Source organism: Nicotiana tabacum, chromosome 22 (assembly GCF_000715075.1).
Source record: "Nicotiana tabacum cultivar K326 chromosome 22, ASM71507v2, whole genome shotgun sequence".
NCBI lineage: Eukaryota > Viridiplantae > Streptophyta > Magnoliopsida > Solanales > Solanaceae > Nicotiana > Nicotiana tabacum.
The window spans coordinates 193,265,317-193,337,405 of record NC_134101.1 but is presented as its reverse complement, the minus strand read 5'-3'; the positions used below and the strand labels follow the sequence as shown (position 1 = coordinate 193,337,405).

General features: G+C 38.9%; 2 protein-coding genes across 6 annotated transcripts; both read right to left on the bottom strand.

Annotated features, from left to right (window-relative positions):
* Positions 1–37,083: 37,083 nt before the first annotated feature.
* Positions 37,084–52,587, bottom strand: LOC107762676 (uncharacterized). 5 transcript variants are annotated; one of them, XM_075244083.1, is made up of 8 exons: positions 52,266–52,585; positions 51,808–51,976; positions 38,722–39,509; positions 38,465–38,632; positions 37,953–38,387; positions 37,610–37,877; positions 37,438–37,524; positions 37,084–37,358 (listed from the first exon to the last, which is right to left on the bottom strand). In XM_075244083.1, the coding sequence occupies exons 5-8, from the start codon at positions 38,000–38,002 to the stop codon at positions 37,179–37,181; spliced, it is 585 nt and encodes a 194-aa protein (XP_075100184.1). In that variant the 5' UTR covers positions 38,003–38,387; positions 38,465–38,632; positions 38,722–39,509; positions 51,808–51,976; positions 52,266–52,585; the 3' UTR covers positions 37,084–37,178. The 5 variants fall into 5 exon arrangements, 2 of the variants coding, with proteins under 2 accessions (XP_075100184.1, XP_075100185.1); XM_075244084.1 differs by lacking the exons at positions 51,808–51,976; positions 52,266–52,585 and having other exon boundaries at positions 38,722–40,834; XR_001648726.2 differs by lacking the exons at positions 37,084–37,358; positions 37,438–37,524; positions 37,610–37,877; ... (1 more) ...; positions 38,465–38,632; positions 38,722–39,509 and adding exons at positions 42,899–44,119; positions 44,201–44,356 and having other exon boundaries at positions 51,808–52,587.
* Positions 52,588–56,671: 4,084 nt separating this feature from the next.
* On the bottom strand, positions 56,672–61,808 carry LOC142176208 (uncharacterized). Its single transcript, XM_075243325.1, has 8 exons — positions 61,740–61,808; positions 61,336–61,655; positions 61,128–61,221; positions 60,624–60,992; positions 60,384–60,560; positions 59,357–59,438; positions 58,363–58,961; positions 56,672–56,821 (listed from the first exon to the last, which is right to left on the bottom strand). Exons 1-8 carry the CDS (start codon positions 61,806–61,808, stop codon positions 56,672–56,674), a joined length of 1,860 nt encoding a protein of 619 aa, XP_075099426.1.
* Positions 61,809–72,089: the final 10,281 nt, after the last annotated feature.

Sequence of the window (72,089 nt, the reverse complement as noted above, 5' to 3'; positions counted from 1 at the left end):
ATCTTTGTAATTGAGTCCTGTCAGTGATAACAATCGGAAATTTTGAGGCAAAATCAATAGATCTTTGTATTGGGGTAATTTTTCCCTGGCAAATATTATGACCTAGAAAACGAACATTTGTTTGGAATAGACTCATCTTAGATTTAGAAATTACTAAACCGTTTTGTATAACAATTTTCTTGAAAATATCAAGATGTTTGATATGCATCTCCAAAGTTTTGGAAAATACTAATATGTCGTCAATATATACGATGATAAAATTCAAATAAGGGTTAAAATTATCATTCATAATTTTTTGAAATTCAGAAGGGGCATTTTTTAAACCAAATGGCATAACATTCCATTCATATTGCCCAAATGGAACATTGAAAGCAGTTCTATAAGTATGCTCTTTAAATATTTGAATTTTCCAATAACCAGATTTTAAATCAAATTTTGAAAATATATTGGCGTCATATAACCTAGATAGCAAGTCCCTTTTATTAGGGATAGGATACCTAATCCATTTTAGATGTTTATTTAATGGTTTATAATTTATAACTAAGCGAGGAATACCTCGTTCCTTTTCTGCCGCATTATTAACATAAAAGGCAGAACATGACCAAGGAGATTTTGAGGGTTTTATCAAACCCTTTTGTAACAAACTATCAATCTCGTTTTTGCAGAATTCAATTAGCTCAGCATTCATCTGGCAAGGTCGAGATTTAGTAGGAATATCATCCTCAGAGAAGGTTTCTTCGTATGGAAGAGTTACAATATGCCTTTTCATGTTCCAAAAGGCACTAGGGTGATCGGCGCAAACATCAACGGCCATTTTTTCAGCAATCAATTTAATCTTCTGCTGAACTTTTGCAGATTGTATAGTATCGAATATATTCATACTAAGAATTTCTAATTGTAATGAATCAATATGCCTTTATTTCATATTAATCAAGGCATTAATATCTCTAGTTACGGGATCTGTAACAAAGGAATAGCTTATCTTTTTATCTTGATAAGTAGCAGAAAAACCATGTTCATCTATATTATTAAACGGATAAATAGCATTAATAAAAGGTGTTCCAAGTATGATTGGAGGGTATAACTGGTTTTTTACCAAAAAGAAGAAATGTGGAATACAGACTTTATTCTGGCAAATATGAGTATTAGGCAATTTGTACTCTATATCTAAAGCATGACCAGAAGCGGATTTCACCAAATGAGTAGTCTTTTGAAAATATCTAGTAGGAATCAATCCTTCCTGAATGCAGCTTACATCTGCACCACTATCAATCATAGCTATATCAGTTATAGAAAAATTATTATCAATCAAAATAGTACATTTAATATACCATTTGTGTGCAGTAATAATTTGCATCATACCTAAAATAAATCAGATTTTTCATCAGAAATTTCTTTTCCTTTATCATTAGAAAAATCAGAAAATCCTTTAGTCGAAGATTCAGGTAGAGAATTATTTTTCTCAATTTGAGTAATACGGTGATCGCAAATCATTTGATTTTGCTTAAGAGACTTAATATCTCTTTTCAAATTTTCGATTTCTTCTTTTAAATCATCAAAAGAAGTATCTCGACTAGGAGTACTGGACTTTTGAAGTCTTCTATTTATTTCAGATAAAGAATATGGTGCAAAGTGTTCAAATTCGTTTTTGTATTTTTCAACAGATTTTGAACTACTAGAACTTGAACTTGCAGCTAAAGTAATAATTTTTTCACGAAGTTTTTCATCAGTAACTTCTTTTAAAAGTTCTATTACATTGTCAGATGTAATAGTTTTTATATTAAGATCATCAAATTGTGATTTCAATTTATAAAATTCGTCACTATCACAAGCACAAATATCACCTTTGCATGTAGTGCAAGAAATATCAACATTTTTATTATTATCATAAAAATCAATTAACTCAACTTCAACTTCAGATTCAGTCTCTGAGTAATAGTCAGATTCTGATCCCGAAGTGTATAACAAGCTATAAACCTTATCATGTAACTCATCATCGAGTTCTAAGGTTTTTAGCTTTTGAAGCTTGCAGTTTGGAGAAATATGACCAAACTTTCCACAATTATAACACTTAATATCAGCGAGATCACGTTTGGATCTATTCTTCGCAAATCGAGTAGATTTCCTGTTCGCTTTTCTAGTATCACGTTCTTCCTTAGGCCTATATCTAGACCTCTTTTTCTTATACGGGCTATCCGGGTTAGGGTACCTATGATATTTGGTTTTCTTCTTCCTATTTTGAGTGGAAGTTCCGGGTAAACCAAACTGGGTACAAAAGTCACCTACTTGGGACCTTTCTTTAAGCTTATCTATCTTAAGCTGTCTAGAAAGTCTTAGCTCATTACATAATTTAAGACCTTCTTCTGTACAAACACCTATAAGCTTACCATAGGTATAATTATTATACAGAATCTCTCCGCAACTACCCTTTAACACATTCCTTACTCTTTCAGCAAATAAGGAAGGGAGGCCGTCTATAAACTTGGCTTTCCAGTGTTCATATCTATTCTCTGGTAGTTCCATAACTCTACTCATAAAAGTATCTTTATACCATCTAAATTCACTAAGGGTCTTACATCTAAGTCCATTAAGTAAAGTTCGGACGGTCTGATGATTTGAGGTAAATCTACCATTGAAATGCTCTAAAATTGTAAGTATAAGGGTATAAACTGCATCTTCTCTACCCACTACTAGAGCCATTCCTATGTTATCAACACCTTCGTCGGTTGCAGTAGCATTTATAACGAAAGCCTTTTCCTCTACAGATAAATGATTATCCCACCAGCCACGAAGTTGGCCAGTAAATCCTGCAATAATCATTTTGCAAATAGTTCTATCTGTACTTTTAACACTTTTACAGATAGTCGAATACATAAGCATTCTGTGTACGAGAATGGTTAATTGTCTATCAGTTAGACCATCAAGATTCCATTCATAAATTTTGGAACCGTTATAAGACGTATTAGTCTGATTCCAGTCTCGTTCCTCAATCAACACATCTTGAGGAGTAGGACGAGGATAATAATAGGTCTGCATTCTTGGTTTATCAGCATACCTATGATTTTGTTTAACAATCCCTTTGAGTTTATTAAACTCTGACCAAGTCTCAGTTTTATAATCAGAAACGGTCTCCATTTTATCAGCAAATTTTTTTGATAAATCAATAGGTCTAATATTTAAACCAGAAAGCTTTTTATCTAAAAGCTGAGCTAAGTCATCAAGAGATTTAAATTTAAAATCCTGAATCTCAGGAGGTCTTTGAATATGAGTAAGAATGTTTTGATCAACTGTTTTACTTCCTGAAGTGGAGGCAATATCAGTTGGTCCTTTCTTAGTACCCATTTCTTTTATTAAAATAGTCAAATCATCAAGTTTTTTATCAAGAGAACCAATATGTTCTCCTAAAATTTTAACATATAAACCCAAATAATTGTTTTGAGAAATCAATTTATTAATTTCTGCAATACTAATAGCTGCCACATTATCATCAATAAATTTTTGAAAGGCAGTGAAAGTAATACCAGTATTATTAGGTAAAATAAAGGGAGCCTGAGGAGGATAAATTGCTTTAGTAATATTACCACTCCCGTCTTTATAAGATCTTTCTAATACCTTTATATAAAGAGGTAAATAAGTTGTTATAAACCAAGGAACAAAATACATAATTTGATTATGCAAGGCACAAGCTTCATAAAATTCTTGAGATATATTATTTAAATCATCTTTACTATAAGTATCAAAAAACCATGTTTTAAACTGGTTCCATTTTTCACTAAAAAATTCCTTTTGAATATAAATACGGGCCCGAGAACCGGGGCTAAAATCAATTTGGTGTGGAATCATTAAATATTATTGGGGTCGAAATCCATCTCGGATAAAGAAGGAATATCCTTATCTGAAATATTGTCATTATCTTGAACAATATTTGTTTGAGGGTTAATCTTAACCCTTTCAACCCTTTTAACCTTTTGATCAGGCTTATCACTAGCAATAGTGTGTAAAGAAGCCGCACAATTGCGAGCTGGACCGTAAACTGGTTCAACAGGGGAAATATGTTGAATAGTAGGTAGAAGTCTATGATTAGAAAATGAATGTCTATTATAAATAGTAGACTTATCATCAAATTGAATACAAATCCTACCATCTGGATTTTGAGTAACATGCGAAAATTCAGTATTTGACAAGTCGTTAGTAATCTGACTTGGGGATATGACTGAATTTAAAGTCCATGTAGTTGGAAAATTAATTTCCTCCCACCTGATAGGTCTCCTAGTGGTAACCTTGGACTTTGCAAAATTGGTTTCGACCAATATGGTCTGATCCGAAGTATCGTATAACTTACATCTAGGATTCAAAGTAGATAACAGTTTGAAATAAATCCTATAGGACAGACATATAAGTTCAGAACCAGGCGCATAATTATAACCATGCGTTTTCACATTTAAAGTCAAAGCATCAAGAATATTAATGTCAGAAAGAGATAGTTGCAGATTGGGTTGAGTATTAAAATATACTGGACCATAGGCCACTGTAGATTCTATCGAACCCATTAGAGTCTGTCTGAAATTCAGATTTCTAGCATCTCTAAGAGCTGCTAAAAAGGTCTCTGGTAATCCTTTAAGGGTTAAAGGTTTAAATGCAATTTGAACCATACCAATATGCACATAATGGTAATGATGTTTATATAAATCTATATCATGCTTGTTTAACAAACGAATAGTCTGTTCAGACGAATTTAATGCTAAAGACTGTTCAGTCGTTTTTATCAATTGTTTAGAAGAAAGTTTATCAAACCAACCATAATCATAAATGGTTTTTATAGAAACTTTAGGAATTGTCCATTTATTTAATAAATCAAGGTTTTGAGGTATATCTACCTCTTCAAGTCTAGTACTTTTAGTACTTGTTTCTCCCAGATCCATTCCAAAAGCTTCATATCTATGTTGAATCTTTCATATCTATTACACATTTACCATGAAAATTCCTAGGCTCTGATAATTTTATAAAAATAAATATATAACACCTTTTATTTATAGTTTTAGTTTATATTATAATTATTATATTTTAATATGGGATATACCTTATAAGGGGTAATAATTAGTAAGCTAAGTGACCTTCAATAATGTGAGACTTTGTTTAATTCAGTTTGGATACTGTAAATATATCTAGGCAATTCTGTCTAACATCAAGTGTCCCTGCTCTTGTTATGATCATTTAATTACTGGTATCTATGCCTGAACCAATCTACTAAATGAGGTTTATGTCCTATTTGCAGTCTTTTGAACCTGTTTGCCCCCCAAGAATCAAATAGTTTTTTTTAAAACTATCTCCCGCCCCCTTATACACTATTTTTAAACTTCTACTCTTAGTTATCTAGGGTCCTACCACCCCAGTGTGAGCACTGCCTTGGGTCCATGAGATTCCTCTGAACTCTGACACATTGGGGCTGGTCTCCCAACTTGTTACGAAGTTGTTTCCTTTGAAAGGTTCTGGTGTGAGCATTGCCCGGCGTCCCTGAGGCCCTTGGGAACTTTGACACATCAGAAGCCCATTTATGTAATATAGATGGACTACCTGTGTACATCAGACTTGCTTGCTTGAAGGCCTGGTTTCCAAGCTGATGTTGGGCCTGCTAAGGCTCCCTATAGTGTAATGAATAACTTTGTGTAATTCATTCGTATTGGTCTATAATAATGTAATAATCCTTGTAAAAACATATATGGGGTCATTAGTAAAAGCCGGGGAGGGAGTTTTATATATCTTTGTTAGGTTCGGGTAGAAACTATGTCTGTAGGTTGTTGTGATGATTCTTTGTGTGCGTACCATTAGAAATCATGCCTATAGGATATTTTCTCACTGTTTCAAATCTAGAATTCATAATTGGCATCCTAGAAATCCTGTTTATAGGTTATTTTATCAAATTTGCATCAAGAAACCATGTTTTACGCATATTTTCAAATCCCAATATGCATTAGAGATCACGTATATAGGACTTTCCTTGTGCAAATTACTAGATTTGTATGACATTCTGTTAACGTTTCTGTGCACTTAGATATCATGACTATAGGAAATAAGTATAAAAATCAGTTTTGCACTTAGATATCATGCCTATGGGAAATAAGTATAAAAATTAGTTTTGCACTTAGATATCATGTCTATAGGAAATAAGTATAAAATCAGTTTTGCACTTAAATATCATGTCTATAGGAAATAACACTAACTATCAGTTTCAGCACTTAGAAACCATGCCTATAGGGTAAATTAGTTCTGTAAAATAGAAAGCATGCCTGTAGGATTTAAAAGATAAAATCTGCCGATTAAAATCAGTGAGCCGTTTATAAATTGTAGTCTCTAATTAACAATTTAGATACCATGTTTATAGGATTCTGCCCGGTTATCACTTAGGCAAACTGATAGGTCAATTAAAGAAGTCTGGAACTAAAATTGAGATTTCTTGCTGTTTAAAAATGTGCCCAGATACAGATTATTAATAAAATCAATAGGCAAAACTGATAGGTTCAGATGCCCGCCTTAGTAAAATGTTGTTTTATATTCTGTTCGTGCTCATTTAGATATCCTACCTATAGGATCCCAAAACTATAAAATTTTGTTTGTTTGAATTGCGTGCATTGATTGGCTATTTGTGGAAGTTAACATGAGCCCTTTTAATTGCTCCTTATGTGACAGTCATATATGAACTTTTGTCTGTCGCTTAGATTTAAGCAATGTAGGTGAGTCTAGATCCATCCAACAATAGAAGTCCTAAACACCTCCAGGACCATAGGTAAGGGACGGGTAGTGCACGCATTGTACGTATTAAAAACTATGAGAATGCTTAGGTAATAACTTAAAGATAGTAATTGGGTAGCAAAGGAAATGATGACATGTGCGCTAATGTTATGTGTAACACCCCAATTTGGGGAAGGTTACCAAGTATTGCATGGAAATGATCCTATAGGCTAAAAACATAGGACCCATTTAATCCTCGTTTTAATGTACATATCTATTTGTTTTAAATTGTTTAACTTTCCTTTAAAGACTAATTTGCTTAATTGAGTTTGGCGGGGACCCACCGTTGTGGACCTCAAGGGGTTCCTAACACCTTCCCCTCAAGGTAATTTCGAGCCCTTAACCGATCTCTAGTGATGTAAACTGGTTTCATGAGTTATTTGCTTTAGGTGCCCTAACGCACCTTAATCCATTAGGTGGCGACTCTTCAAATCTCTTACCCAAACCCAAAAGGAAAGGAGTTGTCCCAAAAATATAGAAACCCGAAATCTGCGAGGAAAAAAGGGGTGCGACAATGTGAATAAAATCCAGGTCCCCAAAATGGACCCTAAAAGTAACACATACCTCTTTCAGTTTCAGGAAATAGCTTCAAGCTAAAATCTGCTACAAAATCTGATATCATCTGTTACTTTATGGCAGTACAATATCATATTCATGAAGTTTTATTTCCCATTTAGCTAATTTCCTGATAACTCATGCTTATGTAAAATATTGCGCAATAGAAAATCTGTCACAATAGAGATTGGATGACATTGAAAATAGGGTGGTAATTTTCTTGATGACATTATTAAATCCAAGACTAATTTTTCTAGGTGTGGATATCTTGTCTTAACTTCTAACAATGCTTTACTAACATAATAGATAGGGATTACATACCTTTTTCTTCTCGAACCAAAACTACACTCATTGAGACTTCAGATACAACAAAGTAACAAGAAATCTCTCCCCCTCCTTCGGCTTTGATAGAAAATGTAAGCTTTTAAATATCTCAATGCTTGTTGACATTCATTTTTCCACTCCAAAATTATTTTGCTTTGTCAACCGTGAGAAAAACGTGAAGTATCTCTCGACCTAAAATTCCACCTTGAGGATCGTGATGATACCTAGTCTCCAGGAGTAGGTAAGCCTAACACATGCTGAGTTACTAACAGATTTAAACCATTTAACTATAAAATATAACTAGTAAATGACATAATATCACTGAAATGAGTATTTAAATCATACAATCCCAAAACTGGTAGTACGGAGTCATAAACTCTACTAAGTACAACGACAATCTCTAAATACAATACTGTTTTGGAATGAAAATAAATGGTAACAATAAAAGACATCAGAAGGTGACTTTGAGGCCTGCAAACCCAAATGGCACGTATACTTTGTAGTCTCTGCAGCAAAACACAATAGCTATCTAACAATCGGCATGCTCCGAGGTATTTGGATTTGTACAAAAATATGCAGAAGTATAGCATCAGCACACTAAAATGGTACCAGTAAGTATCAAGACTAACTGGAGTAGTGACGTGGTTCAAGTCAGGATACCTACTAGTCAAATAACCTGTGCAGAATACCAGTATAAAGCTAGCAATGGAAGCAAGAAAACAGTAAATGGAAACAAAGAATAAACATGTGATAAAATAGGAAGTAATCAGAACACAGTTAAAGAACTAGTGAAACTAGTTAAGGAAAACAAATGACAACAAAATAATGAAGTCGTTCTAATACAAGGTTCATAATAAAATCACTCCGAGGTACCACACATTATAATAACAAGTCACGAGTCCCCAAATTACAAATTATATACCCATGGCACCTCATGCCCACATATCAGTCACAACCGCATGGACCACTCATGTACTACATGGACAACTCACGTGCCAACAGCTCAATCCTTCTGTCATGGTAACAGACTCAATATCACAATCTGCCCGGCATGGTCATAGGCTCACTATCACAATCCGCCAGGCATAGTCACGGGCTAACAGTCCAACCATATCATAGAGAAGGCAATTATCAAGTTTCATACTCCTGAACTGGTATAAATGACAGGTTACGGTGTATGCATGTGCGAGTGTACTATCACAGCTCAAGTCAATAGGTAAAATCATAGACATCGAGTTAGAAACAACACTACAAATCAAGTAATATGCATGGCACACCTAAGGAAGTCACACCACCACATGAATATCATCAATAACATGCCCACAGGCCATCACATATCATCCCCGACATAGTCCCCCATATCTCACCGTGTGCACAACAATAAATTAAATGTCTTTCTTGTCTCGCCATACGTGCATCAATAATTATCCCACCTTGTCTCGCCACATGCACAAACCCGATATATATATATATATCACATTGTCTTGCCACATGTGCAAATAATAATAATAATAATAATAGCACGGACAATTCATATGCAAACACCCCGATAATCCTCTCAACAAGTTCGCATGTACCAGTAACACAATAACACAACATAACAACTCGCACCACATATGCCCATATGCCACAATATTGCCTTAGCAACAATGCTAATACCGCAACAATTCATAGCCCACAGCTCAACAACACTAACTATAACAACAACAATAATATGAGAGTACAGAAAGTAGATCAACAATGTGTTACAACAACACAATGAAATGGAAGAATAAACTCAATTATAAAATAGATAACATTAATAATGACTTCAAATAAGAATAACTCAACAGTGAAAGTGCTAACATGTAATAACGAATTTAAATAAGATTAAATCAATAATGAAAGAGATAATATGTAATGAAAACTTCAAATAATAATAAATCAACAATAAGAGATGTAACATGCAATATTAACTTCAACTAAATCATGTAAAAGTGAACTCGACAATGGAAGATATAATATGATATGACATTTTCAATTAAATGCATATAAGAAACCTAATAGTCTAAATCGGTCAGTTTTCACATATAAGGCTGTGTACACACTCGTCACCTCGTGTGCACGTTTTCCACGTGATTCAAATAGTGAAAATAAACCAATCCTTACGGGGTAGTTTCACCCACACAAAGTTAGGCAAGATACTTACCTCAATTAGGACTAATCAACTCTCAAAAATAGCTTTTCCTCTAAAATTCACCTTCGCTCGGCTCAAATCTAACCAAAATCAACTTAATAACATCAAATAATGCTAAATAAACAAATTCCAATAAATAAAGTTAAGATCTTTACACAATTTCCCAAAACAGTATCGGGTCTGTGGTTGCATAATGGACCGCAAAACAAGAATATGGGTCGCAAAATGCATCGCAGAATTGGTGCCCAAAACTGGGCTACATTGGTCCAGTTTGCGACCAGCAGATCTATTATGCGGACCGCATAATGGTTTTGCGATCGCAAAACTGACACAAGATCGCATATTTCCAGCCTTTGGTAATTTGATCATAACTTTGTATAGGAATGTCCAAATGACGAACGGTTTGAAGCGCTGAAAACTAAACTCGAAGACCTTTCATATGATAGGTTGTTCATTAATAAAACCTTATATATAATTACATATGCTCGCTCAAAATTTTGACTTGTGCAAACTCATGTGAAATTTTAGCCCATTATCAATTTTTCCAACTTGACTTACACCTAGGCCTCCCATTAGACCCCACACTACTTATTATAAGACATATACATTTATTTACCAAATCCAATTGATGCCCATCATGTTAATAGCATGTAAAATATTATAGTTATCCTACCTGGCACTACGAAATACTAAATTACTTAGCGAAGTTTTCCGGGGCCTTACAAAATCCCTCCTCAAAATCGTCTCCTACCAAGTCTAGGGTTCAAAAATATGATAAAATAAAGCTAAACCGCGTTCTGATCCCTTATGTTAGGTGCAGATGTCACAAATGCAAACAATCCATCGTAAATGCAGCGTCTGATAAACCTAGGGGAAGTTTCAAATACGACCCTATACGCGGTAAAATCGGAGGACCGATTTTTCATTGACAAAATTGCTTCTGTAGGCCACCTAGGAGGCTCGGGATCTCGAGCCGGTCATCTCCCTTAAGATCTGTCGAGACCCGGCTAAGGATAACATTGGCCTAAACCCCAACTAACACAGGAAGCTTCCGAAGAATGCATCCGGGGTCGATTAAGTCTATCTGAGCGGCTCAACATCGGTCTACGCAGACGTCATAAAGCTAGATATTCGTCCCATCCCATTTTCCTTTTTCCTCAACGTATCTTGTAATAAATCTGGGCTCCCCCCTCTAATAAAAGGGAAGTGATTGACAATCTATAAGGGTAGAGCTCCAACTATTCTCCACCAGATCAATAATATCTCTCTTTCTCTTTCTCTCTAACTTGCCCATTCTTACTAGCTCGAGACCACTCTAGCATCTACTATTCTCTCACTTGTTCTTCACTTATTTCTTAGTATTGGCCATAAAGAGCCTTGTTTAATCATATCTTAACTATAATCCCATTCCTAACTATCTTAACTATCGACCATGAGGTCCTCCATCGACCAGTCCGAAGCCAGGGCAGCAAGCCCCTCGGTTTGATTACTGCCCTGTTTTAGCTTGTATTTTGTCATTAAACTTCATATTTTTAGCACCATCTGCTCTAACAACTAGAATAAAAATAGATCACGTATTTTTAGAATCCCATTTACAAATTTAATTGTCATTGCCATTTTCACGGTAAACAGTTTGGCGCCCATCGTGGGGCTAAAAATAATAGTGATTATTTTCTTGCTGGTTTCATTACAAAAATGCACGTTATCTTTCACACTTTTTCTTGTCCAAGATCTCTTGATTTCAGGTAAAAATGTCTGGCTCGGTAAACAGAATCGACAACGACATCCTCAAAAACCATGGGGAAAATGGCGTGGCTATTCCGGCTGCCGGAACGCAACCACAGAACCCCTATAACGTGCCCGGGCCGATTCTAGCGGACGCGGATTCACAGGACGCACAGTAGGTCAACAAAACCTCACACATCGACAGAAGCATACGACATAGTGAGCGACAGGAAGCCCAAAAAACCCTAGCCCGGGAAGAACAGGAAGTTAGCCTTCATGTTGTTTTTGAAATGTTGCAGGCACAAAAAGTTGGACATCGTTCAGTTACAAAGTCATCCGAAGACTCCCAGCACAACAACGCCAGAAATAGCTCCCCCCGTCGAATAAGTACCTGAGAGATCGAGCAATAACAGATCTGTAGCCGACCCTGCCATAATTAAAATGCTTGAGGACCTTACCAAAAGGATCGAGTCAGGCAAGAAAATGATAGTAGCCTACGATAAAAAGGTTGAGACCTACAACTCTAGGGTCGATCAGATCCTGGGTGCACCCCGGTCCTCAAGGGTGTCGATTCGAAGAAGTTCATACAAAGGTCGTTCCCCGAGGAAGTGGCCCCGAAGCCCATTCCAAAGAAGTTCAGGATGTCGGAGCTCCCAAAATACAATGGTACCATTGACCCTAATGAACACGTTACTGCCTACACCTGCACCTTAAAAGGCAACGATATAAAGAATGATAACATCGAGTCTGTATTGCTGAAAAAATTTGGGGAAACACTCTCGAAGGGAGCCATGATGTGGTATGATAACTTGGCTTGTAATTCCATACATTCATTCGCCATGCTAGCAGATTCCTTCGTAAAGGCGCATGCCAGAGCCATCAAGGTAGCAACAAGGAAGTCTAACGTCTTCAAAATCAAGCAAAGAGAGAACGAGATGCTGTGGGAATTCGTGTCTCGCTTTCAGATGAAATGGATGGAGCTACCGCCAGTCTCCGATGACTGGGCATTACAGGCCTTCCCCCAAGGCCTGAACGAAAGAAGCTCGGTGGCTTCAAAACAGCTGAAATAGAACCTGATCGAGTATTCGACTGTGACTTGGTCGGACGTCCACAACCGGTATCAGTCGAAGATTAGAGCTGAGGATGACCAGTTGGGAGCCCCTTCGAGCTGAGTATACCCGAACAGGAACTTGGCAAAGGAACCAAAGCCAAACAAAGAAAGGTATCAACCATACCTCGAGGATAGGAGGAACGCCCCGAGGCGCAACCTACCCCACAACAATCGGAGGGTCGATCGAGGACAGGACCCTCGAGGCCTCATCAACAGATCCAGGATCAAACGAAATGTAGTACTAACAGGTGTACCCCTCCTGTCAGAATACAACTTCAACGGCGATGTGTCAGACATTGTATTCGCTATCAGTAAGATCAAAGACACCAAATGGCCTAAACCGATACAATCAGATCCTTCACAAAGGAATTACAACTTAGTATGCGAGTTTCACAATGCGCACGGCCACAAGACCGAGGATTGTCATCAACTATGAGAGGAGGTAGCTCGGCTACTTAACAAAGGACATCTCCGAGAGTTTCTTATCGATCGAGCTAAAAATCAATTCCGAGAAAGGGAGGCAACCAAGAAGAACGAGGCAAACGAGCCGCAACACGTCATCTACATGATCATGGGGGCGCTGATGCCCCGTAGGAACCCGTAATGAGAAGAACAAAAATATCCATCACCATAGAAAAGCGGACTCGGAGATTTGTCCAAAAATACGCCCTCACATTCAGCGAAGAAGACACTGAGGCCCTATCTCAACCCCCTAACGACACCCTGGTAATTTCCTTCATTGTAAATTCTTTTTAGATAAAATGTGTACTCATGGATCCAAGTAGCTTGGCCAATATTGTCAGGTCGAGGGTAATAGAACAACTCGGGTTGCTAGATCAAATCGTGCTCACCACTCGGGTCCTCAACGGATTAAACATGGCAAGCGAAACAACGAAAGGAGAAATCATCCTCTTGGTCACCGTGGCGGGCACTACTCAAGACACCAAATTCCATGTCATCGAGGGAGACATGAGGTATAATACCTTATTTGGGCGGCCATGGATATATTGTATGAGAGCAATTCCATCCACCCTTCACCAGATGATAAAATTCCCAACAAAGGACGGGAAATAGCTAGGTGAAAAAATTGGCTAGTACGAACTCCACCAGTACTGCCATTATAAAACCACATCATGACACGTTGCCTCGGCCCAGGGGGCAACAACCAGCAGAGACTGTCGCGATACCCCCCTGGAATCCAAAATGGGTGTAACACTCCAAATCGGGGAAGGAGGGTGAGCAGCGGTGTATAATCCGAGCCCCCTCTTGCGCAGCAATGAATAATCCAAGTATCTCCCTGAGACGGTGGAAATCGGCCCCTTGCTTCATCTCCCCAAGCTAATGGAGACAACAACAACAACAACAACAACAACAACAACAACAACAACAACAACAACAACAACAACAACAACAAAAACAACAACAACAACAACAACAACATCACCGCAACACAACCTCGTCCAAGCAAAGAAGGATCGAGAATTAGGCCGTAGCACACTTGACATAAGATCTCGAGGCGATGGACCTCAAACATGATGAGATGGCAATGACTAAAAATGGCAAGAAAGGAGGAAAGGATGGGTATCAAAGGAAGCTTGGGTGAAAAACTGATCACAAGAAGCTCCATTTATAGGGGGAGGGCAAAGTAATTGATGGCGCCATTATCGCCCTCAAAAAATCGTAACAGTAGGCACAATCAATGCATTTATAGGAGCTGAATCGATTGCAATAATATGACCCCGAAGAATGAAGAGTCACGATACATCGAATGATCTAGAAGAAGCGAAAGGGTGAAATGCCTCGGCACTTGTAAAAGGGGGGCTACTCCATCAGCATGATGTCATCGCGGGAGCTCGGGAAATGGAGTCTCAAAATCATTTCTTATCTCTTCCCTCTAAGAAATGCAAAGACTATCTGTACGCGGTAAAATTGGAGGACCATTTTTTCATTGACAAAATGGCTTTAGTAAGCCACCTCGGAGGCTCGAGACCTCGAGCCAGTCATTTCCCTCAAGATCTATCGATACCCGGCCAAGGATAACATCAACTAAAACCCCGAAGAAGACGGGAAGCTTCCGAAGAATGCATCCGAGGTCGATTAAGTCTATCTGAGCAGCTCAGCATCGGTCTACGCAAACGTCATAAAGCTAGTTAGATGTCCCATCCCATTTTCCTTTTTCCTCAACGTATCTTGTACTAAGTCTGGGCTCCCCCCTCTTATAAAAGGGGAGTCATTGACACTCTATAAGGGGCTGATGTTGCTCCAACTATTTCTCCACAAGATCAATAATATCTCTCTCTCTCTTTTCTCTCTAACTTCCTCGTTCTTATTGGCTCGAGGCCGCTCTTAGCATCTATAGTTTTCATACTTGTTCTTCATTTATTGCTCGGTATTGGCCATAAAGAGCCTTGTTTAATCATATCTTAACTGTTATCCCATTCCCGACTACCCCCGATAGCTCGAGATCAAGCCGGATATCGACCTCGAGGTCCTCTATCGACCAGTTCGAAGCCAGGGCAGCAAGCCCCTCGGTTTGATTACTGCCCCTTTTTAGCTAGTATTTTGTCATTAAACTTCATATTATCAGCACCATCTGCTCTAACAACTAGCATAAAAATAAATCATATATTTTTAGAATTCCATTTACAAATATAATTGTCATTATCATTTTCACTGTAAATAGACCGTGACTTCGCATTTGTGATGTCAGGCCCTTCGGAAAAGTGATTATGTCACGACCCAAATTTCCCTATGTTGGGTGTCGTGATGGCACCTAGTCTTAAGGACTAGGTAAGACTCATATTAACTGGATAACAACAATAATATTTAACATCTAGCAGTCGTTGAAATAGTAATTTCTACAGAATTTACAATTCCCAAAAATCGGTAGCACAAGTCATAAGCTCTACAAAGTTTGCTAGAAAACCTCTAAAATACAATTGTCCCGAAATACAGATGAACAATGTAAAATCAAAACAAGAAGGTGACTCTGAAGCCTGCGAATGCAGTGGTAGATTTACCTTGAGTCTCCACAACAACGATCTGCTCAACTACTAACAATCAAATACCTGGATCTGCTAAAGAATGTGCAGAAGTGTAGCATGAGTACACCACAGTGGTACCCAGTTGTAAGGCCTCAGAAAATTTTGCTAAGTAGTTTAGGATTTTGGGGTGCCACATAGGCTAATTATAACATTTTATATGCTATTAACATAGTGGACATCAATTAGATTTGGTAGATAAGTGTACAAGTCTTATGGTAAGTAATTTGGGGCCCAAGGAAATGCCTAAGCCTAAGTCACATTGGAAAATTTCATAATAGGCTAAGATTCCAACAAAGTTTGCACAAGACCAAACTTTGAACAAGCATATCTAAATATATGTAAGGTTTTATGTGATTAAGAACTTATCAAATGAAAGGTCTTTGATTCTAGTTTCCAATGCTTCAAACCGTTTGTTATTTGGACATTATTACACAAAGTTATGATCATATTACCAATGGCTGGAAATATGCGATCCTGCGTCAATTCTTCGATTGCAAAAATCATTATGCGGTCCGCATACTTGATCTGCGATGCGGTCCGCATACTTGATCTGCGATCGCAAATCTGGTCGCAAACTGGACCAGTGTAGCCCAGTTTTGGGCACCGATTCTGCAATGCATTTTGCGACCCACATTCATGTTTTGTGGTCCATTTTGCAATCGCAAACCCGATTTCGGAGGGTTAATCTTCCTATTTTTATAACCCGACCCCATTTTAATATAAAGGCTTTGGGGTTCATTTTGGGGTCATATCTTACTGATTTTAGAGAGAGATGAGAGCATTTTAGAGAGGGAATGAGGAACCCAACATTCAATCATCCAATCTTGCATCAATCTTCAAGAATCAAAGAACCCAATAACAAGTTCTTCATCTAAGAGGTAAGGTTCTATACCCTAGACTTTAATTTCGAGTTTGGGGTATAAGGTGGGGTATTGCGGTATGATTCTTGGGTGTAATACTACTATGTAGACATGCATGTACAAATTAGGTTTGTGAAAAGATTGTTGAACATAAATAAGTAAAGATTGGGTTGGGGAATGAAGGAAACCTTGTAAAAGAGATATGAAATCAAGATGCTCAACTAGTATTTTATAAAATGCTCAAATGAGCTGAAACAATGAATACCTTCCTAATTTGTGTTCAATTTTGTTATGTCTCAAAGTAGATGGGGATTGCTAGAATTTCCAGAACGTTGTAGTAACTTAAGGAAAGTATAAACAAGGTATGTATGGCTAAAACACCGTCTCTTAGAAATTGAGCTTCCATGGTGCCCGTGTAAATGTTGTAAGATCAAAACATGATTGATGCAGTACTTGTTATGTTAAGTGGATTATTATTGTGAAAATGTATGTGGTAGGTACTTCTTCATGTGTTTAATGTGTTATTCTTTGTAAATAGAGGATGTATGGAGAACATGATCTATGTGATAAATGCCTAAATGTCATGCCAAGGTTACTTTGGGACTAATATGCCAAACTTGACGAATTCCTCTCTATGCTTATGATTTAATTTGGCTTTGTATGCGCCTATGATCTTAAGTGGCAAAGTAAATGTTGAAAATGAGAACAATGTGAAGCGTAAATTATGGAATTTGAATCATGTATTGAAATGCTTAGACCATAAATTTAGATTGAAGTTGCATTGTTGTGCCATCTACGTGAAGTCTTATCTATGCTTATGATTTAAATTGCTCTTGTGTTCACCTACTGTCCTAAGTGGAAAAGCTGATGTTGAATATGGGAACGATGTAAAAATGTGGCCTAGTGCCAAGGACAATGTGATAAGTTGTGGCCCCAAGTGCCTATAAATAGATATATGTGAAACGAAGTGACTAATGCGAAGGGAACAATGCCTTGGAAAGGCGGCCTAGCCGATCGGGCTGAGATCGGACTCTGGTCAAGATAGCGGTGGTATTGTGAATGAATTCCGAAAAAGAAGATAAATGAGATTGTGATTGAAGCATATGTCTCAAATGAGGCAACCTAGCCGATCGGGTCGAGATCGGACTCCGCTCAAGATAGCGGTGGTATTGTGAACAAATGATGAATAGTGTGAAATGCCCCAAACTAAAAGCTATAGAAAAATGATGTGAAAGCTATATGATTCTTTTATTTGATAATGTGGTGATCGTTTAAATTTTTGAGTTATACTTGTGATTTCTTATTCTTGTATGAAAGTTCTTTCTAAGTAGATGGTGTTTAGTTATACATACTAGTGTTATTCGATGGCACTAACGTCCCTTTTGCAGGGTGCACTACGTCTTTAAATGGATGTAGGTGTTTCTATAGCAGGCAGTGTTGGTCGCAGCTAGTGCCGCATCATCCTTTCAGCTGACTTGGTGAGCCCCACTTCGTTTCGGGGTCCTGTTTCATCTGTTCATCATGTACTTTGTATTTGAGGTATATCCAGAGCCTTGTTACCGGTATTTCCATATTACATTACTCTTCAGTTGTGTTTAAAGGCTCCGTAGACAGGTTGTGGGTAGTATCGTGTATTTGAATTAATGTAGAAATATTGATGTTTGGCAAAGATTTATAAAACTTGTAATATTTCGATAATTATGATGTAAGCTGCTAATGGAAATAAAATGGAATTTGTTAATGAAATACTTACTAAATATGATTAATGGAGTCCATCTCCTATTTAATCATGAATTAGTTTGGGTAGAATGAAACATAATAGGCTTGCTCAGTCGGGTTTACTCGGTTGAGCGTCGGTCGTGCTCCTCGGATTTTGGGGCGGGACAAACTTGATATCAGTGCCTAAGGTTTTAAAGTTTCCTAGGATGTATTGGAGCCGTGTCTAGTAGAGTCCTTCTTGTCGGTGTGTAGTCGACCACATCTATAAGTTGGAGGCTATTCGGACATTTAAGAATTTCACCTTTCCTTGATACCCCAATCGTGTGATAGAGCTCAAGTTAGGGAGTTAGTTTTCTCTCCAAGCCTTACTCTCAAAATGAGTAATCATGATACCATAATCCGCGAATTTGAAGTCATGAGAGGGTAGTGATCCCACCATTGAGTTCGAGTGGATTGCACAAGGACTTGTTAGGAGAATGTACTGACTGTGGAGGGATTGGTAGAACCTATCGCTAAGAGGGGAGTGCCCTTATTCCTATTAATCTCACTGCACCCCCAGATAATGTAGTATATTGGTATGTTACCGACGTGTGTTAGGGATGTGGAGTCGAGGGGCATCGATTAAGTTATTGCCCTATCAACCTAAAGTCACCAAGTAAGTCACTCCCTAGTACATCATTATGAACAACACAAAAAATTTACTCATTGCATCTGTACATCCTTATTGAAGAATTCTCATAAACATGGTCTTAAAAAGGTGCGGAATAACAAAACATTGCATGTATCAACACTTTGAACGAGATGCATTATTCGTGAATCCGCTTTATTACAAATCCTCTTATTTACATTCTCGTGGAACTAAGTCCTATAATTGTGTCCTTGAATGGAGTCATGACTCTAGGATTAGCACTTCCGACTTGCTTTCCTAAATTCTCAATAAGGGACTATATCCGATGAATTTCTTACAAAATCTTTTTATGGACAACGTCTGCTCATTTGTGCCTATGCATGCACCGTTGTAAAGTTTACCTATGTGGTGTCAAGTTCCATGTAAAGCATCCCAGTGTTGCGATCCTTCTCGAGTCACTCTTTTACTCAGTTGTGTGTATGGCTTATATGGTTTGAACAGTCAATCTACTCTCTTGCGAGTATCATCATAAAACCTTTTCACTGTCTAGTAACATAACAGAATAACTTAACACCTATCACATGAGTATATGTCAATCAAAATGGTCACCGTGTGCATAAAGTCTCTCTAAAAATTGAGATCCTCACCTCCCCATCATAGGAAGATCTTGTGTCGCCATCTTAGTATAACTTTCGTGTCCACTTGGGACATCCAGCAGTAAGTAGCTCACTTTGTCCTAGTATTGTGGTTGCTCATGGCATGGTCGTATATTGCAGTTGGGGGTTAATATAGAAGAAGTATGTCCAGCTTATAACAAATATTTATTTTCTCTTTACATCTCCACAACATGTGTTAATTGTGTTTTTAGTTAATGAATTCATTGTGCTAGTTTCCCCAACACTTGTTCGATAACCATGAGAGAACCTATCCTTTTATGAGTCATTGTAACACTTCCTTTCTCATAAGGACCCTTACTATGCTCTCCATCAAGACCAAGCGCACCTTTGGAGGTCATCTTATCATAACACAACATCTATTTCTCTTGTCTTTCTGTCTTTCATTAGTATCTAGGTATTCCTCAAGTCAAAACCCGTGGGGAACTCATTATGAACATCTGCAAATCTTCCATGATCATTTCACACTATCTCGTTGGATTCCCACCTCACTTCAAGTTCATCAAGGGTTAACAGCATGCCACAATTGTTGAGATTGAATAATCTCCTTTCGGTAATGGATTATCTACATATGTGCTAGTCCAACGATCTGCTTATCAGTCTAACTCTTGCCTTTCGGGTTTTGGGTTGACCAAGGAGAAATACACCTAGTAACACATTCATATGTCAAAGCTTTTCTCTCAGTCAATTCTTATAGCATCTCCCAATGTGGCTTGTAATAGCTGATTGTGTAAAAGTGTGTTGTAGTACTTCATTATGAAGTAGAGTTGCTAAACATGATTGGATTTTAGAATTCTGGAGTTAGACATCACGTGACTACATATAGAGATCTTCTTTAAAAAAATTTAGCTTCCCGTAATCGCTTTATATTACCACCATTCCTAGTGGTTACAATGTAAAGGTTACTTCCATAAGGCTCTCTTACTTTCTTTTCATTTGTCTTTCATCATGTGTTGTTTAGCCGTCATCTTCAATGCGATATTATCTCAGTGTCTCGACTAGTTATCCAACTATATGATTTGATTTAATTAACCTCACTTTTATGTATTCTACAAGCGCCCTGAGAGTGGGCAAATTTCCCTTTTTCTACAGACTTCTAATGTCTTCAACTCTGTTTAAGCTTGTCGATTCCAAGTAGTGCTCTTAGTTGCGCCGCCTTACTATCTATTTCCATCTATTAACTCTCCTCGTGAATCTAATTTTATGACTTATGGCATCAAGGGTCGGGGTATGCTCCTTTTTGTTAGGATAAAAAGATATTGCTCGCACTCCTTATGAGATTTTCTCCTAAACAATCATCTACCTGCTCTACTTGTCCATGTGACTAGATAACTTAGGTTACTCTTCTCCGATAAGTGCATCAAGACTTCTCACCCTTTCATGTTTATTCATACGGTCTCTTCGAGGCCTTATTCTATACCAGCTCGTAATGATTTTAAGTACTTTCTTGCCATTGTTGACGATTCTCTAGGACTACGAGGGCTTGTCTCTTGGGTTTCAAAATTAATGATTTGCCTTAAAGTTCAAGCTTAAACTTCCATGATTTAAAACCAAAGTGTGTCCCCTTTTCAGAAAAGTCATGAATGGGTCGGATTTAATGAGGTTATGTGGCTCTCTGCTCACTCGGCTTCTAGAAGTATTGACAACGTCATTGTCATGTATGGGAATTTTGCTTCCTCTGGCATTCCACCACCTTAGGAAGGTTTAGATTGTTCGAATTGTGATAATCTCATAAGTAGATGACTTCTTTTCCATCCTCATGCGCTTGTGGCATAAAGTCCTTGCGTCTCTTATTGTTAGGAGTGAAATAAAATTTTACGTATTTCATTTGTGGCCTCAATCACACCCTTGTTGCAAGAGTCTTACCATTTGAGCTCAACTACTTACCTTACACTCAGGGACACAACTGGTGCATCCTACTTGATCACCTCTTTAAAAATCTCAAGATCACATACATGGTATCCACCTTATCTAAGAATATTAGGTACCACTATGCTTCACCTATCTGATAATTGATGTAGTCACCTGGATTAAACCATGTCAGCCTCATTAATAGAAATCCCCATGTCTCTTAGTATGTAACCTCATGAAACACTCTGCTTAGCGCATAAATGGATTCTTGAATAATTCCATCCCAATCTTGAACTCTGTTACTCCTTACTGTATTAGATTTATTTGGTATTGAAGTTTCAAACGTGTCAAAGTCATCCTGTGATCACATATATTCAGTAGGTAATTTTATGGTCAATTTATTATAGCACATCTTAGAGTAATCGTGAAGGTCACCATGAGTTTAGTTTAGGTGTTCGCATAGAGATTTGGATTTTAGGAGGGTGAACCGGTTATTCTCAAAATTCTCCCCTGTAGAGGTTATGTGAGTCGATGGTGAAGGGTACGTAAGCGCATTTCCCATTAGGTCACACTAGGAGTATAATGTTTCCCCATAGTTGTTCCTCATAAATTTGTGTTTTCATATGTCTATGTCTAAGAAGGTAGGTGGAGATCAGTTGTGTATCATCCTGGTGAAAATTATTGAAGGTGAACGTTAATAGATAGTTAGCTTATGCGAGGTATTTAGTTGTCATCCTTGTTAGATAAGTTTGAAGGTTGGGGTTGTTTCCATGAATGTGTTATGGAAGAGCCTATAAGTGTAAGAGGCCACATTGAAGGCCATGAGTATTGTGGAAATAAGGTATTTTCTCTTGATTGTATAACAGTTGGCTTTGATTTGAAAAGTACCTTCTGGGTGTTATGATTTAAAAATGTGCAGTCCATGTCCAGGTATCATCATGATATTGTAGTGCTTATAATGATGAGGTTCATATTATTAATATATACATTGTGGTGTTTTGTCGAGTTATGGATGAGTTTTAGGATGGTTTTGGGTGATTCTCTGACAGGTGGATAGGCCTAGTTACAAAGGAGATGCTGCCGAAATTTCTGAAAAAATTTTGGGAGTTACTCAAAATTTAGGAACTTGAGGTAGGGTAGAAAAGAGATATGTTATGTTAGGTATTTGCGTCAGGCTCTACTCCTCATTCGAGAATGAATGATCCTAAGGGGGGATAATGTAAGGCCTCAGAAAATTTCGCTAAGTAATTTAGGATTTTGGTGTGCCACGTAGGCTAATTATAACATTTTATGTACTATTAACATGGTGGGCATAAATTAAATTTGGTAAATAAGTGTACAAGTCTTATGGTAAGTAATTTGGGGCCCAAGGAAATGCCTAAGCCTAAGTCACATTGGAAAATTTCATAATAGGCAAAGATTCCAACTGAGTTTGCACAAGACCACAATTTGAACAAGCATATCTAAATATGTGTAAGGTTTTATGTGATGAACAACCTGTCAAATGAAAGGTCTTTGAGTCTAGTTTCTAACTCTTCAAACTGTTTGTCATTTGGAAATTCCTACAAAAGTTATGATCAAATTACCAATGGCTGGAAAAATGCGATCCTGCGTCAATTATGCGATCACAAAAACCATTATGCGGTCGGCAAACTTGATCTGCGATCGCAAATCTGGAAGCAAACTGGACTAGTGTATCCCAGTTTTGGGCACCGATTCTGCGATGCATTTTGCGACCCGCATTCATGTTTTGCGGTCCATTCTGCGATTGCAAACCAGACTTCGGAGGGTTAATCTTCCTATTCTTATAACCAGACCCCATTTTAATATATAGGCTTTGGGGTTCATTTGGGGTCATTTATTACTGATTTTAGAGAGAGATGAGAGCATTTTAGAGAGAGAAGGAGGAACCCAACATTCAATCATCCAATATTGCATCAATCTTCAAGAATCAAAGAACCCAATAACAAGTTCTTCATCTAAGAGGTAAGGTTCTATACCCTAGACTTTAATTTCGAGTTTGGGGTATAAGGTGGGGTATTGAGGTATGATTCTTGGGTGTAATACTACTATGTATACATGCATGTACAAAATAGGTTTGTGAAAAGATTGTTGAACATAAATAAGTAAAGATTGGGTTGGGGAATGAAGGAAACCTTGTAAAAGAGATATGAAATCAAGATGCTCAACTAGTATTTTATAAAATGCTCAAATGAGCTGAAACAATGAATACCTTCCTAATTTGTGTTCAATTTTGTTATGTCTCAAAGTAGATGGGGATTGCTAAAATTTCCGTAACGTTGTAGTAACTTAAGGAAAGCATAAACAAGGTATGTATGGCTAAAACCCCGTCTCTTAGAAATTGATCTTCCATGGTGCCCGTGTAAATGTTGTAAGTTTGAAACATGATTGATGCAGTACTTGTTATGTTAAGTGGATTATTATTGTGAAAATGTATGTGGTAGGTACTTCTTCATGTGTTTAATGTGTTATTCTTTGTAAATAGAGGATGTGTGGAGAACATGATCTATGTGATAAATGCCTAAATGTCATGCCAAGGTTACTTTGGGACTAATATGTCAAACTTGACGAATTCCTCTCTATGCTTATGATGTAATTTGCCTTTGTATGCACCAATGATCTTATGTGGCAAAGTAAGTGTTGAAAATGGGAACAATGTGAAACGTGAATTATGGAATATGAATCATGTATTGAAATGCTTAGACCTTAAATTTAGATTGAAGTTGCATTGTTGTGCCATCTACGTGAAGTCTTATCTATGCTTATGATTTAAACTGCTCTTGTGTGCACCTACTGTCCTAAGTAGTAAAGCTAATGTTGAATATGGGAACGATGTAAAAATGTGGCCTAGTGCCAAGGATAATGTGATAAGTTGTGGCCCCAAGTGCCAATGAATTGATATATGTGAAACAAAGTGACTAATGCGAAGGGAACAATGCCTTGCAAAGGCGGCCTAGCCGATCGAGCCGAGATCGGACTCCGCTCAAGATAGCGGTGGTATTGTGAATGAATTTCGGAAAAGAAGGAAAATGAGATTGTGATTGAAGCATATATCTCAAATGAGGCAACCTAGCCGATCAGGTCAAGATCGGACTCCGCTCAAGATAGCGGTGGTATTGTGAACAAATGATAAATAGTGAAATGCCCCAAACTAAAAGATATGGGAAAATGATGTGAAAGCTGTATGATTCTTTTATTTGATAATGTGGTGCTCGTTTAAAGTTTTGAGTTATACTTGTGATTTATTATTCTTGTATGAAAGTTCTTTCTAAGTAGATGGTGTTTAGTTATACATACTAGTGCTATTCGATGGCACTAACGTCCTTTTTGCAGGGGGCACTACATCTTTAATGGATATAGGTGTTTCTATAGCAAGCAGTGTTAATCGTAGCTAGTACCGCATCATCCTTTCAGCTAACTTGGTGAGCCCCACTTCGTTTCGGTGTCCTGTTTCATTTGTTCATCATGTACTTTGTATTTGAGGTATAGCCGGAGCCGTGTTACCGACATTTCCATATTACATTACTCTTCAGTTGTGTTTAGAGGCTTTGTAGACAGGTTGTGTGTAGTGTCAGGTATTGGAATTAAAGTAGAAATATTGATGTTTGGCAAAGATTTATAAAACTTGTAATATTTCGATAATTATGATGTAAGCTGCTAATGGAAATGAAATGGAAGTTGTTAATGATATACTTACTAAATATGATTAATGGAGTCCATCTCCTATTTAATAATGAATTAGTTTGGGTAGAATGAAACCTAACAGGCTTGCTCAGTCGGGTTTACTCGGTTGGGCGCCGTTCGTGCTCCTCGGATTTTGGGGCAGGACACTAGTAAGTATCAAGACTAACCTCAGTAGAGTAGTGACTAGGAACAGTCAAGACACCTATTGGACTAATCAACCTGAACAAGTATAAGTATAGGAACAATAGAGTATGGTATCTACATTAAGACTACGCGATATAGCTAACAATACAGTAATTGTAAAGGAAACAAAAAGTATCAGAGGAATACCATAATAATGACACAGAGGAGTGAATGCGAAACACAACCTAAATCCGAAATCATAGATACAACAAGGACAAGTAATAACTCAGCAATTATAACCATTTTAACATCAGGATCTAGTCAGCAAACTCCACAAGGTACTGAACCTCTGACAAATCACAACTCATGGGTCTCAATACCTGAACCCTAACACTTGACATCATGTTCCCTCATTACACCTCATAACCGCACTGACGACTCACGTGCCAAATAGAGTCATTCTCACATGGAAGGCAAGTAAGCAAGGGTGTACATCTATACTCAACAATATCAAGAAAACCTCTTATCCGATAAGAGTGCTTAATTACGTGTATGCTTGTGCAAGTGTCCTTACATAGTTCATACTAGTTAGTAAGCATAAGGAAAAGAACTGACATCACGTAGAATGTTTTCTCACAACTTTCACAAGACAAAGCTCAAACAGGTAATTGTACCACTACACAAATATCTACCACAGAAATGCCCCTATGCCATCACAAATCAATCCCTGACATAGCCCACCTTGTCTCGCCATGTGTGCAATAATAAAGTAAGTGCCCTCACACACACACACACACACACACACACACACACACACACACACACACACACACACACACACACACACACACACACACACACACACACACACACACACACACACACACACACACACACACACACACATATATATATATATATATATATATATATATATATATATATATATACCTTGTCACGCTGCATGTGCAAATATCAATAGTAATAATAGCATGGCAGAAACCTCGTGCAACCCTATAACAACAACCGCACGTCAGAAACCTCGTGTATCATAATAATAACAACCGAACGACAGAAACCTCGTGCCTAACAACAACAAGTACGACAACAACAATGACAATAAATACGATAGTGCGGCAAGTAAATCAACTCAAGGACATTAAACAAGGGAGGATATAATATGTAACAACGTTCCCACAATATGCAGTTCAACAACCAGGGCGCTAATGCAAGTCAAATAATTTCAAATAAGGACCTGCAAACTAATATATAGGATATCTAAACTTCATTTAAAATTGGGCATTTACGAAGAAGATACAACAAGTTCAATTAAGGATAAGCAGCGGAAAGATAATCATAACATTAATTAAGCCTAAATGATTACAAGATGGGGTAATAACAATATCAAATAAAGATAAGCAGTTATGAAAACATAGCATGACAATAGATGAGGTAAAAATCTTCAGTTAAGTCAAATAAGAGTCAAATAGGAAATAAGAGTGAATCATGAAAAAATTAATTCCGAATAAGGCATGTAGAGGTGAAACTAGTAAATAGAAAACTCAATCATATCAAGAACAACTTCGTACTCAGTGAATATAAGGACCTAAGAACTCTAAAAGGCCAACTTTCCACAAATAAGTCCGAGCATACACTCGTCACCTTGCGTACACGGACAACAATTAGCATAGGATACTCAAATCCTAAGGGGTAGTTCCCCAACACAAGGTTAGGCAATATACTTACCTCAAAAAAAGATAAACTAATACTGAAAAATGAACTTCTCGGGTGAAATGACATCCAGACGACCCAAATCTAATAAAATTAACTTAAAACCACAAATAAAACTCATAAGAAACTGTTCTGGATCATAAACCCTCGATCTTTATGAAAGTCTAAAAGTCACCCCAAAAGTATACCCCCGGGCCTACTCCTCGAAAACTGACAAATTTCATAAAATCCGAACACCCATTCCGATACGAGTTCAACCATACAAAAATTATCAAATTCCGATACTATTTCATCCCTCAAATCATCCTTTTACATTTTGAAGGTTTTCTTAAAAATTACAGTTTTTCCTAAACCCAAAACACTAATTAAATGATAAAAATGAAGATAAAATCATGGAATATAATAAAATCTGAGTGAAGAACACTTACCCAATCGATTTTCTTGAAAACCCCACAAGAAATCTCCCAAAATCGAGGTCTAACACTCAAAATATGGAGAAAATGGGAAACCGTCGAATATAAACTCTCTGCCCAAGTGTGACCGCACCTGCGATAAAATGCCGCTCCTGCGCAACCGTAGGTGCACATGATCAACTACACATGTGCTCCCTCTCGCTTCTACGCCCTGGAATCCGCCACTGCGATGCCGCATATGCGTACCAATTCTCTGCATCTACACAGACTGCCAAGACCAGCTCTTCTCGCACCTGCATCTCTATGACGACCCGGATTTCCCACCCACGGGAGCCATGATGGCGCCTAAGGGTGAAAGCTAGGAAATCCAACCAACTGAACTATTTACCGTGTTTCCATTTTTAATCTGATAATAGTTTAGATCCAACAACTAGATAATAACAGAATTCAATAAGCGGAAGACTGCATTGTAAAGATTTAATAATACTATTAATACCAATCCATAACAAATCTACCCAAGACTGGTGTCACAACTTCACAGACTGTCTAAGAGTACTACAAACAAAGGTCTGAAAGAAATAAATACAACATTGTCTCTGGACATACATGAAAAAAACAGGAACAGTAGATAGAAGGAGACGCCAAGGCTCGCGGACGCCTGCAGGACTACCTCGGGTCGCCTGTTAGACTGAAGGAAGCAACCTCACTGCGGTCTAAACGCTCCGGTACCAGTATCTGCACACAGTGCAGAGTGTAGTATCAGCACAATCTACCCCATGTGATGGTAAGTGCCTAGCCTAACCTCGGTGAAGTAGTGACGAGGCTAGGACCAGACTACCAAATAAACCTGTGCAGTGAAATTATATACAATGGAAATATAAAAGCAGATAATTACAGTTAAAGATGGGAGGGGGAAAACATGCTTCGGGGAATAACAGATAACAATAGAATATCAAGAGGAATATAAAGAAACCAAAATCCAATTACTAACAAGGTTAAGGAAAACAAATGCAAAATTCACTTTCATTTCACATCTTGTTGCAGGCGTGCAACCACCGATCCCATTTCATGTATCTTGTTGCAGGCATGCAACTTGAACCATTTCATATATCTCGTTACAGGCGTGCAACCCGATCCCATTTCATATATCTCGTTGCAGGCATGCAATCCGCTCCTATTTCATATTTCTCGTTGCAGGCGTGCAACCCGCTCCTATTTCATATATCACGTTGCAGGCGTGCAATCCGCTCCCATTTCATATATCTCGTTGCAGGCGTGCAACCCGCTTACATTTCACATATCTTGTTGCAGGCATGCAACCGCTCCCATTTCATATATTTCCATGGTAGCGTGCCACCCAATCCCATTTACAAATCAACAACAATCACAAAAGAATCCCGACAAGAGAACACTAATTTTTCAACAACATCCCATCAAGGAAACAATAATATCAAGACAAACATCCCGACAAGGGAACAATAATATGACAATAACATCCTAGCAGTTGAAAAATAATGATAATAATATCCCGGCAAGGGAGTAATAATGATAATAACATGTGAAGCGCAATAAACCACAACAGAGTCATAACAATTACAATACAAAGACTCACGAGCATGCTTGACACCGACGTATAGATACTTGTCACCATGCCTATACGTCGTACTCCATAATTAACACGTAGCAAATAAGACACGACTCCTAATCCCTCAAGCTAAGGTCCGCATGTGAGATTACACCATAACTCAAACCTCCTCACAACCATGAAAACCATCTGAAACTCATCTGAAACACGCTCGGGTCCCCCCGGGAACCCGTCCAAGCATACCAACAAGTTCCATAACCTAACACGGACTCGCTCGAGGTCTCAAAACACATAGAACAACACCGAAACTACGAATCACACCATGAATCAAGCTTATGAACTTTTAAATCTTCAAACTTCTAAAACTCATGCTGAAACCTATCTAATCAACCCGGAACGATGCAAATTTTGCGGACAAATCCCAAATGACATAACGGAGCAAATCTTGAAATCGCATTCTGACCCCAATTCCACAAAAGCCAACTATTGGTCAAACTTATCCATCTTCCAAAATTCAACTTTTCCAACTTTCGCCAAAATGCTCCAAATTACCCTGCGTACCTCCAAATCCAAATCCGGATGTGCGCCTAAGTCCAAAATCAGCATACAAAGCTGTTGAAATCATCCAAAACTCATTTTTGAACCGTTTACACAAAAGTCAAATTCCGATCAACTCTCACCACTTAAGCTTCCAAAACTTGAATCATTATTCCGATTTGACTCCGAATCATCCGGTAACTGAATTTGACCCCGCACGCAAGTCAGGACACACATTATGAAGCTGCTTAAGGCCTTAAGCCGTTGAATGGAACTTAAATTCTCAAACGACTGGCTAAGTCGTTACATCCTCCCCCTCTTAAACAAACGTTCGTCTTCGAACGTGCCAAGAATCGCCTCGAAATCATCAAATCACTGAATGCACACTTCCAACATACATCCCCTAGTGATTCCATGTCACCCCAATCCACATAAGCTTGACGACACCATCTCAACTGTAAATTAGCCTTTCTACAAACATCGATAATCCTTATAGCCAAAATCCTCACCTTTCATTCATTTTCAAAAGACCCGATTCTAAATCCATATCCGATATCAGTCTCAACCAGCTGCAACAACTCATGCATACACCCACAGGGTACAACCACACAACATAACACACCACATATAGTCCCATAATAACATTTCTGATCACAATAGTTGCCCGAAATCAAACCCAACACCGACAATTAGCCTCATATCCGTTAGAACTCTGTTTCAAACCACCGTAACATTGACGATAATACAGGAACCACGAAGACCTCATAACTATACACCCGAATGAACAAGTCACAACAAACACCACCAAGCACACACCCCGCAAGTTAAAACTCAAGAAGCACAGAACGAAAATGAATAAATATATAAAGAGAAACACATAAGAGAAATATCAAATAAGCCCGACAGGCACACCGCTCTATCAGTACCATACTACGAATCAATTTATATAGGAAAATCAAAGTACATGAATAAATCACAAGGATCTCATCTTGATATAACTTCCACCACGGTACACAGCCCGGTTTCAACACATCAAATCACATGAAATCGTGAGAGTCCCACCCTCAACTCTGAATCACTAGAAGAATATACATCAAACTAGCTGAAACCTTCCACTAGATAACAAAAATTACAAAAAGTACTAGCTCCCACACTAGTGGAGAATCTAAATCACAGCTCATAACCAAAATACTCAGGAATCACATCAACTTACCATAATGGACAACAGGAATTTCACTACTAGTCTCGCAACTCTCAATAATGAGTAAAAACAGATAGGCATGGATACCACTCAAAGAATCTCTCAATAGGGGCAAACACGTAAATATAATGCTGAGTCATGAACTCACCCATAGGTGGAGCAACAAATAGGGGAACTCGCCCAGATAACCAGGACGATAACAAAATGTGAATGGTGCTCCTCTATAACAAGCCTTAAGCATACATGTATCATATCATCTGGCGCAGCGGCCTTAAGCCTACTATATGGAATACATCAATGGACCAAGCCTTCCCCTCTTGGGCTCCCTCTACACTCATGAATACCTCGTTATAGCATGTCTACCCGGAGTCTGGGTATTACATCCCGTACTTTAATATTAGGATACCATGTTCTATAAGAAAGATTACTATATTAATTGAGTGTTAGTATAATAAAATATTTAACCGAATGGCCATTTAGTGTGCATGTTAAAACTATCTATCTAATACTGTATGAAATATGTGCTATGTGAATCATTTATGTAGTTATCTTTTAATTGGCAGAACATGCCTATAGGATCTAGTGAATAGTTCTAAATTTGTGACCATCTAAACATATAAGCCTTGTGAAATAGTAGAACTTCAGTATGGAATTTTTTCTAAAAAAAACACTTTCATAGACCAGTAGCTAAGACAAGCTTAACAATTTATACTCTCTTTGGTTTCTCGCTATCACTTTGTAAATGAATACATGCTACTTTTGATAACGATTTCATGACTTGGTTTCTTACTTTTTATCTTCTGTGCTTAAGTCTATATGCTGGCTATAATTGTTTAAACTTGGATAGTGAAGGATTATTAATAAATCTCTCCAAAAGGACAGTTGCTTTAAATAAAGAGTTACATGTTTGTCTTTTCATACGAATTATTAGATTACCTTTCTTAGAGCCTTTCTCTGTTTATTATGAGTTCTAGTTGGGAGTATTGAGTACATATAATGTAGTCTTAATCTGTTAATGTGAACGGTATCGCTTAAAGACAATTGGAATTAAATAACACTAGCTATTTCCTACAAACATTTGCAAAACAAAAGAAGGTTATCCTTTTTTTTTTTTTACCATTTTAAGAATTAAGCGTACGAAAATTCGTACTCTTTTTATGAGATTAGGAAAATTCTAAGTTTAGGAAATATGTGCATTTTTTACATGGATATTTTAATAAAATAATAATATATGTATTAATTTTATATGGTACCACATGACCACGATAGTAAAGTATATTATAGTAAGGTATATAAAGTATATTAAACGTGAGTAGTAATTTAAGTAATTTGAGTTAATTTTTAATTATGCGGGTAATTAGTTAATTACCGGGTAACGTGACATTACCTAATTAACTAATAAGTTGGATAAAGACTTTAAATTCCCACCCCCACCCGAGTCCGAAACTTTTTTGATGATATTTTGGACAAAAAATACTTTTCTACTACTTAAAAAAAAGTTACATAAATGAGTAAAACGCAGTACTATACTGCGAATTACTTTAACGGAAATTTAGCCGTTAAAGTAAAACGCAGTATAGTACTGCGTTTTACTTAAAAAAAAATTGTAATTCGCAGTATTATACTGTGTTTTACTAAGAAAATTTGTAAAACACAGTATAATACTGCGTTTTACACTGAAACATATTATTATATTGCATTTTACTCTGGTTTTTGGCCCCACAATCAACTGACATAACAATAATTCAATACATAAAGCGTACTATTGTACTGCGTTTTACATAGAAAAATTCTACACCCCAACGTCGGACTTGCCTTATTTAAAGGCGTTTCAATTTTATGAAAATTCATTCAATACTTTACTTCAAACTTATGTTCATACGTCTCTCTTCTTCTTATCAATCATTTTTTTACAATGTCTGAAGTGGCAAAAATAATGGTTTCACTATATTGGGAGGGTAAGGTTGTGTTGGAGAATAACTCTATGAGGTATAGCTCACCTCCACAATGTCATGTTAAATTGCCGTTTACTATGGAGTACGATAAATTGGTATCGTTGTTACGTAAAAAAGTGAATGAGAGGAGGCGTTCGGTTAACCTTAAAATAACCGGTAGATTTCTGTATTCAATGACTCCGCAGGGGTTTGCTTATTATTTTGAGTTTAACATCGAGGATGATGAAACTCTTAGAGATTTTTTGCGGATTCCGGATGAATACAGGGAATTTATTGTAATAAAATTATTGGAAATGTACGTCAAGGTGGAAGACGTTCCCAATAATGAGGGCGTGCATAGTAGGGATAACCCCCAGTCATCAGGTGGTTATTCTGGAGCAGTTTTTGCCGGACAGATTACTGATGAAAGAGCTTGGCTTGATTTAAACTTGTCACCACCGGCGAATGAGCAGCCACAAAATAATTTTTCGACTTTATATAATCAACAAGACGACTGGTAAACTTCACTTTTACTACGCTTTAGCGATGTTTATTTTATGTTTTAATTAGATTTGTATTAACACTCATATTTTTCATAGGGGGTAGCGTCCGGATACGAATTTTACAAGTTATTACCCCGCCCCTAGTTGGAATATGCGTAGTTCTGCAGTATTGGACCACGGTGGTCTATCTGGGAGTCATCACCAGCAAGAAAATATCCATCATAAAACGTCAAGACAATACGACTTGTAAGTAAAGTGATATAGCTATATATCTAGTTGGGTATATTATCATTTTGTTATTTTTGTGCAGTGAAAACGAGATTCTTGAAACTCCTAACCTCACACAATTGCCCATAGACGACGTATTTACTCGTGATTTGGCAGATGCACAGAGTTAGGAAGATGATAGTGATTATGACAACAATACGGATGAGTCTGTGGATGACACACCCTTCCATGATGAGGGTGATGATGAGGAGGAAGTGAATGTTGAACCTGAGCTGACGAGGGAGCATGTTCCTCCACCTCCCGCTAGACCAGGAGTGTACGAGTCCCACGTGCCATTTCATGAGCGGAATATTCTCTACCTTGATAATTTGCCAAGCATGCCGAACGTGGATGCCCTCACAAGGGATGATGATGAATTTCGGTCAGTGATGTGGGATGCATCTAGACCAGCTATTCTGACAAAGGGCATGTATTTCCCTGAGAAAGTTCGCTTAATTAGGGCTGTAAAAATCTACAGTATAAGAGAGTGTCGTGAGATGATGGTAAGTGTGTCAACTACGGAGAAATACAAGGCTGTATGCCATAGACACTTTATGGGTTGTCACTGGATGTTGCGTTTCACCAAGAAGAAATTAGGTTTGTGGAAAGTGGGTAAATTTATTAGCGAGCATAGATGTAAAATGGACACATACAATGAGAATCACTTCGACTTTGATATGGACTTGATTTCTCTTGTCTTGATTCCATATTTGGAAGTGTCCATTAGGTTCAAGATTAAAGAGTGTATTACAGCCGTCCACCAGGAGTATGGTTGTACTATAACCAAAAGAAAGGCATATCTCGATCGCAAACGTGCCTTTGAACTTATTTATGGCGACTGGGATAAGTCTTTTTCAAATCTGCCCAGGTACATGGCCGCACTGCAACACTTTAACCTCGGGACTGTTGTTGAATGGAGGCGTGAGCGGAGTTCGGACAGACCCGAATATATTTTTAACTATGTGTTCTGGTCATTTAAACCAGCAATTGATGGTTTTGTGCATTGTCGTCCTGTTATTTCCATAGATGGTACTCATGTCTATGGAAAGTATGATATTAAGCTTTTGATTGCAGTTGCAGTAGATGCCAATGGGCAAATATTTCCACTAGCTTTTGCCATATGTGCCAACGAAAAGCGAAGAGACGTGGATGCTTTTTTGAACCACTTGAAGCAGCACGTTGTCAAACAGTGTTCAGGTATTTGTCTAATATCTGATCGACATGGTGGTATTTTAAGTTCTGTACGTCACTTACCTGAATGGGAGGAACCATATGCATACCACCGTTACTGTGTGCGTCACCTGAAGGCCAATTTCCAAAAGGAATATCCTGACAAGGCATTGCATGACTTAATGTGGATGGCTACAACTAAGCACCAGCAGTGCAAATTCACGAGGCGCATGGAAGCGATCCGGTAGTTAGAACCACGAGCCTATACTTGGTTGATGGGGCATGAGCTTCACATGTGGACATTGCATGCTGATGGCGGAAGACGATGGGGATCCCTCACTACAAACGTGTTGGAGTCATTCAACGGCTTGTTGAAGTCTGCCCGTGGACTGCCTGTCACTGCCATGGTCTGCATGACATTCAAACAGAGTGCGGAGAGGTTTGTTGAAAGGCATGCAGCTGCATCAGCATTGATGGACAGGGGTGTTCAATTTATGTCAATACCCATAAGAAGATTTGAAAGGTCCAGGAGGCGAGCACAGTGGCATTCATTTCTTCAGTACGATCATGAACGAGGTGTTTTTGAAGTTAAGACCGCTATCCGCGGACACCGTGGGAATAATCTACAGACGGTAAATGAAAATAGGAGGTTATGTTCATGTGGGAAATGGACCATCTACCACATGCCGTGCGCACATGCGTTGAAGTGCTTTCAACAAGTTGGATATGGGGCAACAAACTATATTGATAGGAAATACAGTGTTGTTGCAACAAGGAGACACGTATAGTGGGAAGTTGCAACTATTAGGTGCTGAGCATTATTGGCCGCCGGAACCTTTTAAGATGGTATGTAATAAGGACTATTTGTGCAAGCTGCAAGTGCAAAAGAGAACGCGTATACGGAATCAAATGGATGTTAGTGACACCGTTTATGCACGTAAATGTGGCATATGCTCGCAAACAGGGCACGACCGTCGTAAATGTCCTTCAGGTGGTGTGCGTGGCGGTGGTAATCCGGCTCCTGGTGCAAGTTCGTCGAATGTACCCAACTATCAAGGATACCCCTAGTCTTTTATTTTGGTATTATTTTTTGTAATACATGTTTGTACTTGTGTATGTTGCAATATATATCAAATAAAATTATGTTCCACAATTTAGAATGAGTGAAGAAAAAGCTGTTTAATTGTAGGAAAATGTAAATAAAACATTACTACAGCACAAACACAAACATAACAGGCCAACATAATAAAAATACATGAAATATGAAAAATACACTAAACACATACATGCCAATGTTTAGTCCCGATTGCCATTTATTCTCCGCTCCAACCACTTAAATCGTTCTTCCATTCGTTCTTTTTCTTCTTCTACCTCTTTCAGTTTCGCCTTCACCTCTGCAAGTTCCCGTTTATATTTTTTTTTCGTTCCTTTTGTGCTTCACAATTCCATTGTGCTTTCCATTTTTCTTCTCTCACCTCCTTCAGTTTCGCCCTCATTTCTACAATAATTCTATCGCTTTCTCTTTGTGTTTCCCATTGGCATAAACACATATTATGAAGAAACTGCAGTTGTTCTCTTTAGCATTCCTGATAACATGGTTCATCAACCCATTCCTCAAAATCACAAATAGGTTCGTCGGGAACCTTGTATAACTGGTTCATACAGCACCAGTAGCGGCGTCCAACTTCACCATCGTCCCAACAATTTTTCATCGAGCATTCTTTTCCACAGTTGCACTTTAGTGGACGAAGAGGTTGAGCCATTTAATGAAATATTTGCTTTTAGTAAAAAAACCTTACTTTTAATGAAATATTTGTTTTTACTAATTTTTGAGCACACAAAGTAACTACAATTCTATCTTATTTATAGGCGAGACAAAATATATAAAGCGTGGTATAGTACTGCATTTTATGGAGTTGTCTTGTCGTTCTGAAAAAGATGAAAACCATGTGAAAAAACTTTAATACATAAAGCGTGGTATAGTACTGCGTTTTATGGAGTTGTCTTGTCGTTCTGAAAAAGATGATAACTATGTGAAAAAAGCTAGTTTATTGCAGAAAAATTTAATACATAAAGCGTGGTATAGTACTGCGTTTTATGGAGTTGTCTTGTCGTTCCGAAAAAGATGAAAACCATGTGAAAAAGCTGGTTTATTGCAGAAAAATTTAATACATAAAGCGTGGTATAGTACTGCGTTTTATGGAGTTGTCTTGTCGTTCTGAAAAAGATGATAACTATGTGAAAAAAGCTGGTTTATTGCAGAAAAATTTAATACATAAAGCGTGGTATAGTACTGCGTTTTATGGAGTTGTCTTGTCGTTCTGAAAAAGATGAAAACCATGTGAAAAAAGCTGGTTTTAGTTATCCTTTGTGCAGTGATGTTTTTAGTTCTACTGTTTGTTTTTGTGCTACGTTTGCAATGTTTGTGTTTCTTGTGTACCGTTTAAGTAAAACTGCTGTTCAAACGCAATTAAAATAAAAATGTTGTTAAAAGATAATTGCTATCACTATTTACATAATGCACTATTTACACAATCTAAAAACCTAAGTAAATCAGTGAGTCCCGCAGCCTGTGTGCTTCAGTGCTGCTGCTGGCCTGAGTCGCATCCCCTGTCGCCCGGGTACACTATCTTGATCATCATCATCAAGCTGCCTCTTTATGTGAGGATGTGCAGCAGCATCGACACCACAACTGGCAGGATCGGAAGAATAGGTCGTCGGGCCGTCAACAACCTACAAAACAAGTACTAAACTTAGCATTTGACAAAGTATATTTGTATTGTACGTGTTAAGTCAAAAAATATTTTCCCACCGTGGTCTCGTCGGCCTCCTGAATATATGCATCTGTGGTGTTCTCATCAAAGCATATAGTGGCCTCAAAGATGGGCTGGGACGAAGCCTTCATAAGAAAGTTAAAAATTAATTAATGGTAGCTCATTAAGGAAAAGAAAATAAATTGAAATTTTAAAGTAATACAAACATACATGCGTCTGTGGTAGATCCGCATCAATCGCCGGGAATGAGGCATAACTCAACCTGCGTCCGCCATCCACGTGGGACACCCCTACCCCGATGGTAGTCCTCTGGCGCTGCATACTGAGCCTCGTGGTCCAACCTCGCGGCATCTCTCGCCTGAAACAGGGTCCGACGAGCCAACTGTGCCACCCGCCGGCCATAGTCAACGACTGTAGGGATGTCGGTATGCTGCTGCATCTCCTGTCCCAACTGGTAGAGGTGATGACGCCCAATAGCCTGTGAAATATTTAAAATATTAATTAAATAATGCTATATCACAATTATACGATATTAATAAGCCAAAAAACATACCAGTGCCTTGTGTCTCCCGGCGTATGGTTTGTAGCGCTTGCCAAGTACATTAATGGGGTTCCCGATGATTAGTCCGGTGTGACGATGGTACCATGACGCATACATATGAATAGTGGCCTCCTGGGTAAATGTAGGTGCTGGCGGAATACGGTCAGCTCGCTGCTCCTCCTAAATATGGACCTGCTGCTCTAGCCATCCCATATATATATCGTCCAGCCTGGCACGGTCATCCCGCTGATAGTGTATAGCCACTCATCCAGGCTCCCTCGATATAGGCTGGGGAAGGTGAAACTGGCAAAGCACACGCTCTGTGGCATGATACTCAACCATATCGAAGAAGATCATCAGGACGGAGGTGCTCCAAAGCAGTTGATTGACTGAGCAATAAAAGGGCAGCTGGGCTAGCAACTCGTCGTTGTATGGCATCTAGATGAACTACCAAATAATAACATAAAAGTGAGTATGCGCAACACAACTCAATTTAAAACAAGTAAGTGTAGGTACATATTTACCTGTCCGTCCACCAACATATCTAGCACATCCCTGATAAGAGGGAGATTATGATGAGCATCGGTCCCTCGGTAGTTCCCACACCGGAGAATCCACCTAGAAGCTAGAGGGAGAAACGGATAAGCCTCACCAGGCGCAAGTGGTGGTAGAGGTGGCTGTCAGGCCCAAACCTAAGATAAAAGGTTGATGTAAAATTTATGAGTCATTTCGACCATATAGAATTCAGAGAAATGAACAGAGTATTCGAAAATGTTGTCACCTGTAGGAGGGGCAGAAAACCACATATGTCCACTGCTGGGCCCATGCTCGCCCGGCACATGCTCCTATACAGGTATGCGTGAACAGCAGCACTCCAACTGTACTAGGGTAAACCATCCAGCTGTTGAAGATGATGGAGAAAGCGCATACTCACTTTACTCCCTGAAGTGTTCGGGAACAAGACACACCCGAAAAGCAGGAGCAGCGCCAACTGCGTGTACCTCTCAATATGGAGATCCTCCGTCTCGCCGGTAATGTCTGGGTGCAAAAATTCCATATGATCTCTGATGGCTGACAAAGCAACGCGACTGCCCCCAGCGTCACCCTGAAGTCTATAACCAGTAAAATGCCCCATCATATCCAAAAACTGTGCACGCGTCATGGATCTAATGTACTGGGGCAGTGCTACGGCCCGTCCATCTACGCACAGCCCGTACAAAACCTGAACATCCTCCAGCATGATGGTGGCCTCTCCAGTGGGCAAGTGAAAAGTGTGCGTCTCCGGTTGCCACCGCTCTACCAAGGCCGTGATGAGAGACCAATCAAGCTGCATCCGTCCAAGCTCAAAAATCGTATAGAAGCCCATAGCCTGTAGGCGCGCGACTACGCGGGCATGGAAAGGATGCTCCCCGATAAACTCCCACGAATCGTCAGGTCTCCTGGGGCGGAGAGGCTGCATCGATAGCTATCCCTCCCATACAAAGGAGGACCTATGGTCGCCCTGCAACACTAGTAGTTGATCCTCGATAGGTCCGGGATGCGCAGGCAGAGGAAAGTCCATGTCGTCAACTATAATTTAAATAAAATTAATTGTGTGTGTTAGCTTAATAAATTAAATAATTAATTTAGTTTAAAATTGGACTAAATAATTATGTATGGGTTCCAGGCTCAATTTTTAAGGCCCGGTAGCACCGAGTTATCCTTAATTATTATGTGTGTCAATTTCAACATTTTTAGAATTTTGTGTGTTAGCTTAATAAATTAAATAATTAATTATGTTTAAAATTGGATTGAATAATTATGTATGGGTTCTAGGCTTGATTTTTAAGGTCCGGTAGCACCGAGTTATCCTTAATTATTATGCGTGTCAATTTCAACATTTTTAGAATTGTGTGTGTTAGCTTAATAAATTAAATAATTAATTATGTTTAAAAATGGACTTAATAATTATGTATGGGTTCCAGGCTCGATATTTGAGGTCCGGTAGCACCGAGTTATCCTTAATTATTATGCGTGTCAATTTCAATATTTTTAGAATTGTGTGTGTTAGCTTAATAAATTAAATAATTAATTATATTTAAAATTTGACTGAATAATTATGTATGGGTTCCAAACTCGATTTTTGAGGCCCGGTAGCACCGAGTTATCCTTAATTATTATGCGTATCAATTTCAACATTTTTAGAATTTTGTTAGCTTAATAAATTAAATAATTATTTAGTTTTAAAATTGGACTGAATAATTATGTATGGGTTCTAGGCTCGATATTTGAGTTAATTTTACAACACATATTAATTTGTTACTTTTGTAAGTTTATTGTTATAAATTAAATACTTAATTTTGTAAAGTGTAATTGGATAGAGTTTGCAGTTACTACATACTTAAACTACATAGACTCTACGCTAAAAGACTCTACATTTTACTACGCTAAAAGGCTCTATATTTTACAACACTAAAAGGCTCTATATTTTACTACACTAATAGGCTCTATATTTTACTACGCTAAAATGCTATTTATTTTACTACGCTAAAAGGTCACTATTACATATAAAAACAACTAACATAAAATACAAATATGAACAACAAACAAATAATATTAATTTTTTAACAATACAAATAATTTATCAAATTTTAACATTTTTTGTACCAAAGCTAATAAATCAATCCGGGTATAAAAAGATACAAATTTAAACACAAACATAACACAAATTAACATGAAAACACATTAAACGATACAAATATGCATGTACTATACGAGTTTCGACATAAACAAAATCGAAATACCTCGATTTAAGTTTTTTTAATTTGATTGAAATCGAATTTTTGCACCCGAAAGAAGGAATCCAAAGCTTGTCTTGTATGTGGGACCTACACTCCTTGCTCTTTAGGTGACAGGTGGGGCCCAAATTTTTTTTTTTAAAGTTTGACCGAGGGGGGGCAGCAGAATCGAAATTTTTTAAAAGGGTGTTCGTCGGTTCTGTGGTCCAAGGAAGAAGAAGGGGTTTTTACTGCGAACAACTTTAATAAAATATTGTTGGGCCCAGATTTTAAGTAAAACGCAGTATAGTACTGCGAATACTGTGTTTTACTCATTTATGTAACTTTTTTTAAGTAATAAAAAAGTGTTTTTTGTCCAAAAAATCATCCCACCCCCACGTGGCAGCTTTTGGCTTAGGAAAATATGACTCATACATTGTTAATATATGTGACAAGAAGATGGATACAAAATCTGTACAACAGAAGAAATGGACATGATCATTTTCTATATACATGTGATTAGCCTAAGCTTCGCCTCATCACAAGGTTCAAGAGTGTTTCATGACTATTGTGTGCTCTGACTTTGAGTCTCCTCTATTTCTTTGAGTATGTCCCCATCCTCAACTTATATTTTTACTCCCTCATATTACTGTCTTCTCAAATCATTGGAGTATTAGTGCAATTTGAACGCCTTCTTTAGGATCTAAGGAAAGAGATCTTTTGCTTCATGCGACAGTGTAAAATATGTTTGTATTCATCTGAATCTCGATAATATGGAGAAAAGGAGCAAAAAGACCCTAAGTTGATATTGTGATCCCTGTTATTGGTATATATTTAAATGAGCTTTTCTTCCTTTCTTTTCCCGGCTTTGCTTAAACAAACAATATTACACAAAACTAAGTAGCATCATAGTCTTTTACAACTCGTGACTCTTAAGACTGAAGAATCCTTAGTGACCTGATCATCAACAAAATTTGAAGGGTTTTACAACATACTAAACCCTCCTGGTCACTACAATAACAAAATTTGAACATTTGTTCCTAACAATAGTAGTAGCAGTAGATCAGCTGCATCCAATACAAGAAGTAGTTACAGTGGTGGTAGTAGTAGTGGAGTTGTTTGCCAAAGCATCAGCTAGTTAGTTTTCTTCGCTACTTTGATCCAGCGTTACGTGTTCTTCGCAAAAAGACGTGTGCTAGAGGGATTGTCAAGAAAAATTGGTCCAGGTATGTTAAGGCTAAACTTTTCCTTCCTTTTAGCATGATATCGTAATTACACAAGTCTGATAACGAGGCATAAAGAAAAATTTGTATCCCGAAATTTACGTGTATTTTGCTAGTCTCACAAATTACATATATTTTCCTAGTTTTGTAAGTTACCATATTCTTCTTATTGGGACTTCATATTCAATTGTGTATTTCCCTCTTCCAGCCAAGAGAACAAAGAGTTTATATATATAGTATTAAAAGTATTTTCATTGTCATCGAGCTATAATCGATGAGCAGGCCCCTATTGGGTAACCTCTGAACAGATGGTAAGTTATATACCGAGCCTACTGTGGCCGAGCGCTTATGAGCGAGCCCAGTTGGTCGAGATACAGAGCCTAGTATGGTCGAGCGCCTATGAGCGAGCCTACTACGGCAGAGCAGTTATATATATACCAAGCCTACTATGGTCGAGCGCTTATGAGCGAGCCCAGTTGGTCGAGATACAGAGCTTAGTATGGCTGAGCGCCTATGAGCGATCCTACTAAGGTAGAACCGTTATATATATATACCAAACCTTATAGGGCCGGACAGTTATTTTACTTACTATTTTGAGAGAGTTGAGTCAGTATCAACAGGTAAGTATATCTTCAGATTATCTTTGACTTCTAGCTACTTGCAGTTATTATATTATCAGTTCAGTTTCAGCTTTCAGTATATTGCCTTACATACTCAGTATATTATTTCGTACTAACGTCCTTTTATTTGGGACGCTGTGTTTCATGACCGCAGGTATAGACAATCAGTTTGACGATCCCTCATAGTACACGAGATTGGCATTCAGCAAAGGATCGGTAAGACTCCACGTCATTCGGAGTGCAACCGAGTCTGTGAGTCATCATGTCAGAGTTTTCCCACATACTTATGGGTCAGTCGGTACCCTGATCCATTTGATGTCAAATACTTTTAGAGGCTCTGTAGACACACTGAGGTTCAGTTTGTACAGTATGTTAGAGGCCTTGACACCCCATATGTATTGATATCTTAAGAACGATAGCTTATTGATACATTGTTGCCCACTTACAGTTATGCACTACGAGTGGTTGCCATGTTGGCCCACGATGGTCACAGAAAGAATGAGTTACAGAATGGTTCGCTCGGTCCAGTACGGCACCGCGTGCCAGCCACGCCTCTCTAGGTTTGGGGCGTGATACTGGGACAATCTCTCAGCATGTGGCTAGTATCGCCACACTCAAAGAAACCACTCTGCTAACATGGCTGTGGAAACTGTGCGGCATGGGTACTCTGAGACCCATGAGCACCTGGAACACCGTGCGAAGCCTAAAGTGAAAACTCGCTTGGCTGGACCACAAAACCTCTACCATACTGCACCATGCCTCCGAAATAAGGACCAGCATATCTCTCCAGTCTACGGGGCCTTCTATCCCCCCCCCCCCAAACTCTATCTCATGACCTTGTCTGCCCTCTCTCTCCTGGCCTCACCTGTCCTCTCTCTCCTGATCCCACATTCCCTCAATCCGGCGAGCGATCCCTACCACCTGCTGAAATGAGACATCCGACTCCAACTCCGGAGCCATGCTGAACCGAATATCATGACTGAGCCCCTCAATGAACCTATGGACTCGCTCCCTAACTATAGAAACCAAGGTAGGTGCATGCCTAGGCAAATCACTGAATCTAATAACATACGCTAATACTGACATAGTGCCCTGGTGCAGCTGCTCAAACTCTGCATGCCATGCATCTCGAAGGGACTGAGGTACAAACTCTCCCAAGAACATCTCTGAAAACTGAACTCATGTTAGTGAAGCTAAATCGGATGTGCTACCCAACTCATACACCCTCCACCACTGATAGGCAGCTCCCTTAAGTTGGAATGTGGTAAAAGCAACCCCACTCGTCTACATAATTCCCACAGTGTGGAGAATGCAATGGCACTCCTCCAGAAAACCCTGGGCACCCTCTAAAGCCAAACCACTGAATGTAGGAGGGTAATATTTCTTGAACCTTCCAAGTCTAAGTTGCTCTTCCTCAAATGTTGTTGCCCTAACCATGGCTGAACTGGAATCACAGGTTGTGTCGCCATGAAACCTAGATCCTGATCAACATGAACTCGTTGCTCTAGAGTGTGGGCGGTGGGAGTTTGAGCTCCTCCCCTGGCCTGTGAAGTAGCTGGTGCAACCAGAATCAACTCCGCCTGAGCCAATGTACCAAACATACTGAGGAACTATGCTAAGGTATTCTGAAGTACGGGTGTAATAGAAGGTGCCTCTGGTACCTGCCCCCCAACTGGAACTACTAGCAGCTCCTCAACTGCTGCTCTGCTAGGCGCCTTAAATGCGGTATGTGCTCTTCGTCAGCCTCTTCCTCTGCCCCTAGCGACATCTGCTCTGGGGGTAACGTCATCAGGAACTACAGGTCGTGTCCTCACCATCTGTGAGAGAATGGAATGATAAAATTTCAAACTTCGAGATCAATGAACCCACACGATAGTAATGAAGGAAGTGGCATTGTCCTAATGGTTTTGTAGCCTCTCGAAGATAAGTACAGACGTCTCTGCACCAATCCGCAAGACTCTACTAAACTCGCTTATGACTCGTAGCATCTATGAACCTAGAACTCTGATACCAAGTTGTCACGACCCAAATTTCCCTCTGTTGGGTGTCGTGATGGCACCTTGTCTTAGGGACTAGGTAAGTCTAACATTTACTGAATAACAACAATAATACATAACATCTAGCAGTTTTTGAAATAAAAATTTCTACAAAATTTACAATTCCCAAAAATCAGTAGTACAAGTCATAAGCTCTACAGAGTTTGCTAAAACTGTCTCGAAATAAGGATGAACAGTGTAAAATCAAAATAAGAAGGTGACTCTGAAGTCTGCGAACACAATAGCATGTTTACCTTGAGTGTCCACAACAATGATCCGCACAGCTACTAATGATCAAATATCTGGATCTCCACAAACATGTGCAGAAGTGTAGTATGAATACACCACAGCGGTACCCAGTAAGTATCAAGACAAACCTTAGTGGAGTATTGACAAGGAACAGTCAAGACACCTACTTGACTAATCATTCTAAACAAGTATAAGTATGGGAACAACAGAGTATTGTATCTACATTAAGACTGCGTGATATAGCTAACAATACAGTAATTGCAATAAGAAAGAAAACAACAAGTATCAGTAGAATACCATAATAATGACATAGAAGAGCGAATGGGAAACACAGTCTAAATCTGAAATCACAGATACAGTAAGGACAAGTAATAACTCAGCAATTACGGCCACTTTCACATCAATTTATAGTTAGCAAACTTCACGAGGTACCGAACCTCGCACAAATCACAACTCACGGGTTTCAATAGCTTAACCCTAACACTTGACATCCTGTGCCCTCATTACACCTCATAAACTCATTGATGACTCATGTTCCAAATAGAGCCATTCTCACATAGAAAGCAAGTAAACAAAGTTGTACGTCTATACTCAACAATATCAAGAAAACCTCTTATCCGATAAGAGTGCATAATTACGTGTATGCTTGTGCAAGTGTCCTAACAAAGTTCATACCGGCTAGAAAGCATAAGGAAAAGAACGGATATCAGGTAAAATGTTTTCTCACAACTTTCACAAGACAAATCTCACACAAGTAAGTGTACCACTACACAAATTTTAACCACAGAAATGCCCCAGGCCATCACAAATCATCATAAATGAATCCCTGACATAGCCAAAATTGTCTTGCCACGTGTGCAATAATAAGTAAATGCCAACCATGTCTCGCCACACGTGCATAATAATGTTCTCACCTTGTCTCGCCACATGCGCAACCCATATATATATATATATATATATATATATATATATATATATATATATATATATATATATGTGTGTGTGTGTGTGTGTGTGTGTGTGTGTGTGTGTGTGTGTGTGTGTGTGTGTGTGTGTGTATCCCGCCTTTTCACTCCGCATGTGCAAATATCAACAGTAACAATAGCACGATAGAAACCTTGTGCATCACAGTAACAACCGCACGGCAGAAACCTCGTATCTCACAGCAACAAGTACAACAGAAAAAATGACAATAAATACGATAGTGCGGCAAGTAAATCAACTCAAAGACTTTAAATCATAAGGGAATGGTATAACTAGTTCACAAGGAATAACCACAGTAGAGGAATGCTAGGCGTAATAGGAACAGCTCAATAAGGGAGGAAAAAAATGTAACAACATTCCCCCAATATGCAGTTCAACAACAAGGGAGCTAACGCGAGTCAAATAATTCTAAATAAGGACCTGTCAACTAAGATATAGGATATCTAAACTTCTTTTAAAATTGGGCATTTATAAAGAAGATACAACAAGTTCAAATAAGGATAAGCAGCGGAAAGATAATCATAACCTCAATTAAGTCTAAACGATTACAGGATGAGGTAGTAATAATATCAAATAAAGATAAGCAGTTATGAAAAGATAGCATCACAATAGATGAGGTAAAAATCTTCAGTTAAGTCAAAATAAGAGTCAAATAGGCAATAAGAGTGAATCATAAAATAATTAATTCCAAATAAGGCATGTACAAGTGAAACTAGTAAATAGGAAACTCAATCATGTCAAGAACAACTTCGTACTCATTGAATAAAAGGACCTAAGAACTCTAAAAAGCCAACTTTCCACAAATAAGTCCGAGCACGCACTCATCACCTCGCGTACACAGACTACAATTAGCATAGAAGACTCAAATCCTAAGGGTTAGTTCCCCACACACGGTCATGCAAGATACTTACATCAGAGAAGAAAAATCGATACTCAAAATTGAACTTCTCAGGTGAGATGACCTCCTGACGGCCCAAATATAATCAAAATAACTTCAAAGCACAAATAAAACTCATAAGAAACTATTCTGGATCATAAAGCCTTGATCTTTATCAAAATCTAAAAATCACCCCAAAAGTCGACCCCCGAGCCCGCACCTCGGAACCCGACAAATTTCACAAAATCCGAACACCTATTCCAATACGAGTTCCACCATACAAAAATTATCAAATTTCGATACCATTTTATCCCTCAAATCATCATTTTACATAATGACGGTTTTCTTAAAAATTCACATTTTTCCTCAACCTAAAACACTAATTAAATGATAAAAATGAAGACAAAACCATGGGATATAATAAAATCTATGTGAAGAATACTTACCCAATCGATTTGCTTGAAAATCACACGAGAAATCTCCCAAAACCGAGGTCTAAAACTCAAAATATGGAGGCAAACCCTCAAATATAAACTCTCTGCCCATGTGTGACTGCACCTGCGACAAAATTAGCCGCTTCTGCACAACCGCAGGTGCGCATGATCAACCGCACTGCGCTCCCTCTTGCTTCTGCACCTAGGAATCCACTTTTGCAGTGCCGCATACGCGTACCAATTCTCCGCACCTGCTGATACTGCCAAAGATCAGCCCTTCTTGCACCTGCGTCTCTATCGCACCTGCACCCAAGGTCCGCAGGTGCTATTACACTAGAACTCAGACCTCCTCACAACCATGAAAACCATCTGAAACTCTTTCGAAACACGCCTGGGGCTCTCGGGACCCCGTCCAAGCATATCAGCAAGTTCTATAACCTAACACGGACTTGCTCGATGTCTCAAATCACATAGAACAATGCCGAAACTATGAATCGCACTATTTATCGAACTTATGAACTTTCAAATCTTCCAACTTCTAAAACTCATGTTAAAACCTATCGAATCAACCCGCAACGATGCCAAATTTTGCAGACAAGACCAAAATGACATAATGGAGTTGTTCCAACTCTCAAAATCGCATTCTGACCCCGATATCACAAAGTCAGCTGTTTGTCAAACTTCTCCATCTTCAAAACTTCAACATTTCCAACTTCTTCCGAAATGCTCAAATTACCCTACGGACCTCCAAATCCTAATCCGGACGCGCGCCTAATTCCAAAATTACCATACGAAGCTGTTAGAATCATCTGAACCTCATTCCGGACCAGGTTACATAAAAGTCAAATTTTGGTCAACTCTCACTCCTTAAGCTTCCAAAACTTGAATCATTCTTTCGATTTGACTCTGAATCATCCGGTAATTTAATTCGACCATGCACGCAAGTCATAACACACATTACGAAGCTGCTCAAGGCTGCCATTGAATAGAATTTAAAACGACCGGCTGGGTCGTTACAGATTATGTGATCGCTAATGTGATCAAGCTAGCCCAGGCCCCTCATCGCCAAAGCAAACAAAGTGTTTGCTAATGCGAACTTCTCATTTCCCAGTGAACCTTGCAAAACCGACCTCCACCTCGCAAATGCGAGGATGGAAAATGCAAATAGTATCTCGCATTTGCGAGACCTGAGGCACCAACAACACACCAGTAAAGGTTAATTAGGCTGTAACGCGTCCGAAACTCACCCGAGCCCCCGAGGCTCCACACCAAACATCCACACAAGTCTAAATACATCATACAAACTCGCTCGTGAGATAAAAATACCATGATAACATCTAGAACCATGAATCAGACACTAAAATACCTGAAAATCACAATGAACTTCAAGAACTTCTAAAAACACAACCATGTGTCTGATTCCTATCAAACCAACTCGGAATGACACCAAATTTTGCAGACAAGTCACAAATGACAAAATTGATCTATTTCATGTCACAAAGAACACAAGGTTCCCATCCTCCATTGGAATCACAAGTAAGATAAACATCCTGAAAGCTCAAAACCTTCTACTAACTTAATCCCATAGAACAAAACCATGACACGTAACACACTTACCATACTTGGAGAGCACCCAAATCACAAGTCGGGGCCAAACCATCCAAAAAGCATATCAAAACCTACTATATTAGCTAATAGAAAGTCTACCCAAGCCTCATGACTCTCAAAAGAGACCAAATCAGAACAATAGACATGGGCTATCATAATAGAATCCCCCAAATACCGTGAACATAGAAACAAAGTACAAGAATCACGATACACAATCATATATGAAGCAAGGTAGGATGAATCTGACCAATAAATGGGACCAGATCAAAATAATACTAATGTATCTCTAAAACCAACCGAAACCATACTTGTAATGACATCATGTGGTGCAGTAGCCTCAGTCCAACTAGGAAAAGCATAACAAAGGGTTGGGCCTCCCCCTCTAGGACACCCCTACCCGCCTATCCCCGCCTCTATCTTGCTTTGTAGGTATAGTAGAAACTAGAGCGGAACCCATGGCATGAGTAATCCATTGTGGTACACTCGCCTAAAGTCTGGGACAATCCATCACCATGTGTCTAATATCCCCACAGTCAAAGCAACCTCTTCACTGACGTGGTTGTGGAAGATGTCTGGAAAGGGTACTATGGGACCCATGAATATCTAAAGCACCACGTGAAACATAAACTGCAGACTGAATAGGCTGACCAACAAAACCTCTACCGTGACATGCTCTACCCTCAAAATAGAGATTCTTAGATCCTTCTGGTCCACGAGGCTTCTTAGCCTCCCTATACTCCCTTTCTAGGACGCAAATGCGCTCCATCTTCTTGATGATCTCCAACCTACTAAAATAAAGTATTGTTCTCCAACTTTCGTGCCATACTGAATCTAAGATCATAACTGAATCCCACAATAAATTTACGGACTCGCTCTTTGATTGTAGAAACCAACATAGGTGCATGACGGGACAACTCACTAAACCTGATGCATACTCTGACATCGTCATAGTGCCCGATGCAGCTACTCAAACTCTATGCTCCAAGCATCCCGAAGGGTCTGGGGAACAAACTGTCATGCCCCAAGCTCGGGGAGCGTGACCAGCGCTCAACCGAGAGAACCTAGCCGAGCAAGCCTATTAGACACTTTCTACCAAACTCACTTACGATTGAGAGATGTCATGATATCATCAATTAGGCACTAGGAGATCATACAAATACAGTACTAAGCCAATTTATTAGTTATGTCACAACTCCTTTTTACCCACCCGAGGGAGTACATAAGGGAGTTTTTCCACTTTAAGTGATATTATTCGAAATGGGATTATTTATTCAATTCAGAGTCGCCACTTGGGATAGTTTATTTGGTGTCCCAAGTCACCAGTTTATTTTTAAATCCAAGATCGAGGAAAAATCAACTTTCCTTTTGAAGTCTGCGAACTAGAATTGTAAGTAAGGAATTCTGTTAACCCGGGAGAAGGTGTTAGGCATTCCCGGGTTCCGTGGTTCTAGCACGGTCGCTTAGCAATTACTATTTGGCTTCAATTGTCTAATTACTTATTTTAGGACCTATGTGCATTTACCTTTTAACCGCTTTTAATAACTAGATTTATTCAAAAATTAAAGAATTGAGTTATGCGTACGTATACTCTTTTCTTTTGGCGCGTCAAAATCATGTCACGCGAACATGTCCATGATTAATAACGCTTTTGTTGATTTATTAAGAAATTTTGGTTGAAGTTGCGCGAATGCATCCCTCGAGTCTTTTAAGAGTTAAATTTGCAATTATATTACGCGAACGTATATATAATTGCAATACTAATCTAAATAGGGCCTAAAGCAAACTACGAAAGTTCAAGACAATTTTTATACAAAATTTTTTATTTGTTTATATGAGGGCCATATATTAAAGGATTTTATTTGTATATGGCACACCCCAAATTACTTTAAGAAGAAATAGTTCTTAATCTAAATTTGTGAGGACCATGTGTGATTTTAACAAAATAATGCACGCCTCCAATTATTTTTAAAAGGTTTGCTAATTGCATACATGCTTAGGGTTGGTGTGTTTACCCTTTAATCATTTTAGATAAGGGAGTTGGGCCAGCAGTGACCCATTAAGGTTCATATCAATTGAGCCCAGATTCGTAGACTCTGGAGGTCCAGTTACTAATACCAAATTCACACAAGGTTAAAGCAATAAGCAAAAATGAATACAGCTCATGATTGTCACGTGATTGCAACAAATTAGCAATTGCCAATTGAAATTACAAGGTTCACTTTTGACTAACAATTAGATATCTACCAAACTGCTCTCATAAATCATTTGACCATTGGCAGTAGCTAAACAACCAAACGCAAATGAGATTAGTCTAAATGTTGTGCAATTTCTTAGTTTAATTACAGAATAATTTCAATTTGAACTGAAATAATCAAAGCGATATATTTTATTAGTCTACCACTGTAAGCATTTTGAATATGAATCACCAATTTTTGGAGAATAAATCATCACTCCAGATACAATGGACTAATCATGAGATTCTTTAAGCATGAAAGAACCTGTAAGCTAAACTAGTGACACGTCCATAGTAATGGGCTTGAACAATGACATTGAGTAATTTCATAAATCAGGAGATAGTTTCAATTACATCATTTAACTCAAATAAACAATCAGAGAACTAGAAAGCTTGTACAAAACAAGATTTGCAGTCGAATCTGATGATGGAATTTAACACTATCATAGCATAAAACAATTCAAGTTTCCATTTATAAGTGCAATAGAGTGCTACAAGTAAGTTTGTACATACATGAAGGCAGAAAAAAAACAGCAATTAAAATACCAAATAAGGTTAAAAGGCCAGGGAATGAAGCTTAGCAGTGACGAACTAATACAAACAATACCAGAGATAGTTGCAGCTTAATGAACCCAGCAACGACTAAAAGCTAAAGCCGACTTCCAAATCCAAACAAGATGAAAACCAAGTAGCAGAAAGGAAACAAAGCTATAAAACACCCTCTTTATCCAAAACACAACTCAACGATTGCACATAATAGCCTACGCAACTCGGACATAATTATGACATAAAAAAATAGATTTTTTTGTATAGAACAAACAGGGGAAACATAGAGGTATAAACATACCTAGCTTGCAAGAAAATAACCAAAATGACTAATCAATGATGGGGATGAAGTCCAGCAACAATAGTGAACGAATCAGCAGCAGAAACGGGGATCGACAAGCTTAAACCACATCAACACTGGAATTTCGGACCTCAAACTCAAAACCAACTTGAACTTCAAACCGATCTTCCTTTGAAAACCAGAAATGAAGAGAATGAAATAAACACTAAATAGATTCTGTTTGAACGATTTTTGTTTGAAATTTCTCTTGAATGAAGAAAACTCGACTGAAGAGATTGGACTCAAACCATTGTACTCTTTATTTTTATTTTTTTGTATGTTTTCTGGAAAAAAAAAGGAAGAAGAAAGTCTGAAGAAGTGACAACTAAAAACCCTAGAAATTTCGACTATGTTTTCTGAAGTTTTATCCGATTTTTTTCTGATTTTTTCTTCTTCTTTCCTTAGCACATAGAACTTACTTCATATATATAGCTTTCAAAAATCTTCAAAAATCTGCCCAAATCCGAAAATCCCTCATGTTTTTGAACAATTTTGGGACAAATGGAGGGCGTGGATTGATTCACATCTATCTATAGCTCCCATTCGTCCAACAATTATCCTTTTGTACAAAAATCCACAATTTTGAGGGAACAATCGTACTCCTCTCTGACAAATCTATTGGAAAATAGAGGTGACGTGGAGAGGGGGACTGTTTTGAGTAAGCTCGCTTGAAACTTAGGCGAGTTGAAGCCAAGCTCAGTGAAGAAGAAGCACAGTAGCACCGCTTCTCCGATTTCTCTTAGGGTTAGGGAATTTGGGGAAATATTATAAGGAGGGTTTTATATTAAGAAGAACGGGGCAGGTCCATTAATGGGTCAATCCGATTTCTTGGACTGGGTCGAACCGGTGGAGAAAGGGTTCTTTGGGCTGAAGGTGTTAATGTTTGGGGCTGGTTTAAGAGAAAATATTTGGATCGAATTTAGGGATGACCCAATTTCACCAAATGAACTCTTCTTCCAATTCTTCTTAATTATAATTCCCCTTTCTTTTCCCCCTTTTTAATTAAAAATCCTAAAAAATCCTAAATCATCTAAAAATGTGAAATTGAAGTAATTAACTAATTATAAAAATTATAAACATTACTTAAATCTATATTAAAAGTGAAAAATCAATAAACTAAAAATAAAAGACAAAAAATGTAAAATGAGCTATTTTTTGTGATTTTCAAATTTTATAAAACATATAATTACTGATTAATTCTAAAAGTATAAAAACAAATCCTAAATGCAATTCATGATATTTTTGGTAATTTTCATGATTTAAATAAAAATTAAACAAGCAAGAAAAATTTAAACAATTAATAAAAATCTACAAAAATTCCTAAAAATGGCAAATAATTAATAAAAAATTTATTTTCTTAGATTTTGTAGGAGTATTTCATGTATGGCAAAAATCACATGCTCACAGCTGCCCCTTTTTGCTCGGAGACATGAAGGATTTTTGGGCAAAGATAAAATGAGCAATTTACGAGAGATTTTGCCTGTTTGAAACTCCATGAGAAGCATTTTTTTAAGGAGTCTGACCGAACCTTACTTCAGAGGTTATCCTTGGCTATAAATGAATCAGGTCAGTGTAGTTCTGGAAGTTTTGGTAGCTGGGACTACCGGGAAGCTGCAATTTCACTGTTGTTGCTGCTGTTTCTGCTTGCTGAGCTCCTTATTACACTAGAAATGGAAAATAAAGAGCTAAGCTAGCTAAATCTATCAACTACGAGTTACAAGATTCCTATCTATAAATCTTTTGAAGCTTGATCTTGAGTCTTGACTGGTTCTCGCTGCAGATTCCAATCTGAATCTTGATGCTTGTCAACTGTAGGTGCTGGTTCGTTCTTTAGCTTTGGATCAAGGCTGGACATGAGAAGCTTGTGACTTCAATCATATCTTGAGCAGTCTGCTTCAACACTCTGAGTTCACTTCTTTTTTGTTCTTTTCTTCTTTTCTTTATTCTGGATTGAGACTCATTCTTTTGGTCATCTCGAATCCTGTGCCTCGAGGTCAAACCTGCTCAGACACCAAAACAAACCAACGAACGAAATTTTCTGCCCTAGTTTTCACTAGGCAAATTTTGTGACTTAATTGTAACTAAAATCTAGAGATTTTTTTTTCTTTTTTGAAAGCGATAAAATAAAGATTGTGTGTCTTTAGGAGGAAGAGATTAGGGAATGGGGCCCTATATTTAAAATCTCAACTAGGGATTGGAGCCCTATGTTGGCAAAAGGAGACTAGGGGATGGAGACCCTATGTATAAGATCCCAACTAGGGAGTGGAGCCCTAATGTTGGCAAAGAAAAGGTGACTAAAGAATGGAGGCCCTACGTCTTAAAACCTCAACTGAGGGATTGGAGCCCTAATGTTGGAATAAGGCGACTAGGGAATGGAGGCCCTATGTCTAAAATCTTAACTAGGGGATTGGAGCCCTAATGTTGGAAAAAAAAGTGACTAGGGAATGGAGTCCCTATGTCTAAAAATTCACAACTTAGGGGTTGGAGCCCTAATGTTGGCAAAAAGGCGACTAGGGAATCTCAACTCAGGGATTGGAGCCCTAATGTTGGCAAAAAGGCGACTAGGAAATAGAGGCCCTATGTCTAAAAAGGCTCAACTCAGGGATTGGAACACTAATGTTAGCAAAAAGGCGACTAGGGAATTGAGGCCCTATGTCTAAAAATATCAACTCAGGGATTGGAGCCCTAATGTTGGCAAAAAGGCGATTGGTGAATGGAGGCCCTATGTCTAAGAATCTCAACTCAGGGATTGGACCCCTAATGTTGGCAAAAGGCGACTAGGGAATGGAGGCCCTATGTCTAAAAATCTCAACTCAGGGATTGGATCCATAATGTTGGCAACAGGCGATTAGGTAATGGATGCCTTATGTCTAAAATCTCAACTCAGGGATTGGAGCCCTAATGTTGGCAAAAAAGGCGACTAGGGAATGGAGACCCTATGTCTAAAAATTCTCAACATAGGGTTGGAGCCCAAATGTTGGCAACAGGCGACTAGGGAATGGAGGCCCTGTGTCTAAAAAATCTCAACTTAGGGATTGGAGCCCTAATGTTGGTAAAAGGCGACTAGGGAATGGAGGCCCTATGTTTAAAAATCTCAACTCAGGGATTGGAGCCCTAATGTTGGCAAAAGGCGATTTGGGAACGGAGGTCCTATGTCTAAAAGATCTCAACTCAGGGATTGGAGCCCTAATGTTGGCAAAAGGCTACTAGGGAATGGAGGCCCTATGTCTAAAAAATTTCAACTCAGGGATTGGATCCCTAATGTTGGCAAAAGGCGTAAAAAATTGAGATTGGGAATTCTAAACTACCATTTTTGTTTGAATTTTCTTCTTATCTCTTTTTTTTTCATTTCATTTCATTTTTTCATTTTTTTAGTAAAAATACAGGAAAGAATTTGGAGGAGACTTCCTTTTTGGATTGATTATTGCTACAAAGATGTTTCTAGCACTTGCGCATTTCTTTTCCTTTTTGGTTGCACCTTCTTCTTGCACGGTTGCTTTGGATTGTACATGTTTCAATTTTTTCAAACAAAGAACAATTGTTAGTTTGAAACGGTGGTTGGTTTTGTGGCCTTGATCATTTTTGATCACTTGATCTCGGCCCAACTCTTTTGGTGAGAACCTCTACTACTTGCTGGCTTTTATGAAGATTGATCTCTCTCCTAAAATCGAGGAACTCAACTTTCCAAACTTTTCGGATGATGATTCAACCGTGTGGGGCTTTGGCCTTTTCACCTTATTCTTCCTCTAGGGCTTTTGACTTTGGATTTCTTTTTATTTTCAATAACTCTGATTTCAGAGCATTGGCCATCATAGCCAATCGGGATCGACTTGATGCATCCGCTGAGGCTGGGTACTTTTCTTTGGACTTGGCTTTAATTAAGTAGAACTCTGTAATTCCAATCTTGCCACATTTTCTTTGTATTAGTTTCGGAATAGAATTAGAAAACAGGGATTCAAAGAAAGGTAAACAAAAGACAAGAAAGTGAATTTAAGGAGAAGTGTCCCTTTCGGGGAGGAAAGAAGGACTTATCTGGGGTGCATGCAGACTTCAATAGACATGACATGTTTCTTGGACTGGATACCTGATCTGCACAACTATCCAACTTCTCATAAACCCATTGCGACCCGTGTTCTAAAATCGAGAAACCTTGCCAAGACTCTTTTAATACCAATGGTGGTGAGGGGTTTCTTTTTTTCGATCAACGGCGCCCTTTGCGTGTTTTCACCAATCGACCTCTCTCATTTCTCTTCTTACCATCGCATTATAGTGCTCTTTTACGAGTTTTCACTAACAAGACTCTCTTATTTTCAATTTCTCTGCTCACCATTTCCTTACGGTGCCCATAGGTTTTCACCAATAAGAGTCTCTCATTTTACTTCTCTCATCTTGATTGCATCGAACCCAAACAACTGTGTTCTCTGATTTTGAACACCTTTTGTCTATTGGTCGGAAGGACTTGAACAAGGTTTGGGTAAAAAGAATTGGATTGAATTAAAACTTTGTAGTCGTTCGGGCGGGATCATCACCGAACCATTATAACATCTGCCCCAGTTTCATTTTTGGGGGAAATTGGTGACTGAACTCCAGAGAGAGGCTGCCTACGTATCCTTTCGTATTCAAGTCGAACGTAGTTCAGGAAAACATTTTGTTTGTTTTTTTTGTTTTTTTTTTTGTTTTTTTTATCAAACATCTTCGAGTTCCAAAGAGGGTAATGAAAGAATCATAACTGGCTCGAAGGGTTAGTAAAGGATTGGAGTGTTTGGGGTAGAGAGAATGAAAGCCTTCGTCATCCCAATCGGATAATACCATGGCTGCAGAAAAACTAAACATAGTACCTTTTGACCGCGTCTGCGTTCACATCTACTTCGGGATCATTTCCTTCAATATCTCCAAGGTACAATGCCCCTCTTGGCAATATCTTTCTGATGATGTATGGTCCTTTCCAGTTAGGAGAAAATTTTCCTTTTGCTTCCTAATGATGGGGAAGAATACGCCTTAAAACTAGTTGCCCCACTTCAAAATTTCTAGGCCACACTTTCTTGTTGTAGGCACGGGCCATTCTTTGTTGGTACAACTGCTCGTGGCAGTCTGGGGCCATTCGCTTTTCATCGATCAGGATTAACTATTCCGGGCGGGTTTTGACCCACTCACTGTCTTCAATTTCAGCTTTAACAATGATCCGGAGAGAAGGGATTTCAACTTCTGCGGGTATTACGGCTTCAGTTCCATAAACCAAAAGGTACGAGGTTTCTCTGACCGATGTGCGCACTGTAGTGTGATACCCCAATAATGCAAAAGGCAATTTTTCATGCCCCTGCCTGGAACTTTGAATCATCTTTCTCAAAAAAAATTTGATGTTCTTGTTTGCTGCTTCGACTGCACCATTGGATTTAGGACGATAGGGAGTAGAGTTCCAATGAGTTATCTTGAATTGTTCACATATATCCCCCATCAAATGACTATTCAAATTTGAGGCATTATCCATAATGATAGTTACAGGAATACTAAAACGGCAGATAAGGTTGGAATGCACGAAGTCTACCACAGCTTTCTTGGTGACAGAATTGAGATTAATTGCTTCAACCCACTTTGTGAAGTAGTCAATAGCGACCAATATGAATCTATGTCCATTTGAAGCTTTCGGCTCAATCAGGCCAATGACGTACATGCCCCAAGAAACAAATGGCCAAGGTGCTGACATAAGATGCAGTTCTGTAGGCGACGCATGAATCAAATCACTATGCACCTGGCATTGATGACATTTCCAGATGAAACTGAAGCAGTCCTTTTCCATAGTCATCCAGTAATAACTCGCTCGAAGGATTTTCTTTGCCAAAACATGCCCATTCATGTGGGGTCCGCACACTCCTGCATGCACTTCATACATGATTCTTCCGGCCTCTTCGACGTCAACACATCTTAACAAGTTGAGGTCCGGAGTTCTTTTGTACAGAACATCACCGCTCAAGAAGAAACCACTTGTGTTCCGCCTAAGGGTTCTCTTTTGGTCACCGCTGGCCTGCTCGGGGTATTCTTTAGTTTTCAGAAACCTTTTGATGTCATGATACCATGGCTGAATATTTGGTTCTGTCTCAACCGTATTACAGTAACCGTGCCTTTCCCGGATTTGGATATCCAAGGGATGCCTGGTTATGGTAGCATCGAGGCTAAAGTAGCAAGTGCATCAGCTAGCTCATTGTGACAATGAGAGATGTACCTGAACTCTATTGACTTGAACCGCCTGCTGAGATCCTCCACATGTTGCCTATAAGGAATAAGCTTGACATCTCGGGTCTCCTATTCTCTCTGATCTTGTCAGATAATCAGATCTGAATCTCCCATGATTAACAATTCTTTGACATCTTGGTCGATTGCCATGTTCATACCCATAATATAGGCTTCATACTCGGCAGTGTTGTTTGTGCAAAAAAACTGAAGCCGAGTTGTGGCTGGATAATGCTGACTAGTGGGTGAGATCAAGATTGTCCCAATTCCAATACCTTTTGCGTTCACCGCTCCATCAAAGAACATTTTCCAAGCATTGGTGTCCTCGAATATTGCCTCAACTAAATTTACCTCTTCATTCGGGAAGTAGGTGCTCAAAGGTTGGTCTTCATCATCAACTGGGTTTTCAGCCAAGTGATCTGCTAATGCCTGGGCTTTCATTTCCTTGCGAGTGGCGTTGACTATATCAAATTCAGTGAGCAGGATCTGCCACTTTGCTAACCTCCCAATGGGCATTGGTTTCTGGAATATGTACTTTAAAGGGTCCAACCTGGTAATGAGGTAGGTGGTGTAGGCCAACAAGTAATGCCTCAGCTTCTGAGCAACCCAAGTTAAAGCGCAACAAGTTCTTTCCAACAAGGTATATTTGGCCTCAAAGCTTGTGAACTTTTTGCTTAAATAGTATATTGCTTGTTCTTTCCTCCCGGTCACGTCATGTTGTCCGAGGACATAGCCAAAAGAGTTTTCCAAGACTATGAAATACAAGAACAGAGGCTTTCCCAGATCAGGTGGGACCAAAATTGGCGGAATCGACAAATATTCTTTGATTTTCTCAAAAGCTTCTTGGCACTCGTCTGTCCATTTTATTGTTGCGTCTTCTTTAACAGCTTGAAAATGGGTTCACATGTAGACGTCAACTGGGCAATGAATCAGCCGATGTAGTTCAATCTTCCAAGCAAACTCATAACATCTTTCTTGGTTCTTGGAGGAGGCATATCTCGAATGGACTTTATCATTGTTGGGTCTAACTCGATGCCCCTCCGACTGACTATGAATCCCAAAAGTTTGCCAGATGAAACCCCAAATGCACATTTGGCTGGATTTAGCTTCAGATCATATTTAAGCAACCGCTCAAAGAATTTTCTCAAATCCCAAACATGGTCATCCTGGGTCTTGGACTTGATGATCATGTAGTCCACATACACCTCTATCTCTTGGTGCATCATATCATGAAAAATGGTGGTCATGGCTCTCATGTAGGTTGCCCCGACATTCTTCAGACCAAAAGGCATGACCCTGTAGCAATAGGTTCCATAAGGTGTTGTAAACGTTATCTTCTCCACATCTTCCTCGTCCATTAGGACCTGATGATACCCAACATAACAATCCACAAAATATTGTATCTCGTGTTTGGCACAGTTGTCAACGAGGATGTGGATGTTCGACAAAGGGAAGTTGTCCTTAGGACTCGCTTTGTTCAGATCTCTGTAATCCACACACACTAGGGTTTTCTCGTCTTTCTTTGGCACTGGAACTACATTGGCTAACCAAGTGGTGTATCAAACAACTCGGATCACCCCTGTTTTCAACTGTTTTGTGACCTCTTCTTTAATTTTGTCATTGATATCAGTTTTAAACTTTCTTTGCTTTTGCTGAACAGGGGGATAATCAGGGTAAGTTGGCAACTTATGAACCACCAAATCAACACAGTCCTGGCATGTTATCATATGACCAAGCAAACACATCTTTGAACTCAAACAAAAGTTGGACCAAAGCATCCCTAGTTCTTTCATCTGTGTGAATGCTTATCATGGTCTCTTAGACCTCTTCTGAATTACCCAAATTTACCGGCTCAGTATCATTTAAGTGCGGCTTAGGTTTATTCTCAAATTGCTCCAATTCTCGATTTATTTCCCTAAAAGCCTCTTCTTCATCATATTCCGGTTCTTGGTTCATTATTTCACAGTTAGATAGTTTGTTTGGATCTGGGCATGAAGTCCGCAAGCATGTCATGTTATTTAAAGCCGCATTTTTAGAACTGAAAAGAAGAAAATAAGAAAAAGTAACAAAATCAGAAAGAATAGAGAGATGAACGGTGAAATATTGATTTCATTTCATTGAATTTGAGGATAGCAGGGTTTACATTGGAAATTAAAAGACAGGAAACTAAAGAAAACATCCGAGTTACACCTTGGAATAACTCGTGATGTAGAAAAAGTGGAAGGACTGGACTACCGGGACTCCTGCCTGATTGGGAATGGAGTAGCCTTCCAATATTGCAGTTTGGCACTAGGTCCCATGTATAGCACCTTAGCGGTGCTTAAGCCTTCCCCTGGTTGGACCATGTGGGTTTCATACAGTATCTGCCTCATAGCCCCACAGATTTCTTCAATTTCCTCAGCCGTAAAAGCTTCATCTTCCTCTTCCTCATTGTATTTAGGCCTGACAAATGTTCTATAAAGATATGGAACCAGCTGAGGCAAAACCTAACCATCGTTATTTGTTTCATCTGCCCATTTTACATCAGCTGGCATGGGTTGGAAACCTACCCCAAAGAACTTCTCACTAGCAGTCAGGATGATAGGTTCAGTGATCCCTTGTAATGATTTCCCGAGCCCCTTCTTAGGTTTGTAGCCATATCTGATCATTTCTTTGGCCACCAAAATTGATGCATTTGAAAGAAAGGGTTGGGGGCAAAGGTTTCCCTCTTCACACTGGTCCGCAACCACAATTTTGAAAGCCTGGTAGACTATATGTTCACTTCCTTCTTTAGCTTCAAGACAAGGGACTGACGGGTCCCGATAAATCGATTGCTCATCTTCCTTGTGAACTACAATCTCCTGATCTTCATGTTCGAACTTCACCATCTGGTGGAGAGTATAAGGCACAACCCCTGCTGCGTGAATCCATGGCCTTCCCTAGAGGAAGTTGTAGGAAGTATCCATGTCTAAAACCTAGAAAGTCACTTTGAAGTCCACCGGGCCGATAGTTAGGATCAGATCAATCTCGCCTATTGTATCTCTCTTTATGCCGTCAAAAGTATGCACACAAACATTGTTGGGTCGGATTTTCTCAGTACCGATTTCCATACGTTGCAGAGTTGAGAGTGGGGAAATATCTACCCCAGAACCACCATCAAGCATGACCCTTTTCACATAATACCCTTCGCATTTGACTGTCAGGTGAAGGGCTTTGTTGTGTGTGGCCCCTTCCGGGGGCAGATCACTCTTGCTGAAAGAGATTTGATTGATTGCAAAAAACCTTTCTGTCATCCTCTCCAATTGTTCTATAGTGGTTTCAATAGGCACATATGCTTCGTTGAGAGTTTTGATCAACACTTTTTGATGTTCAGTTGAGTCCATCAGCAGAGACAAAAGAGAGACTTGAGCAGGAGACTTTCGAAGTTGGTCGATTATCTCGTAGTCTGTCATTTTCATTTTCTGGAAAAATGCCTCTGCTTCTTCAGCACTTACTAGTTTCTTATATGGGAAACGCTTTTTCGTGGCATTATTCACTTCCTTCAAATTGAAGTACTTCTCGGCCGGGCTATTTTCCTGAATTTCTCCCGAGATTTCTTTGCCCTTGTAAGCTACTACCACTTAGTTATAGTTCCATGGAATGGCAGTTTGATCTATCATAGGCCTTTGTGATGTGCAGCCAATAACCTTGGGCTCATCCAGCCTTGGTGGATTTACTGGTGCTCGCACCACGTAGGTCCCCTTAGGAACATACATTTAGCTCTCTTGTTTAACTCAAACCTCCTAGGCGGACTAAGTGACAACTGTTCTTTCTTGCGGCCTCAAGGAACATAGAGAATGGCATCTTTGGAGGGTGCTACCCCAGTTTCAACTTCCACTTTCTTTTTCGTCTTCCGAGGGATGGTTTTGCTTTTCTTCTCTCCCTTGTCTTGTTTTGCGATAGCCCTTGTCTTCTTTTCCACATTAGCTATAGAAATGATAGCTTTTAGAGCTGGATCAAACTCTCTGTCTTCACAAATCATCCCACTAATCGTCTCGTTGTTGTGAGCCAGTAATGGATTATTGGTTACATTAGGAACATCCTCATCTTTTAGCATGATTCTCTTTTGTTCTATCAGGTTCTCCACAACCCTCTTCAAGGTCCAACAATCATCTGTATCATGCCCTTCTTCCCCTGAATGGTAGGTGCATCGAGTACCAACTCTGTAAGCGGGCGATGCTAGATTCTGCCTGGTTTGGGGAACAGGCTGCAACAAACCCATCTGAATAAGTTTGGGGAACAGGCAAGAATAGGATTCACCGATGGGTGTGAAGTTTGGCATCTTGGGTGGTTCACGGGCGTGGAAGTTGTTTTATGGAGGCTGGGGGTTGTAGTGAGCTTGGTAAGGAGGTTGATTTCTGGGAAATAGAGCTCTGTTTTGATTAAATTGTTGTTGTGGCCTGACATAGGTTTGGGAGTTCATCACTGCGTATGGATGAGAAGCCATATCGTAGGCCACATCTTGGTGGGGGTAGTAATGTTGTGGGGTTCTTTCAGAGAAAAGAGGTCTAGGTGGACGGGATCTTCTTGTACTTGAAGTGTCCATTGCTGCTTCTTCTTTCTTCTTTTGGTTGGCCACACCTCCAGACCCACCTTGGATTGCTTGGGAGGTCGCCCTTATATCAGACTGACTTAAGATTCGCCCTGTTTTCAACCCATTTTCAACTATTTCACCGATTTTGATGGCTTCGCCAAATGGCTTACCCATCGCGGACATCATGTTTTAAAAATAATCAGCCTCTTGGGCCTGAAGGAAGATTGTGACCATTTCAATTTCGTCCATGGGAGTCTTTACCCTGGAGGCTTGCTCACGCCACTTGACAGCATATTCTCAGAAGCTTTTCGAGGGTTTCTTCTTTAGATTTGTCAATGAGTTCCTGTTAGGGGCAATGTCGATATTGTACTGAAACTGCCTGACAAAGTCCCGATCCAGGTCATCCCAGATATGCCAACGGGATATATCTTGGTCCATATACCATTCAGAAGCAATGCCAACCAAACTCTCTCCAAAGTAGGCCATGAGGAGCTCTTGTTTTCCGCCCGCTCCCGGCAACGGGTTGCAATATCTTTTGAGGTAGGCAATAGGATCCCCGTTCCCGTCATATTTCTCAAACTTCGAGGTTTTAAATCCCAATGGTAGATTCACGTGAGGGAACATACACAAGTCGGCATAGGATACATTTTTTGTCCACTTAGACCCTGTATGTTTTTGAGACTCTGCTCCATGCTTCTCATCTTTCTGGCAATCTCCTCTTGCTCAAGGGTTTTTGCGGTTTTCTCTTGTCTTGCAGTGAACTCATACCGGGGCGGCTGTGGGTAAGCAACGGTAGTAAATTGAGTAGGTTCTGGTGGGAAGGATGGCATTTGAAAGGTAAAAGATGATGGGTCAAAGCTAGGCCTAGGCAGTGTAGGCTATGCCGTAGCTGAGTAAGGTGGCGTAGTGAATATATTTGAGGCCGCACCTGACATCAACACCTAGGGGCGAGCCTCAGAAGGTGTTCCAACAAAATGGGTCGAGATGGTAGGATATCCCAGTGGGGTATTGGGGTGACTGATCGGGACGTTGGAGGTCCCACTTGCCCTAGGAAAAAGCTCAGGAAACCCAGGGATCACACTTGGTGGTTCTCTTCCATTGGCCCAGGCATCCCATATTTCCATTTGCGGAGACACAGAATTCTGTTTTCCTCGGTAGCTGCCGATTCTGAAGTTGGGATGCCCGAGATCGGACTATCATCCGCAATAGGAATTGTTGGCAGAGGAATTTCCGACGACATTTCAACACTTCCTTTCGATCTCATAAAGTATGGATGTGAAGCCGGACTACCACAAAACCAACCACCTTACTATAGAACCTGGACTTAACAGTAGACAACAAATCGGTCAGTTTGAAGCAAATAACATATAGGTAATCGCACGTTCGGGTGTGATACACCTATACAATTAAATGTGTTTCTACATGTTTCGCAATGGTGGCATGTGTCATCCCGGTTTTGCTTACTTTCCCCCAAGTTTTTCCACTTTGGCTTTTTGTGCTTCTATTCTCCTTTTCCGCTCTTTTCTTTCCTCTCTTTTCGTTGCTCTCTTTTTTCATTGTTCTTTTGATTTTTCTTTGGCTCTCTTTTCTTTCTTTTTGGGTTTTTCTGTCGGTTCTTTCTTTTCACATCCCTCTCTTATTTGAGTTATTTACGAAAACATGACCGGATTCGATAAGGATTGCCTACGTATCACGACTCCGCGTGAATCAGATCATTATGTAGTTCAAGAAAAATAAGTGCGAAAAATAAAGGAACAATTTTTTTTTGTTTTTTTTTTCAAATTTTCATTAATACAACCTCTACTTTACTGAATTACAAAAGACTCGAAACATACTTTTTCTAGGAAAAACTTCAAACAGACTCAAGACATACTTTCTCTATGAATTTAAAACCCCAAACAGACTCGAAACATGCTTTTAAAAATGAAAATACATACTTGAAAAAAAGGAAAATACAATCAAGAAAACATCAGTGCCTCCAACCCTATCCTAGGAACACCAACTGGTCTTGTAGCGGGCCTACGTGCCATGTCATCTTGGAGCCGATAGAGATCCTCCATTATCTGGCGGACAAAGATCATTACAGTGGCGAAGAACATGGATCTGGTCATATCCTCACACACGCTACATTTCATTGTGATGTAGTCAGCAATCCTTCTGACCCTTTCTCTTATGATGCCTTTTTCTTGCAACAAACGCCCAATCTGCTGGGATCTAGCCTTTAAGACCTGGGTGGCAGTGTGATTTTGCTCTTGCAAGTGTTGTAGGTCCCCTTCCAACCATGCCATCAAGGCATAAAAATGTTCTCTCTCGGCTTTAAAATTTTTGGCTTGTTTAGCCATTTTACTTTCGAGGTTGCTAATCTCCTTTTTCCTAACCTGTGACCCCTCTTTCATATCTTTCTTTCATCTGTTGAACGAAAGCTGCACGCCCCTCTGCATTTTTAGCTAGCCTTGTTCGTACTTTTGCTAGCTCAGACTTAGCTTTCTGCAGGTCATCTTCATAGTCACGCACCTTTTGGGTAAGGTTGTAAATGAGCCTTTCATCTTTCCTGCTTCTGTCCGGATTCTCGGCTGCTATTCTCAGCTGTCGAACCTGGGCTCTGAGAGCTTCATTTTCTTGAACCAATCTTTTCCTCTCACCCTTGTCCTCTTGTGCCTGTAAATAATTGTTGAAGGTGACATTTCTCAACTCTTCTCGCAAAGCGTGAATGCTGGCTTGATATTTCTTTTCCTTTTTCCCCCCAGGCTAAACTTTCCTGAATTTTGTCATCAATGGCTTGAACATGGGGCCTTTTGTCAGACCTCTCGGGTTCGGGCTCCGGCTCTGGCTCATTGTTCGCATTGAAGCTCTTTTCAAACCAAGCAGCATAATTGGGATTAACTTCGCCCTTAACCAGGTCTGGTACCTAGGTGTCACTTTTTAGATACTGACAACAATTCCAGTCCCTTTGAACTAAAACCTCGGGAATCGTTGCTTCTGGGTGTAATTCAATGACTTGGGTGCTTAGATCTGCCTCTTCAGGTATCACCTGATATCTTCCCAATTGTCCTAGAACTCTTTGTGGTGCATATGGTTGTATACTCCTCACTCTCATCATCATCAAGTATCCCTTTGAAGCGGTCTTGTATATGACTTCTGTTACCGGGAGCCATCCTATGGTCCATTCAATTTGATTTGCTCTCAATTTTCTCAAATAGGAAACCTAGGCTTCAAACCCTTCCGGCGGTTTGTAGTCTTCCACCCTTTCCTCATACTTTTTGATGAAATTGTTCCCATCTGAAGCATATATCATGAACTTAGCATTACGGCGATGGTGTTCTATCATCCATATTTGAAGAAGAACATTGCAACCTTCGAAAAATTGAGCCCCAGATTTGCATAGGGTTAAAGCCTGGTAAATGTCCGCCAGCACTAATGGGACAAGTGTGTGATCTTTTTTGTCGACAAGACCTGTACGATTCTGGCCATACGAATGTCTATTGTGCCCTCCGCATTTTGAAAGACTATGACCCCTAGAAATGTCACGATGAAGGCAAACCGATGATGAATTTGCCATATGCTCTTGTCTTGTTTGTTACTCAACCCCTTTTCATGTGTTTCAAACCCGGCTGAGTGCCTGAACCTGAAATATAGGAAGTAGAAAGAGCAACACCCTTTGCTTGCATGGGCCTTGTTCATTTGTTTGCTGATATTCAGAAGATCGAAGAATTTGTGCACCGAGGGAGCCCTGGGGAATATGAGTTGCTGCTTTCTTAACTCTTGGCTGAAATCAATGTACCCGGCTCTTTCTTCCAGAGTGGGTGTGAGCTCAAAATCCGAGAAATAAAACACATTTTGAACGGGATCCCAGAAGGCTACCAAAGCTTTAATTAAATACTCCCGAGATTTGATGTGCATGATGTCTATCAGGGAACCCAACTGCTCTTTCACCCAAACTTGGCCATCTTCATCTAAATCAACCCACCACCTACGAAGCTGCAACCGAGCCCGTTCTATGAAAGATTGCGATGAGTCTTGGACAGTATTCATTTGTACCTGCGGAGGGTTAAGGTTAGGGTTGACTCTTTTGAGCTCTTTTTGCAAAACAAGTTTTCTGAAGAAAATCAACGGACAAGTACCCATTTTATTGCTATGTTAGCAAAAATGGTCGTTTTTGCAAACATGGCCCTTTCACAATTCCAAACGAATTTTTAAGCCGGGGGTAAGTATTTAATTGGAAAAGACACCTTTTAAACAGACTTGCCTGTTCCTCCCGAAAATAGCTTTTCGACAATTGGAATGTAATCTAAGGCTATTCCGGTAAGAAACGACTTAAAATACAACCGAAGCTGGGTCGGCTTATTGTTTTGACCAAAGCCTTGAAACACCCTTTATTCTATTATTTGTAAAAATGAGGCCGAACCTTATGTGGGTTGCCTATGTATCCCACATCCGGTGAGAATCAGACCTGCGTAGTTCGGTCAATTTTGACATAAAAACATGATATTTGACTCACTCTTTTGAAATACTTTTTTTAAAAAAAATTCGGCAGAGTTTCGGGATATTTTCAAATACCGAAACTTTTAAAAATCGAGTAAATTATCTATCCTGCCTCACCTTGGTTTTTCTCTTTATTAACTGGTCAACATACAAGTCGAAACAAATAAATATTCACATAGCACATAGGATGCATCAAGATGGTCTTCATTTTGGTTACACCTGTCCTAGATAGACTCAACCCCTGTATTGAGTCCCCAAGGTCAAATGCAGGTGATGCAAATAATCATTCCTACTAGGGATCCGGCATGAGGTTGTGTTATTCTATGTTTAATACCTGGGGTTTGTGGTCTAGACTTGGGTTACCAGAGCGGACAACTGGGGTCGAGGAGGGGCCAACATACCGGGAGCACGAAAGTCTGCTCGGCCTTGTTGCTTGCCCAGCCTCGTCTTATTTGGTATAATTTCTACAAAAAAAGTGAGTCACACGAACGTGTGCACCATTTTCAGAAGACTCAAATGGGTGGCATAAGAAGACATTTAAATACAGTTCAAGTAATATCAAAGCGGTAAATGACAATTAGCACATTAAGTCCACAAAATACAGTAATACCAACAATAAAGCCAAATAAAAATTGCATTAACAAGCTCGAATTCTTGAATCCTGAACCAGAGATTCTGGTTTCGATCCCCAGCAGAGTCGCCAGAGCTGTCACACCTCCTTTTTACCCACCAGAGGGGGTACATAAGGGATGTTTTCCACTTTAAGTGGCATTATTCGAAATGGGATTATTTATTCAATTCAGAGCCACCACTTGGGATAGTTTATTTCATGTCCCAAGTCACCGGTTTATTTTTAATCCCAGATCGAGGAAAAATCGACTTTCCTTTTGAAGTCTGCGAACCAGAAATTCTATGTAAGGAATTTTTTTAACCTAGGAGAAGGTGTTAGGCATTCCCAGGTTCCGTGGTTCTAGCACGGTCGCTTAGCAATTATTATTTGGCTTCAATTGTCTAATTACTTATTTTAGGACCTATATGCATTTACCTTTTAACCGCTTTTAATAACTTAATTTATTCAAAAATTAAAGAATTGAGTTACACGTACGTATACTCTTTTCTTTTGGCACGTCAAAATCATGTCACGCGAACGTGTCCATGATTAATAACGCTTTTGTTGATTTATTAAGAAATTTTGGTTGAAGTTGCGCGAACACATCCCTCGAGTCTTTTAAGAATTTAATTTGTAATTATATTACGCGAACGTATATATAATCGCAATACTAATCTAAATAGGGCCTAAAGCAAAATACGAAAGTCCAAGGCAATTTTTATACTAATATTTTTATTTGTTTATATGAGTGCCATAAATTAAAGGATTTTATTTGTATATGGCACACCCCAAATTATTTTAAGAAGAAATAGTTCTTGATCTAAATTTGTGAGGGCTATGTGTGATTTTGACAAAAGATGCCACACCTCCAATTATTTTTAAAAGGTTTGCTAATTGCATACATGCTTGTGGTTGGTGTGTTTACCCTTTAATCATTTTAGATAAGGGAGTTGGGCCAGCAGTGGCCCATTAAGGTTCATATCAATTGAGCCCAGATTCGTAGACTCTGGAGGTCCAATTACTAATACCAAATTCACACAAGGTTAAAGCAATAAGCAAAAATGAATGTAGCTCATGATTGTCACGTGATTGCAACAAATTAACAATTGCCAATGAAATTACAAGGTTTACTTTTGACTTACAATTAGATAGCTACCAAACTACTCTCATAAATCATTTGACCATTGGCAGTAGCTAAACAACCAAACGTAAATGAGATTAGTTTAAATGTTGTGCAATTTCTTAGTTTAATTACAGAATAATTTCAATTTGAACTAAAATAATCAAAGCGATATATTTTATTAGTCTACCACTGTAAGCATTTTGAATATGAATCACCAATTTTTGGAGAATAAATCATCACTACAGATACAATGGACTAATCATGAGATAATTTAAGCATGAAAGAACCTATAAGCTAAACTAGTCACACATCCATAGTAATAGGCTTGAACAATGACATTGAGTAATTGCATAAATCAGGAGATAGTTCCAATTACATCATTTAACTCAAATAAACAATCAGAGAACTAGAAAGCTTTTGCAAAACAAGATTTGCAGTCGAATCTGATGATGGAATTTAACACTATCATAGCATAAAACAATTCAAGTTTCCATTTATAAGTGCAATAGAGTGCTACAAGTAAGTTTGTACATCATGAAGGCAGAAAAAAACAGCAATTAAAATACCAAATAAGGTTAGAAGGCTAGGGAATGAAGCTTAGCAGTGACGAACTAACACAAACAACACCAGAGACAGTTGCAGCTTAATGAACCTAGCAACGACTAAAAGCTAAAGCCAACTTCCAAATCCAGACAAGATGAAAACCAAGTAGCAAATAGGAAATAAAGCTAGAAAACACCCTCTTTATCCAAAACACAACTCAACGATTGCACATAATAGCCTATGCAACGCGGACAGAATTATGACATAAAAACATATTCTTTTTTGTATAGAACAAACAGGGAAAACATAGAGGTATATGCATACCTAGCTTGCAAGAAAATAACCAAAATGACTAATAAATGATGGGGATGAAGTCCAGCAATAATAGTGAATGAATCAGCAGCAGAAACAGGGATCGACAAGCTTAAACCAAATCAACACTGGAATTTCGGACCTCAAACTCAAAACCAACTTGAACTTCAAACAGATCTTCCTTTGAAAAACAGAAATCAAGAGAAAGAAATAAACACTAAATAGATTCTGTTTGAACGATTTTTGTTTGAAATTTCTCTTGAAATGAAGCAAACTCGACTAAAGAGATTGGACTCAAACCATTGTGCTCTTTGTTTTTTTTGTATGTTTTATGGAAAAAAAGGAAGAAGAAAGTCTGAAGAAGTGACAACTAAAAAACCTAGAAATTTCGACTAAGTTTTCTGAAGTTTTATCCGATTTTTTCTGATTTTTTCTTCTTCTTTCCTTAGCACATAGAACTTACCTCATACATATAGCTTTCAAAAATCTTCAAAAATCTGCCCAAATTCGAAAATCCCTCAAGTTTTTGAACAATTTTGGGACAAATGGAGGGCGTGGAATGATTCACATCTATCCACGGCTCCCATTCGTCCAACAATTGTCCTTTTGTACAAAAATCTGCGGTTTTGAGGGAATAATCATACTCCTCTCTGACAAATCTGTTGGGAAATAGAGGTGACGTGGAGAGGACAACCGTTTTGAGTGAGTGAGCTCGAAACTCAAGCGAGTTGAAGCCAAGCTTAGTGAAGAAGAAACACAGTAGCGCCTCTTCTCTGATTTCTCTTAGGGTTAGGGAATTTGGGGAAATATTATAAGAGAGGGTTTTATATTAAGAAGAATGGAGCGGGTCGATTAATGGGTCAATCCGATTTCTTGGACTGGGTCGAATCAGTGGGGAAAGGGTTCTTTGGGCTGAAGGTGTTAATGTTTGGGGCTTGTTTAAGGTAAAATATTTGGGCCGAATTTGGGGATGGCCCAATTTCACCAAATGAACTCTTCTTCCAATTCTTCTTAATTATAATTCCCTTTTCTTTTCCCCCTTTTCAATTAAAAGTCCTAAATCATCTAAAAATGTGAAATTGAAGTAATTAACTAATTATAAAAATTATAAACATTACTTAAATCTATATTAAAAGTGAAAAATCACTAAACTAAAAATAAAAGACAAAAAATGTAAAATGAGCTATTTTTTGTGATTTTCAAATTTTATAAAATAAATAATTACTGATTAATTCTAAAAGTGTAAAAACAAATCCTATATGCAATGCATGATATTTTTGGTATTTTTCATGATTTAAATAAAAATTAAACAAGCAAGAAAAATTTAAACAATTAATAAAAATCTACAAAATTTCCTAAAAAAGGCAAATAATTAATAAAAAAAATTATTTTCTTAGATTTTGTAGGAGTATTTCATGTATGACAAAAATCACGTGCTCACAGTGGAGTACATAATTGCTTGTGGCTTCATACACCTTACGATTTAGTGGAACAAGAATCCAAAACACAACATAATCCATTGACCTTCCCAACACCCATATACAACCCACATAATGTCTACGGAGACTTGAAGTGGATATAATGGAAAGTGCTACAAAAGTGCCGGCAACAAGGCCCCAGCTATACCTCAAAATATGATAAGAAGGTGAACATAAGTTACAAAAGATATAGGACCTCGAAATAATGTAGGGCTCACCAAGTCAGCTGGTAAGAGGGCGTGCCACTAGCTGCGATCAACACTGTCTTCTATGGAACCACCTACATCCATTTAAAGATGCAGCGCCCCCGGCAAAAGAGACGTTAGTACTGTCTAATAGCACAAGTATGTAAATCTAAACACTAATCATAATACAACAAACAATGAAACAAAGGGGAAGCAGTCATGATGTACAATAAGAGCTTCAAACAAATACGAAAACATAAAGTAAGGATCACATAGTTTCCGGTTCAACTTCCATCTTATTAGGTTGATAATCTTAGTGCCATGTGACACAATCCACAATACCACCATGTTCCTACACGGAGTCTAATCTCGACCCGATTGGCTAGTCATCTCATTTAAGACATCAACCATATCCACCATCTTAATCAATCAATCCAGCACAATTACCACCATGTGTGCAACATGGTGTCCGATCACGGCCCGATTGGCTAGGCCATCTCACTTGAGACATCATCCTTTCAATCGTTCATCTCAATTTACATTTTCTTCCAATATTTCATTTTATGGCATGAGTAGCCTCATTTATTAAGTTGTTCCTGGAACTTGGTCGTATCTTACAATTCAAAGTTCCCTTTTTATACATTCAAATAACATTATCATCCACATCAATAAGGCCTATCATATAAGGCATTGCACACATAAGGTAAAAAGCTTGAAAAATCTTAATCAC

What these genes read in the sequence shown, in the direction of transcription:
- LOC107762676 (XM_075244083.1), bottom strand. Translation starts at nt 38,002, where the DNA reads ATGTACTTGGCAAGCGCTACAAACCATACGCCGGGAGACACAAGGCAC. An exon ending in CCGGGAGACACAAGGCACTG is followed by an intron (nt 37,878 to 37,952) that starts GTATGTTTTTTG and finishes AATATTTCACAG; the next exon opens with GCTATTGGGCGTCATCACCT. An exon ending in AGGAGGCCGACGAGACCACG is followed by an intron (nt 37,359 to 37,437) that starts GTGGGAAAATAT and finishes CTTGTTTTGTAG; the next exon opens with GTTGTTGACGGCCCGACGAC.
- LOC142176208 (XM_075243325.1), bottom strand. Translation starts at nt 61,808, where the DNA reads ATGTATGTTCCTAAGGGGACCTACGTGGTGCGAGCACCAGTAAATCCA. An exon ending in TTGGAGAGGATGACAGAAAG is followed by an intron (nt 61,222 to 61,335) that starts GTTTTTTGCAAT and finishes TTATGTGAAAAG; the next exon opens with GGTCATGCTTGATGGTGGTT. An exon ending in AAATGTTCTTTGATGGAGCG is followed by an intron (nt 56,822 to 58,362) that starts GTGAACGCAAAA and finishes CCCCATCATTAG; the next exon opens with GAAGCAAAAGGAAAATTTTC.